Source organism: Simochromis diagramma, unplaced genomic scaffold (genome assembly GCF_900408965.1).
Source record: "Simochromis diagramma unplaced genomic scaffold, fSimDia1.1 OVJJ01000753.1, whole genome shotgun sequence".
In the NCBI taxonomy this organism is placed as follows: Eukaryota; Metazoa; Chordata; class Actinopteri; order Cichliformes; family Cichlidae; genus Simochromis; species Simochromis diagramma.
In genome coordinates this window covers 18,145,673-18,196,723 of record NW_024387523.1, presented here as the reverse complement: position 1 = coordinate 18,196,723, position 51,051 = coordinate 18,145,673, and the positions used below count along the sequence as shown (strand labels likewise).

The 51,051-nt window shown below is 41.5% G+C and overlaps 1 protein-coding gene and 1 long non-coding RNA gene across 2 annotated transcripts in view; both read left to right on the top strand.

Moving 5' to 3' along the window:
* Positions 1-2,569: 2,569 nt before the first annotated feature.
* On the top strand, positions 2,570-41,566 carry trim71 (tripartite motif containing 71, E3 ubiquitin protein ligase). Its single transcript, XM_040020218.1, has 7 exons — positions 2,570-4,698; positions 25,149-25,316; positions 28,691-28,825; positions 33,986-34,228; positions 34,352-34,849; positions 35,093-35,233; positions 35,429-41,566. The coding sequence occupies exons 1-7, from the start codon at positions 3,946-3,948 to the stop codon at positions 35,999-36,001; spliced, it is 2,511 nt and encodes an 836-aa protein (XP_039876152.1). The 5' UTR covers positions 2,570-3,945; the 3' UTR covers positions 36,002-41,566.
* Positions 41,567-46,730: 5,164 nt separating this feature from the next.
* The window catches only part of LOC120726556, a 9,597-nt gene continuing 5,276 nt past the window's right edge, over positions 46,731-51,051 (top strand). The window contains exon 1 of the long non-coding RNA XR_005694338.1: positions 46,731-46,742. This is a non-coding gene — a long non-coding RNA (uncharacterized LOC120726556). The remainder of the gene's footprint in view (positions 46,743-51,051) is intronic.

The following is a 51,051-nucleotide window of genomic DNA, read 5'->3' as shown; positions in this document are numbered from 1 at the left end:
ACAATAAAAGTTGTTGCATACTATTTGGTGAGATTTTTATTTGATTTTTTTACTTTGTGGCAGAACAGCTAAATAATTTAATGTAATTTAGTTGCTTCTATCCAGAACTCACAGACTTGACTTTCCCTTCAGTGCTTGGAATAAAAGCCCTGCTATGGTGTTTCTGCTATTCAGCCACTAGATGGCGAACTTTGACATGAGCAGACCATAAAATAAACACATTTGCTGACACACGGTTTGAAAGCCACAGAGACCGGTGTTTAGAGAAGATGTTTCTCAGCTGTTCTGATACTCCTGACACATAAAGGATCACTAAAGGTTTTCGCTCAGGGAGCAGTTGTCCTCCTCTTTTAATATTATACAAAACAAATGTATAATATACATTTGGCCGCTGTTTCTGTGGGGATGGCGTTTGCTCTGTGTTGTAGCTTCCTGATGACACTCAGTTTGAGCTCCAGTAGATGATTTTAAATGTCCCCCATTACTGATGGAAGTCTCACAGTCTAAGAAGGCTACCCGTGTCATTTTTCATATCCTTCCTCATGATCTTAATGCGGTGGTCCACCGAGTTACTGTGATCAGTGAACTGTGGTACGTCTTGAGATTTGATTTTCACCCAGGTGTCATCACATACCTCAACCAATGACTTGGTGTTTCAGGGCAGGATAACAGAGCCCTTTTTTCCCCACTTCTTCAATGGTCAAGACAATTTGCCTATAAATGATCAAGAAACTGACCTCACAGCTCATTGTTCTTTCAGTGGTGCTTGTTTCAGTTATTATGCAAATGTACTGTTTATAAGGTGGGTAAAACCTGCAGTCAGCTGAGACTGAGAACGGTTTCTCCCACTGAAAACTCTTCATCCAGACGAACAGAATCAACTTTCTGGGATTTCCTTACCTTGATGGTTGAGCATGCATCAAGACTGTCCAGATGGGTCATTCTTTACATGCTGGCGTCCACTGCATGTGTGTCTACTCTGCAGTGATTAAACAGCACTGTGAAGGTGTGGCAGAGCTTCATACCCACCAGGGGGAAGTATTGTGTTAAGGTAGGGTCAGCAATGAGACAAATGCTGCCATTTAAAAAGGCAAGTGGAGTACAATACAGGCTTTAATGGTCCCTTTACTGACCCCTCAGTTTCTTACAATATGTCAGTATGTGATGGTGAAATCACTTTTCAACTCACAAGCTTCACTGCCTTTCTAGAGCTTCATTTTGAGAGACGCTCAAGTAATAAGGAGATATGTCTTTAACAATGAGAGAGTCAAAATAAGCCCTCACGTGTCTGTGGACTATGAATATCTGTAGAGACGGCACTTTATGTGAACTCTGTCAAGAGATCACGGAGTCAGATGATACAGCGAGCAGGAAAACGGGCGCCTGTGCATGTGTCATTCCAGGATGGCACCCTAACAGAGGGCCGTTTGTCTGACTCATTTTCACTCAGAGCAGTGGTCTTAATGAGCGCCTTCTTCAGTCTCTCAAAACAACCCTTTGCACTTTGGCCCGTGTCATCTGACAAACAGGGAATTCTTCTTCTTCAGCTTTAAAGAATACACTGATTCTGCAGTCAGTGCCACGAGCAATCATCCGCTGTGCCTGCAGTAGCTTATTCGAGGAACAGTGTTAACACATCGTGCTTCGTGGACAGTTGAGTGCAATGTTCTCTCACTTTGATCATTTCCACCCATGATTGCGTTGATATGACAAAACTGAGGGAGGATGCCACCGTTTAGCCCACTTTAGCCACACCCCTGTGTTGGTGAACCCTGTGGCATTAGCTTAGCAGAGCATCTACTGTTATTTTAGAGAAAACAGAAAATTCTTTGTTTGATACAATGGATTAAACTTAAAAAAAAAAAAAAAAAAAAAGAAACCCAAAAACATGCACACATGGTAGAGGTGGCGAGAGAGTCTGTAACTACATCTGTAAAACATCCATCCATCATCCACATACAGAGATGCGTCAGGGGAAACTCAGGGTTCAGTGTCTTGTAGAGACTGATCAAAATATCAATGGTATTGATGTCGGTTCAACACTATGATATGATTAATGCTGTCCTCCAAGTTCAGTATGCAACCCACTGAATTGTGTGAAATTAATTATTATTTTGGAAGTGGAAAAAAAATCTCAAACATGCACAATATAGCCTATAACACAGTTAAACGAGAGAAGCTGACCCAAAGAGACAGGCACATTTACATTTCAAATCCCCCCCCCCCCCCCCCCCCCACACACACAAAAAACTATTTAAAAATACACGAAAAGTTTAGTTTTTTTGCTGTGTTAACTAATTATTGCTGAACTTTAAAATATGACAAACTCCTGTTCCCTACATAAGATGGTTTGTAAATTAAAAGTATCGGTATTGTTTTCAGCAATACTGACAGCGTATTCACTTGGTAACAGATCAATATCAAAATGTGGACTATTGCACGCGATAATATCTCACCAGAGGACATTTTGAGTTACATTTTGGATCAGGCAGGGTTCGAACCCCAGACCTTACAGTTATCGTCAGTACACGCGGATCGTGATATTTCGTGCGATGTACAAGAACACCATTGAGGTTACTCAGTAAAATTGACATTTTCAGGCCCAGATTCTCGACTTCGGCAGCCATTAGCTAGTCTAAACTAAAAACAACAACAAAACTCTTTTATAATAAAATATACACGCAGTATATTATGAAGGGAAGGTAAATTGATGACAGCGAATCCCTTTAAATTCGCACTCACGCGTACGTGACCACATACCCCCAGCTATCGGGAGCGTGCGTTTGGCGCACACCCTTCTCTCCTCCCCTAGGGCGGAAGTGGCTGGCTCCATTTCTCCTCCTCAGTCCGATAAGAGCAGCTCGAGAGGAGCTGCAAGCCCAGCAGCACGCGCATGAGAGCGCACAGCTTGTTTTTAATTTGACTTTTTTTTTCTTAAATTCATCCGAGAATAAAAGAAAAACCAGCAGCAGCACATTAAAGGTCCAAACTGTCGCTGTACCGAGTTTCACCTGGTTGTAAGCCACCGTTCCCACCCCCACCCCCATACACCGAGCCGGGGAGAAAACCCTGCGCATTCCTCCACGCAGAGAGCCCGGAGGGAGCGACCAGCAGCAGGGAAAGGTGAGCTGGAAGGGGGCCTCCTCACAAGGTGGGCCGGTGAATTCTCCCACACTGGGGATAGACGCGCTGTCTTGTGGTCTGGCTTTGTTGGAGGCTCGCTGTGGTTGTTGGTGAACCCTCGGTGACCAGAGGCACGCTATGATACCCTTGCTTTGATGAATAATTTAAGCTCTCGCGGTCCAAGGCTCGCGCTGCGACAACCATACGACCGTTGGCCGCCTGAACGGATCCCGACGGTCAGCCACACCGGTCTGAATTTGGAGGCTTAGCGATAACGGAGAAGTAAAGGGAAAAATTTGAGGTAGCTACTCGTCCGGGTGCTGCTTTGTAGCTCTGTCCTGTAGTCATGTTGCCGATCTGGTGGGGGAGGAGAGACCAAGCCCCCCAGCCGACCCAGTATCTTTCCATTTTCGGGTTTATGTTATGAGCTATCCCGAACAGCATCGCACTATTTTTCTCCACGGAAGCACCAGCGTCGTCTGTTGCTGAATGCTGTATTTAAAAGGAGAACTGTCGGTGCTGCTAAAGAGGGAAAAAAACGCCTTACACAACTGATTTAAGTATTCTGATTTTTCATCTGATCTCACAACTGTTTTTGAATAACTTTATGAATAAGTGGCTACCTCCTTGTTTTGTTTTTTGTGGCAAATCTTTCTTCCTTTTTCATTTTTTAAATCGTTGAATCTACCTCAAACACCACATTAACGTGGAGAGATAATTATCTTCTACACACCCCAAACGGGCTGATGTGTCTCCAAATGAATACCTCAGCCTCGTCGTCGCGCATGTTGTAAACTGAGCCCAGTTTTGGTGACGCTGCAGATGGCTTCGTTTCCCGACTCGGACCTGCAGACGTGCCCGCTCTGCAAGGAGCTGTGCGGCTCTTCTGCTCCCATTTCCTCCAGCTCTTCTACCTCATCGTCTTCATCTCACACCTCGTCTTCCTCCAGCCAAACCACCAAGAGGCTCCACGTTCTGCCGTGCCTGCACGCCTTCTGCAGGCAGTGCCTGGAGGGACAGCGCAGTCCCGGGGACCCGCTGAAGCTGCGGTGCCCCACCTGCGACCAGAAGGTGTCCATCTCAGAGGCCGGAGTGGACTCCCTGCCTTCCTCCAATTTCCTCTTCAGCAACCTGCTGGATGTGGTGGTGAGCTCAGAGGAGCAGATCCAGAACAAGAATGGCCACCATCACCACCACCACCACTCCCGGGGAGGTCTGGGTGGAGGCTCCTCTGGCTTCAGTCATCCGTCACGTGGAAGCCTGTTGCACTCGCACCACCTGGGAGAGCCTCAGTGCAGCTCCTGCGACGAGGAGAACCTGGCCACATCCCACTGCCTTGACTGCCAGGAGTACCTGTGTGATAACTGCGTGCGAGCACACCAGCGGGTGCGACTCACCAAAGACCACTTCATCGAGCGCCTGGGAGAGAACCTCCATCTGAGCAGGGTCAACGCTAACAGCAACGCCAGCCAGCCAGGGATGTCCGTGTCCCTCGCCCAGTCCCTGCAGAACAATTTCGCGCTGCTGTCCCTGTTCCAGGATCGCATGAGCTACTGCCAGCACCACGACAGCGAGGTAAGTCCAGCACTGGGGAGGACAAACACTCATTCATAGTACCAGTATGTTCTAGATACTGGCTAGTTTTTAGTCTCAGTATGTAGTATGGAGTTATACTGGGGGCCATATGGCCTTGGATTCAAAGGGAGCTAACTGGCTCTTCACCTAGTTCCCTGGAGATGAACAGGCACGTGTGTTAAGCTGGATTTTCTCTCTCTCTCTCTCTCTCTCTCACACACACACACACACACACACACACACACACACACACACACACACACACACACGCGCGCACGCGCGCGCGCAGAGCCTGTGTCTGTGTGTGTACACAGAGTCTGGTTAATCTGTACCACACCATCCATTCAGGGCAGACAGAGGCCCCTGTAGTAAGTGCACACATGTTTCTCTGACTGTTAGAAGTTCTTGGCTTTGGACATGCTGTGGAGATCTACTTTTGCTCTGGTAATGGGAAAGACAAGTTGGAATTCTCTCCTTGTGCGCTGTGAGATCTGGGCAGAACTACAAAGGCCCGTCAAACAGGAAAACAGCTTTTTCTTGGTAGAGTCATATGGTCAGGAAGAATAACAAATAGCACCAGCAGGAGGTCTTGGAATGTCATTTTTGACCCACTTCTGGTTTCTGTTGAGTTGCTTCCAAATAGTTCTCACCGCATCTTCTAGAAACAAAACGCAGTTTTGCCCGAGCAGGTCAGCAAACCGGTTGATCGAGAGTGGTCAGCAGATGCAGACCAGTGCAGAATATCACCCGGTACATTTACCTGCATTCTAGTAAGTCACTTAATCAAACAGAATAATAGACTGCAAATGTTAACGCAGAGCTAACTTTTTCACATAACCAATAACAGACGTGGGTTGCACATCAATCTTTTAAGTTGCAGCAGCATGTGTAGCCTTGTCCCAGCAGTTAAACGCTGTAGACGCTGCAGGATGCCATTCATTGTTAACAGAACCTTGCAATGACTTAAGGCTCGCTGTGCACACTGAGAATACAACGTTGAGAAATAAAGAAAGGGTTTGACTTTATGAAAATGTGCCCTTTCATGACCAGACGGCTATTTGCTTTGTTCTAAACTGAAGCAAATTGTCATCACCATCAGCCAGAAGGTGATGGTGATGTCTTTTTATCTTTGTTTTTGTCGTCATTTGTTGCTGATTTTTGTTAAATAACAAAAGTAATTGACTTGTTTTATGGTTTGAACTTGCCATGAGACAAGTTTTAACTAATATGGGATTGATGTGATGCAGCTAACATCAGTAAAGGTTATTTGTCAATATCGGTCTATAAGGCCAGTATCGGCCAATAGATTGAAAATGTGACGTCATTCAGGGGTAAAACCGCAAAGGATTCTGGGAACTCATGGCAAGGGGTACTACCGCACGCAGGCTTTCAATTGAAATTGGTTACACAGCGATAAAAAGAAACACAAAATGGCAAGAAGCTGTTGTATTATTAACTGCAATAGCGGTCGCATGACAGCCACGGGAAGCCGACGGGTAAAGAGATCGGTTGTTATCGGATTACGTCGTTGAAGAGAAATTGTTCGAGCCATGTTTCCGAAGTAACAAAGAGGCGACGGATGGCCTGGATTGCAGCCATTCGAAGACCAAATATAACGTCCCAGAACACTTCAGCTCACATGTTGTTAGTCTGCTCCAAGCATTCCCACAAAGGTCAGTGTTTTGTAGTAGTTAATACGTCATTTTTCTTAACATAATTGGTGATATAGGTTACAAGCAAGTCTGGCGCTGAACAGAAATTGTCGCGCTATGCTCCTTTGTTTATTGTGCATAAACGGAGAATTGTCCTGACACAATATTGCGTTTCGCTTCTGTTATTACCATGGTACATTGACAAAAACATATACTTTTATTCACAGGATAAAACAGGTTTTTTGTATCACTAATTGCCCATTACGATTACAGCATACAATATTATTGTCACTGCTACATTTCTGTAACGCGTACCAGAAGGTATTTCCACTACTAATTAATTACCGTTTAGCTCAAAGTTCCCATTAATAAACTGTTAACGAATGTGTATTTATGTCCATTGGTAGCATTTAAGCATAAGAAAAAGAATAAGAATATGAAACCTTGGATAACTAAGGGTCTTGCAAATGCGTGTAAAAAGAAAAATTTATATAGGGATTATATAACACAGAGAACTAAGAATGCGGAAATGAAATATAAAGTTTATAAAAATAAGTTGGTATTAATATTGAGGAAAGCCAAGAAAGACTACTATAATAAACTTTTTCAGGAAAACAAGAATAATATTAAGGGCATTTGGAATATTTTTAAGGAGGTATTGGGTAACAAGAACACACCCTTAGATCGGCCTAATTATTTTATTAAGAATAATCAAGTTGTCGAAGACAAGACTGAAGTAGTAAACGAATTCAATTCCTTTTTTGTAAATGTTGGACCTACTTTAGCAAATTTAATTAGGAAAAATGACGATCCAGAATATGAGGAAGCCTGGAAAGGAGATAATACAATGGTTAATTCCATATTCTTGGCTGATATTACCATAAAAGAAATGGTAGCAATTGTAGAAAATTTTAAAAATAAAAAATCTACTGACTGTGATGGTATAGACATGGTTATAATTAAAAAGACTTTAGATTGTATAAGTATTCCTCTTTGCTATATTTTTAATCTTTCGCTACAATCAGGAGTATTTCCTGATCGAATGAAAGTGGCAAAAGTGATACCCTTATATAAATCAGGAGATAAGCACAGTTTTAACAATTATAGGCCAGTGTCTCTTTTGTCACGGTTTTCAAAAGTGCTTGAAAAACTCTTTGCGCAAAGACTTGATAGTTTTATTGAAAAATATCAACTAATGAATGAAAATCAATTTGGATTTCGTAAAAATAGATCAACAGCATTAGCATTGTTGACTTTCATTGACGATATTTCATCTGCAACCCATAATAATAAATATACAGTGTGGGTATTTGTTGATTTTAAAAAAAGCTTTTGATACGTTACAACATTCTATTTTGATTTCTAAATTGTATAACTATGGTGTGAGAGGAGCGGCATTGAATTGGTTAAGGAGTTATTTAGAAAATAGGTTGCAATATGTACATTATCTCGGCAATACCTCTGAAAGATTGAAGATTGTATGTGGCGTTCCTCATGGTTCAATTTTGGGACCTAAACTTTTATATTTATATATTAATGATATCTGTGACGTATCAAAAAGGTTAAATTCTATTTTATTTGCAGATGACACAAATTTTTATTGCTCTGGAGAGAATTTGAAAGATTTGGTTGAAATTATGACTTCTGAGATGTTAAGATTAAAAAAAATGGTTTGATGTAAATAATTATCTTTGAATCTGACAAAAACGAAATTTATGATATTTGGCAATCGTCTAAAGGAGGATGAAGTCATTATGTCCATTGATGGAGAATTGATTGAAAGAGTTACTGAATTTCGTTTTTTGGGTGTAATAGTAGATGAAAATTTGACGTGGAAATCTCATATTGACTATATTAGAAAGAAGATGGTTAAAAGCATTTATATTTTGGGAAATGTAAGAGATTTATTAGATTATAAAACAATGCGCATTTTATATTTTTCATTGTTTTTCTCATATTTTAGTTACTGTGTTGCAGTTTGGGGGAATACATATGAGAATACTATAAAACCTCTAAACTTATTACAGAAGAAAGTGATACGAATGATTCATAATGTTAAATATAGAGAACATACAAATAAATTATTTATAAAATCAAAATTATTAAAATTATACAGTTAGCTAGGACTACACAAAGATTAATGAGTCCAACGGTTAGGGGTATACGACTGTGGAACTCTCTTCATTATAATTTAAAGAATTGTATAAGTTTACATTGTTTTAAAAAGTGTTACATGCTTAAAACGATAACTCAATATGAAGAATGCGAATGAAATTGGAGTTCATTGAAAATGGATCCATTATAATTTTTTGTTTTTATTTATTTTAATTTTATTTTCTCCTTGTTACTATGTGGAGTGGTATATTCTGATTGTAAATTTGTTGTTTGGTTTGGGTTAGGACCGGAGATAAATGTTAATATTAGTTTGTTCCCTGATTTTTGGTGCCCACTTGTAATATAAGTTGGAATGTAGATAGGGGGCAGGGTTTAATAAGAATATTTTCTTCTTCCTGCTCCTTTTCACACATGGTTGTAGTGCTTTATTGATAGAAAGTGTGGTTGGTTTGTTTGATTTGTTGTACCAAGTGTTAAATAAATAAATAAATGAAAATGAAATGAAAATGGTCTTTCGTTCTACATGGTGCATTTCAAGGCCCTGTACCCATCCGTCGGTAAACTGTACCTGGGCTTGTTGCAGTGACCTGACGTTACTAAACTTCATGAGTGTATGCACTCACTCCAAGAACCGTATAATTAGCGTGGTGAAAGTTGGGCAGCACGCTAACGTATTTTGTCCACTCTGTGTGCTCGTAAGGGTCTAACCCTTTCACTCCTTTGATTTTTTTTTTTTTTTTTTTTTTTTTTTTCCTCGTATCTTTCTTTGACTTTTCATCAAGTCTGTCTTTGTACGGACCGGCATTGTTCTCCTTCATTTTGTACATACCTTTTTTGGGGAGCAAAGAAAAAGCAAGAAGGTATTGGAACCGTAGAATGAACGTTTTGCGGTGGTGCAAATGCTTGCATTTGATGCGGTACTTGGATTGTTTTGCCACGAGTTCCCCGCATGCAATGTGCGAAAGTCACGTGGTCTGTCAATCTCTATAGTTATTGGCCCCTAATTGTGAGTATAAGAACAGAAATGCATTGGGGACTGTTGTTTCCATTGTTTCCAAGATGAACCTTTTTATGAGCAAAACACACACAAATCTACCATCATGTCACACACGAAAAACCCAACTGCAGTTCCTTGATTGGCCACTTGAGGCCAGCTCCAAAAATAAGTCTCTCTTCATAGAGTCTCATGTTAAAATGCATTTGGAGCAAATGTAAACCTGTTTATAGTCTGGCTTAAAACACATGTTTGGTCTCTATGAGTGGTTTAACCCTTAATAACAAATGTAGGAGGGGGGATATTTAGAATTTGCTATGGCTTAAAGTTAGGGGTGTGGCTGTTTTCCCAGTTCTCGGCTTGCCTAATTTGAGCCAATGACCTGCACGTATCAGCTGTATTTGTGCTGTTGGTGCCTTTGGAGCATTAGGGTGGTTAGCCCAGTTTTATTTGCCGGAGGTGATGAAGGCTCCTGTGCTGTGTGTTAGTGTGTCACAGGAAATAAATCCATGACAAGCAGGGAGAAATGGTGGCTGTCACAGATGATTGAAAAAACAGCCTGAAAATGCTCACCCTCTACGTGCTGTGCCTGAGGCCCCCCAGATACCTAAGGGGAAAGCCTGTCATTAGTGCTCAAAAACTTCTCAGGGTGTGTTAAGTGCTCAGCCTTAAAGCACCCACAAGGCGGAGGCTTGTGAAGGGTAAAAAAGAGAACAAACTGCCTTAACCCTCTCTGTTTGAAACAGATGTTAGGAAAGTCAAATGTTGCCATTTAATTTTGCCAACAATAATGTAACAACACAGGTAATGTCTCCCAAGTAAAGTTTTCAGTTTAATGACTTTGCCTTCCCACCATTAGCGCTGTTTAGCTCAGCTTCCTCTTGCTTTACTTTTAGCTGTTTACTGGCGTGAGTGGGGTTCAGTTACCCGGTGTTCGTTAAAATGTGTGAAATTTAAGTAAACAGGGCAGTGTTAAAAACGTAACCCAACTAATCACTAAAGCCCAGTTCAAATTTCCAATTTAAGGGTTTTTTGTTTTGTTTTTTGTTTTAGTTTTTTTTTTATTTTTTTAAGAATAACCCCTACCCCCCCATACCCCCTGTCCGCTGCCAGTAAGTAGGTGGGTTCAGTTTTCCAGTAAGGGCTTCATTTCCCATTCACTTACTCACAGCTTCAGTCCTGGGGGAGGGAATGACACAGGAGCAGGCGAGTCTTTCTTTGCCTACAAGCACTGAGAAAGCTGAGACATTGTCCAGCATCCAGGACTGTGTCTATCATATCTTAAACTTTCATCAACTGCCTAGTCTTTCTGACTGACGGGAGAAACAATTTTAGCTTTTTTATAGTTGGTCATTTTTCATCAAAATCAGTTTCTTGTGTTCTACTAAATCCTGTATACTAGTCTGCCTTCCAGTTTTCACGAAACCCATTTGAAAGACAATTTCTTAGGTTGTCTGAGGTAGGGGATTGGTTTCTTTGCTCCATATTATCATTGCTGATCTATTAAGAGTTGGAAACCTTTTAAGAGTGACAACATGATTTCAATATCTGGCAACAAAGTATCAATAGGAGATAATTTGATGTAATCGCTGAAGTGATAAATTTCACATCTCTTTTTTTTCTGTCATCCAGTTACTGACATTTACGGCTTCACTTGTGCACAGTGAATCAGTATAGCTTCTTCATAAACCACATAGTCTCGTATAGTTCTGGGTATGAGAATGTAAAGGCCTCTTAATACTCTTATACAGCCAAGTTTTAATCAGATGTTTATGTACTGTAATTGTGTGCATCATGGGAGCTAGTTACTGATCACGGGGCTCTATATTTGAATTATCCTTTTAGTATCCTTTATAAATAGACATGTACTAGAGCAATAAAGGTTTTCTGCTTGTCCGTCTGCAGAATATATTCTGACTAGTTGCTCCCTCTCATGTAAATCCAGATATTCATGTTTGTCTGGCGTTCAGCTGGCCATCAGCTGTAGGCTCTGTGTGTATTCAGGTGTAACTCTTAGCAGAAGTCGAGAGGTGTTATGTGCGGCTTTTGCCTGGGCTAGTTCTTCGAGGCTGGCTTGGTCTGCGAGGGCCCTCAAGAGTTTTTCTAGGAGCTGTTCCATCTGAAGAGTTAAGCAAGCCCACTGAGGTACTGTTTTGAGCTGTTCTGAGATTCAAGATGGCCATTAAGAGGCAAAACTTGACTCCAGAAGGACTTTTGATAATATGTGCTGAACTTCCAAACTCCCCCAGAAAACATTCTGAAGCACACTGGTTCAGGCAGTGGTTTGGTTTGGAGAAACACTAAAAGAAATGATGCAGTGCAGTCTGCAGACGTGTAAAGGTTTGGTGTTAATTGTAAGCAGCTGATGCTTCTTATTTCGACTGTTTGTACTGGCAGCTGCTGACGTGCAGTGGGAATCCTGTCTGTTGATACTCTGTGCATGATCAGGTTTTTCAGCCTCTTCAAGCGTTGTAAGGAAAGATGTGATGGTGTTGGAGAGACGTGCTGAAACCCTCACTCATGTTTAACCTCATTAGCTGTAATGGAGAAAGCCACCCCTCTCCCCCTTTAAAGAATCCGTATAATGAATGTTAATTTGCTCTGGTTTGAGTTTTCTTGCCGTTTGCATATTTACCCTACTGGTTTAATCTACAGATGACTCGTTTAAGGTATTTTGGCTACAGCTTGGATTTGATTGATTTCCAATTGGTGGAATTGCCAGTGAAGAGTTGTGGATGGGAGACAAAGCTCTGTAGGCCGTAAAGGAAACTGGCCACACAGTATAAGATGTGATAGACCGGTCCATGCATACTCGCTAAGAATTGTTCACAAAAATCAAAACGGCCTTTTTTGAAATCTGGCAACAAGGGAAATGGCTACAAAAACAACACCACAGTGACGAAAAGCCACAGACTGAGCAGCAGATATATCATCGCCTTGATGTCCACCTTTGTTGTCGCGTTCGCGTTACATATTAATTGCATCACAGGACGCTCGGCTGCATTACTATGATGACGACCACGCACATTATGCATGTGGTACTCGATTGTTATGGAAAAAGAGTCGATCCGAGTAGGTTGTAATTTAAAAGGCGCTTTGTGGCGTTCCAAAAGCATGTGTCCAATAAGGAAGTTGAAGAGCACCTTCTGGTGGATAAACTGTACAACGTCAACTGTCACAACATTGCTGAAGGGTGTTTCCCTCGACTCTTCTTGACTTCTACCGGCTGTTATAAATGACGATACTGATCAATCATCAAATGGCTAATGTTAGCTGGTTTGCACTGCAGATATTCCACATTTCAAGAAAACATGTGGTAATATTAACATTTTATTTAAATTTATTTATCATTTAAAATGTAAAAAAAAAGGGAATATCATTTTATTCATGTTTGCAGGCAGCAGCACTTGTGAGTGTGAGCAAATCAAGAGCACTTTCCATCCTCCTTTTCCAGGTAGCTGCAGGTGCTGATGACACACCGTCTAATTTGAGGTGTGAATCTTCTCAAACAGTGCCAACAGCAGTATCAGGTTGCAATAGTAGTGACTCAGCATTATATCCAGTGACACAGCACTGTCAGCTACGCCTGTAGTTGTAGTGTTCTGGCTGAAAACCTCAAATAAAAGTACAACATGGCTGTTTCACAGCTAAAAGAACGCAATCTTGTTACCAGTCAGGAATGCACTGATATATGAATATTTTCTGCCTGGGATGTCATATCTTGGGTGAAGCTTTTTAACCAGCTCTGCTCTTTCACTGTTACTGCATCAGTAATGTCCATCAACTTTTTGCTCGCAAATGCTGCAGCATGCTGATATTGATTGATTTATGAGAAGAAAAATAAAATGCGAAATGAGGATGTAAAGATTTAAATTTGTGACTTTGTGTATGCTATCCTCTTGTCAAGAAGATGGTGGAGAAACTTGGGTTAATGAACTGTGGTCATCCAGAGTTCTTTTGCTATGGCTGAAGCTTTCTGTGACTTTTATTCTCTTCCTCTAAAAGAAATATAACTTTAAAACTTGAGTTTTAAATTGCTCTTAATGCTTCTGGCTGGAGAGCTGGTATTGCTGCACTATAGACGACGGCCAAGTGAATATGTTGGTCTACTTTAGCAGCATAAATGCCCCTGCTCCTAATCTGGACTGCACAGGGAGTGTCCCACGCTGCGTCTGTGTGTTAGTGTGAAGCAGCAATGGAAAATTGGATTACATCGAAGGAGTGCCCTCTGCTTGCTGTGGTGTCACCCTCCAATACCCAAATACATATGGATCCTGGTCTGAGAGAGGGATAATGGTATGATAATCCCACAGAATGTCACCCTGTGCTTCAAATTAAATTGTTGTCGCCATAGCTACGTGGGTGGTTGTGCACGTGCGTGGTTTTTCAGCAGCACACGCCCAAATAGTCTCGGGGGTTGGTGGAGCAGCCTGAGAGCAGGCACAAAGTGGATGCTGGGCAGTGAGTACCTAAATTGTGCAGCGGTATGAGGATGAGGTGAAGTTGAACTAATTACTTTGACGGTGCTCCCGTATCTGGTCAGGATTTAAAGTCAGTACTGGTGAGGAGCGTTTGTCAGGCTTTTCCAGTTCATCTTGTTATTTGTTAAACTTTACTGAACCATTGTCATGTTCTGCCAAGGAATGTGATCACTTAAAACACATGCATGCTCGGCTCTGTGATCCTGAGCGCTACTCCCCCCTCTCCCAGAGCTCGCTAACACAGAATGTTTGTAAGGAAACCTAACCCAACACTGACGCTGATACAAGGCCAGAGGAATTCCTGTAACTTGAGTTTATACCTCCTGGGTTCTCTTTCTCCCCCCTCTCTCTCACTCACACACACACACCGGGTATTTCCTCTGTCGACTCCTGTCTTTCTCATCAGCACTCTGTTCTGTGTCAGAGACGATGACCATTATAGATGCAGAAAGTCTCCTCGGCGTGATGTAGCAGCTGTTGAGGAGCAAGTGATTTCTTTTCATTACTCCTCAAAGTATCTGTGCGAGTGTGGCAGCAGCATTTTCATCCAAGAGCATCTCCCATCTGTAGGTAGTTATCCTCTGAAGAGGATTTTAGTGTTTCTGTGTGTGTTTCCACACAGCCACCAGAGTTGGATTATATGAAGTTGGACTTCCAGAGTTTTAATGTGCAACATGTGCCTAGTAATTAGAAAGCATTCCTTGTTTCCTGTGTGTTGTGACTGTGTTTCATGTAGGCTAAAGGGAAGTGTGTGTGTGTTGACTTTGAAGTCCATTCGAGGACTTTGGGCCATATAAATTTAATGGATAGAAAGGAAGGCATTTATCACATTCTCTCTGACAACTGGATTTAAAACCCATTCAAAACCTGGAGCCTGCCACTTCCTCCTCCGTGGCTGTGTCCAAATGGGGTTTTAATTGGCCATTATTTGACCTCACTCGGTGGGATTGTGTTGTTAACACATTTGACTTTATTTGGGTAACACTGTACAGCTTCCAGTCATAATTTGTCCACCTCACTTTATTTAGTCTTTAGGCTTTAAGCAGGTGTTTGATGCAGTTGCGGTAGTTTGCATGCTTTGTTGTTACTTTTGGATGTGTTTTCCATGACCTGCTTTTTCTGAAAGATTGCACATTTGTGCAAGTGAAACACTGCGTGATAACACTGAGTTGTTCAACACAAAAGGCAAACCAATCACATTTGCTACTTACTCTGGCTCACATTCCAACATTAAAGGTTTCCTCTTCCAACAAAAGAGAACGTTTATTAATCATTAAGATGTTAAGTGTCCTCCTCCTCCATGCCTCCAAAACAGAAGCAACACTAACATGAAGAAGTAATCTTTGTACTGTACCAACTGGATTTGACCAGTGACTAACGTGCTTTCTTTTTCCAATAAGTTAGAAAAAAGCTGATATACACATTAGTTGTAAAAATTAAGAGAACTTAAGAAAAAACCCCCACAAACATTCAGAATAACACAAGACTTTCTTTCAGTCATTTGAATGTTTCATATTAAGAATATGTGTAGCAGGGAAGCTGTAGCTTTAAAAGAAAATGGAAAAATAAGTCTTAATCCTTCCTTCATAATATTAGTTTTGGGCTAGTCTGTATTAGTATCTTAGCCTTTCATACGTAAGAGTAGCTAATTGCCTGATTTGTGGTGATTGCTAGGGCTTCTTCAGTTTTTGAGTGATGGCTCTGTGCTTGAGGAACATGTGCACCAGTTTTTGATGTAGCTCACACTTCAGGTCTTACTGCCACTTCACTTTGTGACATTATTTGCGGCCTCACTCACAATGAATCTCTCAGCTTTCAGGGCTGATGTTGTGGTGTGTGACAAATCAGATGATGGACGTGAGACCAAAGAAGGGTGACTGCAAAGAAAGGTGGCAACATCAGAGCATAAGTAATGTGCAGAGAGCTGGCTACAGAAGTACAGAAAGTAAATGCTGAATAACAGCTAGGATGGCGGGCTGACTGTGAACATTGTGTTTTTGTAACCAGTGTCAGAATTTATTAAATACGTTGTGAATATTTTCCAGCAAATGAGCTTTCAAGATAACAGTTGAAGCCTTATGTTAAGAAAAAGAGGGGAAGAGGTGGCTGTGACGAGCTGAGGCTCATGGAGCATGTGGGTTGTTTATTAGGCAGAACGCTGCTGCACATTACATCCTATTCATTTAATTCCTCTTTTCTGCCGGCTTGCGTTTCATAATTGTATTGTTGCGATTATTCCTTTTATCTGCCCAGTCTCTGTGTCATTACTTCAGTTTATTTATTTATTTATTTATTTATTTATTTATTTTTAAGCTTCACTGCTCTAGTAAGCGCATCACAATCACTCACATGCTGTCCATGCAAAGGAGGCCAGCTGACTGTGGGTTTGTTTTCCTTCAGCGGGGCTGTCCAATCAGATCGTTGTATTACAGCCACCGCCCTCCGCGTGTCGTATCTGGCAGAGTTTCAAAACATCGGCAGGAGTGTCCGTGTGCATGTTGTGTTCGTGGCAGCGAGCCAACGGGGGTTGCCACAAGAGGGCGGAGCAGCGGCCGGTGGGGGTGGGGGTGAGGTGTTGAGAATGAGGAGAGGAGAGAGAGAGCAATGGTGGGAACAAAGAGGGGAGGGAGAAACTTTGTGAACAAGATATGCAGAGCATTTTCTCAAAAGATAAGAGTAGGTGTTTGTGATTTGCATAGAAGGACCTTTGTCTGCCAGATGGCTTTCCAAGGATTGCTGGGAATGTTAGGATCAGTTATTCCTCAGATTATCCAGCCCGAACATACCAAAGTGGCTTAGTGCTGATGCTGGCTGGTTAGGCTTTCATAAGTGGAGTAACTCTGCTGATCTTCCTCTAGTTTTCTAATTTAACTCCAGCACATGCTGAAGTTGGTTTGCTCACTGAAGGATGACTGAAGCATAAAATCTGCCTGGTGTAACAGCCTGTTTGAAGAAAAAAGGACCTCTGCTGTAGCTGAGACAGCTTTTTTTTTTGCACTTCACATTGTGGCCTCTAAGTCATGTCTTAGTAAAGGAAGGTTTCGTGTGTGTACGTGCACATGCTTAACCTTATGTCCTGACGTCTGCTCCTGCCTGAAGTGTTGCAATGGGGTGTGCTGCAATTCTGGACTGGTAATCAAGTGTTTGGAAGTTTAAAACAGACACACTTTCTAAAAATGATAACAACAGTATTTATTTAGCCTTCTTTTTTTCCCCCCCTTTATGATTGTGTGAAATATATTTATTGCTGAACTTTGTTTTACATAAAAACATCTTTTAAGTGAAGTCCAGTATAACTATCTTTAAAAGCAGTGTTTGAAGTTTTGTTGTTTTCTTCAAAAAAGAGATGAGCAGTCTGAGTATAGTAATTACATAAAGTGAGTTACTTAATTACTTGGTTACTTGAAGCTTTATTTTTTCCACTGGTGAATAAAACTGCCTTTCACAAATTCACACTGACATGTGACATCAGCTTCTAGGAATTTTCCTTTTCGCTCTGACCTTTTTTGTGTCTTTGTGTTGACAGGCAGTTAAAGAAAAGAGCACAGAGACCTGAGGCGATGACACAGATTAACAGAAGGTCTCTATTTAAATGATTCAAGCAAGTCCTGTTGTACTCATGTGTCACTTTTTGAACTTTGGAAACCATTTCCATTTAAAAGATGTTTTAAATGAATTCAACTTTAAACAGATTGATTCTGGGTTAAAATGTTCATGAGTTTTCTCACAGAGCTCTTACACACTGTTGGTGGAAAAATAAAATACAGGAGGAAACGCGTTTGGATCATAGCTGTTTTTTAAAATTATGAAATTAAAGTGTAAACTTGCTAAATCTTGCTGGTTTCAGCTTACTTCTATTTACTTCAGTTGAGTTTAAAATGATAGTGTTTGTACAAATTAGAGGAGGCTGCACATGCGGACATGCAGTTGCTAGCAGGGCTGTGAGTCGGCCTTCTAGATGCTGGAGCTGCTTACTGTCAACAACACTGGAGACAACCATCTTCTGCTTGTGCTGCTGTTGATCATTGAGTCGGCTTTGGAGGAGACGAGGTTCTGATATACAAAGTGTCTACATAGACCGTCACCCTTTGTAGACAAATACCTACAAATTTCAGCTGTCAGACATAAGTGCTTTGTAGGGGCTGACAGAAATATGGTTGCCAGGTCTGAAAATTGCTTAGTTTTTTGTGCAATTTAATAAATTCTTAAAAATTTTTTCCTTTTCAAATCTCAATCTAGTTTAAAGGTCGTGTTAACAAGAGTCTCTTACCTGGTAACAAGCTGAATTAAGCCGTAAGTTTACAGATATCCAAGTGTCTCTGCCCGGCAATCTTGGCAGCAGGAAAAACTCAGGTTTTTTTTTCTTGTGTTGGTTTGTGGATAAAGCGTGTTGCGGGCTGGTCAAATGATGTGATGGTAACCTGTTTATTGACACTACTATGCTTTGTAGAAGTAATCCAGCAGGTTAACGTCTATTCATTGTCTGGTACCAGTGGGCAGCTGTAGAAATTCACTGCTGCAATGCGTGCGCGATTAGTTTTTTGTTTTGTTTTTTGAGCAAACTTGTTTTCAGTTTCCCAAGCAGCCCTGTTTCTGTGGCACCACTGTGTGACATTACATGGCCCTCGTCCCTTCCCCCCACTCGGCTGTGCACGCAGGGAGCGCATGCTGCATGCAGTGATTTTTTTTTTTTTTTTTTTTTTTTTTTTTTTTTTTAAATTGGCTATTGAAGTTTGTGGCCCCCCATTCCCAGTGCATTGCATGGTGGGAAAGGGGAAACAGGATTGATCCTGCTGCTGTGTGAATACAAATATGGGGAACTTGCAGCCATTGTGCATCGCTGTTATTTCCCTCAGGAGTTAACCTTTTTGCTTTGTGACGGTGCTGCGGCGTGAAACTATTGGCATTTATTTAAAAAAAACAAAAATGCAACACAACGTCAGATTCGGGTGAAAATGCACACCCTAACTCATCAGTGTATTAATCAATTCATGATTTTGAGGTTACAAAGATCAATGCTAAATTTTTTTTTATGTATTTATTTTTGTCATTGAATCAGTTTCTGTTTACTCCTCTTCCTCTCCAGCTTCTCCTCTTTGTTTTTAGTTTTATAATTTTAAGATTTAGGATGCCTACATTTCATACAGCAATAATAATAATAATGGATTGCATTTATAAAGCGCTTTGAGGGTCTCGAAAAGCGCTTTACAATTCCACTATTCATTCACTCTCACATTCACACACTGGTGGAGGCAAGCTACAGGTGTAACCACAGCTGCCCTGGGGCAGACTGACAGAGGCGAGGCTGCCATATTGCGCCATCGGCCCCTCTGGCCATCACCAGTAGGCGACAGGTGAAGTGCCTTGCCCAAGGACACAACGACCGAGACTGTCCAAGCTCGAACCGGCAACCTTTCGATTACAAGACGAACTGCCAACTCTTTGAGCCACGATTGCCTCTGTTGCTGTTAGCAATACTAACAGCTAAAATTGAAGTTCACAACACTGAACAATGATTTTTGGGGCAAATTTCAGGAGTCAGACCTCCTGTTTGAACAACATTAAAGTGGTAAACATAGGTTATCATAAATGTTAAAAAGTTAAAGTTGTCTAATGATTAAATGGCTAATATTAACGCGTATTGATGTTAGTCGTTTTGCTATTATGAATTACCCAATAATGTATCTTTTGCACTACATCACACAACTGAAAAATAGTATTTATAATGATGTGTTAGCTAAGGTGTTTACCATTTTCATGAAATTTAACATTCTCATTACAGCACAAGGCTTTTGTGAACTGTGTGGAGCCGAATGCAGAAGAACCAAGAAGGTATAGGAGCAAAATAACATTCAAGCAATAAAAGTGTGCAAAGATCCAGCAGTCTGGACGTGATTGGTACTTGACCCTCTGTGTCACCATGGCTTTTGGATGTAGACGAGCAGAATGTCCCTCTGCCTGAAGCCTTTGCTCGTGCCACACATTAGTGTGTAATAAATAATGTTGGTGAGTCTGCTCTGCCTCGAGGCCTCCCCTCCAGGCTGTTCTCTGTGGAATTTACAACTTTGATGGCATTAACCACATTTCACATCTTTTCATGTTGTTGTTCTCATTTCTTCATGGCAAGCACATGGTGCTGCCTGATGTGACATCCGACATGTCCAAAATATTGTAGAATTGTCTCTAGGGCTGCCACAAACGATTATTTTGATAGTCGACTAGTCATCGATTATTTTTGCGATTAGTCGACTAATCAGATCATGCATCCATTGGACGTAAAACGTACCACTGATTGTGCCAGCAGCATCTGCTCTTGTATAACTATCATTAGCTTACAGCTTTAAGTGTTTAAGGTATGTGCTAACTAAAAATAAAGGCAAGATGATAGTTTATTACATTTTAATGACATTTGCAGATTGTTTCGGTGGAATTTAATAAACTCAGCCGTCTGCTCCCTGCTATCTAAAATATAACAGGACACCGGAGTATATTCTCGAGCGTCTCACACTTCTGATAATCAGTTGCCTGCTTGACGTTTATTCAGCTGTGTAAAAACTATAACTTTAATCTCAGCCAAACCGATTTACTCAGGAACAAATAAAATACTGAAAAAAGCCAAACAATAACATTTTTAAGTTATCTAAATGACTATGTATCATGTTTAACCTGAGTAGCGAAAGACGGCGGTGGGTTTGAAAACGATTTGCCGGGAGTCCGGTGTTCTCACCGGCTCTAGTGAGCCTTGAACCCCAGCTAGCTATCGAGCTGGTGGGTAACGGACGTCTCCGAAAACGTTTGAGCGCTTTTGAAAATATGTGGTGTCTTGATAAACTGAGCAGATATTTGAAGTTAACACGGCTACATTCTCGCCTGAAAATATGTTAAACATTTATTTTGTGACCCAGAAAGAATAATAAGAGTAATATTAAAACTAACTAGCTGCCGCCATTGTTGGAAACTGAGCAGGGCCGCGCTATGAATTCTGGGATAGGTAGGGCCACGAAGTATACACCCGACCCATCCTTCAAATCTGGGGAAATGAAGGGCGCATTTGTCGAAGTCTTCAAATTTGGACAGTCTTCGTCGTGTCGCTGTAACGTAATCGGCCTACAAATGTGGGCACGGGAGGATGCGGTTCCTGAATTTGGACACAGCTACGATACCGGACACTGCTTCTTCTTCGGCGTTTAACGGCAGCTGACATCCTTGTACATGCAGTGCTGCCATCTTCTGTTTCAGTCCGTTATTACACGCTTAAATCCTACTACTTATTCCTGCATGTTTTGGGATCTTACAAAGCTTCAAACGACGCGTCAACTATTAACAATTTTCAACACCAGTGCGCATGTTAAGTTTGAAAAGTGAATGTTACAGTTGGGTCCTTCAAAGTCTGCAGACTGTTTAAGCTTTGCTATCTCTTTGATAGCTTTGTTTTTTGTTTTCCATCCTAGTGATGGCCTCTCTTAGCCTGGCTCTACCAGAGGTTTCTTCCCGTTAAAAGCATGTTTTTTCCTTCCCACTGTTGCCAAGTGTTTGCTGATAGGGGGACGTCTGCTATTTGGAGGTTTCTCTGTATTATTGTAGAACCTTTATCTTACAGTTATAAAGCGCCTCGAGGCAAATGTTATTTTGATTTGGCAATTGAAGTTCTAGTCAGACGCTTTCAAATACAAGTCCAACACCTGTAGTCATCTCAGAATATTTATGTAATTTGTAATGGGGTGACCAGGGAACAGGCTTCACCTGACCATGACACTGCTCATCAATAAATTGGCCAGTTACTTTTGAGCCTCTGAAATTGGGGCACTGTTTACTTAAAAATGACCATAAGTCCTAAACAGGTAATGCAAAGTTGTGGTGGTACATAAACACAATTACAGAGTGTCTCACTGTCCAAAAGCCTGTGGGCTGCATCTGTAAATATATATATATATATATTTTTTTAACTAAACTCCTTTTTAAAAAGAAAGTAAATAGTCTTTTACAAAAACTGGTTTCCTCCTTCATAACGGCTCCAGGGGAAGAATTTTGAACCTTTATTAATATAGGGTATTAGAGAGAAGACATGAAAAATGTGAGACAGCAGGGGGAAGACGAGCAGTAAAAGGACTCGGGCAGATTCAATTTTTGACTTTTTTTTTTTTTTTTCCCTTTAAATTTTAAAATCAGTGACTGTGTAATACCCCCGTCCTTTGCAAATAACTTGACACATCACTGTTTCATTAAATGTTAGCATTTAACCTCTGGGCAACGACAGGATGGCAGTGTCTCTCTTTCATGTACAATCTGTGGTCCTAACTTAAAGCCACAACTCTCAGGCATGATTCTCCTATTTCTGATAAAAACACAGTCCTTATACAGTTTAAAACTTGCAAATCCACTTCAACCGATCTCCTAGAAAGAACCTGCCTCAGACTGAAAGAGGTACTGAAGACAGAGGCAGGCTGAGAGAGAGCACTGCCTTAAAGAGACTGTATTCTGTGCAAGTCAATAATATCGATCCTTGCTCCTAGAGGCCTGGTGTTGTTATGTAATCTCCAACACTGTGTGTATGAGAGAGTATGATTCACCTCAAGGACCGTTGATGACATGTGTGGAGCAGATAGGATTAAAAATGTGTGAAGGGCCTTGCAGCTAAGATCTGCTACCGTGAAAGAAGACTCCTGTTGTTTTTCTCTTGGCCATGTTACAGCACGCACAAATGGCAGCCTGAAATAACACAGCTTTGAGGTATTGGTTTCTGAATGACCCATATTAAACTTTAGTGATGATAGAGGTGTTCAGTGGAATTAATTCCCTCTATTTGTCACCCTAAATGATTATAAGAAGAGTCTTCATCTAAAATTATTTTCCCACCCGCCTTAAACATTATGGATTTCATTAAATAACTGGTCATGCAGTAGTCACTTGGAGGAGTTGCGTTTGATCCCTGTACTGCTGATTTGCAGCTATTCGTCAATCGCTCAACCCCACCCCACATCACCTTCCTCATCCTCCTCACCCCCTCCTCTCCAAACCAGCTGCATTCCTCGCTGTTGTGTGTCCTGTGCTCCTGGAATTTGCGAGAAGTCATCGGGGGAGGGATGGGACAGGAAAGCCGGGAAGAGGAAGGCACTGAGTGACAAAGTGGTGCCGAGATCGAAGTGAAGCACTGACGTTAACAGGAGGAGAGATTGTAAGAAAAGCACAAGAAGAAAAGGATCCAACAGCCAGAGGCAGAAAGAGGAGGAAGTCTGATAAAGGGGGAGGTGTGCGTCCTATTAGATTATCCTGCTCCCCAGGGGAACAGCCAATATTGATGGATTGATTGCAGGCCCCTCCCCATCCACTCAGGTCTCCTGCTATTGGGTGCCACTGATCTGGTGTCTCTTTGGGATATGACTCCTGTGCATATTTAATTAGCCCTCCATTACAAGCGATCGGTATTCAAGCAGGGGGGTTTAAAGCAAAGCTCAGTGTTTAGCAGCAAAGGTTAAATGACATCTTCCATTTCTGTCCTGAGGGACATTTTTGTCCACGATGATCAGTGCAGCTTTTACCTCATCTCCTGTATGTGGTGCATCCTGATAAACATGGGAGCATATTAGCAATATTTGTGTTAAAATCTCAACAAGCCCAAGACTTCTTTCCAGATTGAGTATTGATTGAGTTTTGGTGGCCTCTTGGCCGCCATGTTTAAGAAGAGAAGTGCTCTCAGGGGTTTTGAGCTCTGTTTGAGCCTCCCTGCTAGGACATGCATATAGATAACTTCTTTATCATTCAAAGCCTTTTCTCTTAAATTAGGGTGTGTGTGTGTGTGTGTGTGTGAGAGAGGGAGAGAGAGAGAGGGAGGAGGGAGGGAGAGAGAGAGAGAGACTTATTGTGGTGTTTAATTTATTCATGCTGCTTGTCTCATTTTACCGTCGACCTTTTGTTGACTCACAGCAGCAAAACATAACGCCGACGCTGCATCCAGATTATAGTTGAGATGAGGAGTCGGGCACTGTTTCAGAAATAACATCCATCAGTAACAGGCGTAAAAACACATATCACCTGAACATTTGCTGCTCGTGCTAGTAGCGATTTAAAATGCAAAAAAACCAAAATACAGCATAGATGGAAGTCATCCATGCGTCGATAATCATTATCCATGTTAAATCAGTGAATGAAAAGCAATAGTGAATGATGCAAAACTGTGTCTCCATCACCTGAATAGCCACAGGTCTTTTTGTCTTTGACAATATAATTATAATAATTTGTCTTTGGTGCAATATAATCTGATTGAACTGAAAGTTTAAATTCTCAGTGGTCCAGTGACATCAAAGTGGTGTGGACATGAGTCACAGACGATAGAAACGTAGACGCTGAGTCACAGGTAATGCTAGGTTCTCTTTCACTACGTTATTACAGCTGGGTATTGAGAGGACGGATTGTTGTGGTTGAAAGTAAAAAATTCACATGTAGGCGGTCAGAGGCTCAGGTCTACTAGTCCCGTGCTGAATAATGAACACATATGTGAATGGTGATGGTGGTAGTAGTACCAGTCCATTTACCATTTTATGTGGCACTGCCATATTTTGTGGCAATTTGGAAATTTAAAGGAAACCTGTTGCTACTATGCTGCTTAATTGTTTATGCAGACTCGTTTATCTTACGCTGGACCTCAGTGCATCGCCCTCATTGTATCCACTCTCTAAAACGAGCTGCTTTGGGTCCCGCCCCGCCCTCCCTTTAAGCCAGCTTTCTTCTGTTTGGTTGCTCCACATAAACCGACGGTTCGAGAAGCAGATGGGTGGGGCTTTCTTTGCCAGACACAACCATATTAGCAGTATCCGAAAGAGAAGACTTGATTTTATTATTTGGAGCTGAGGTTCATGTGTCAGCATGTGTGTAGCATTAAGCCCCATGTTAAACTGTTCTTATAGCACTTTTCTACTCTACCTGAGTACTCAAAGCGCTTTGTACAATATGCCTCACTCACCCATTCATATAAGCACTTTTTTTCCCCCCTTTTTTTTATGTAAGTGCTATATAGCTATCTAACATTCACACACATTCATACTCTGATGCATGCCTCTGAGAGCAATTTGAGGTTAATATCTTGCCCAAGGATATTTGGCATGCAGACTGGAGTTGCTGTGGTCAGCACCCAGACTTTGGCCCCTTTGAGCTTGATGTTGATGTCTGAACGCACAGCTGAAACGATGTGTGTGCTACCTGTTTTCTCAGGTGTTTCTGTTCTTCTGTGAAACCTGCACGGTGCCTATCTGCAGAGAGTGCAGCATGGGCCGTCACATGGGCCACACTTTCGTTTACCTGCAAGACGCCGTTCAGGACTGCCGGGCCGTCACCATCCAGCTGCTGGCAGATGCACAGCAGGGACGACAGGCGGTGCAGGTAGGACCGCAACCTCACTGATGATAAATTCTGTTGTGTTTGTATGTTGGTGGTGGTGAGGTGACTCAACGCACTGTGTGTAATATTGGAGCAGAATCAGAAGAAAGTGATTTGAGTGTTAACTCAACAAACCCAAACAATTCAAGGACTTGCAGGTAAGGTTGTCCTACTTCTGACAAAAACAAGGTTCTTGCGAAGATTAAAATATCCAAATGAACCTTTATCACTGCCTAATGAGGCTGAGTAGAAACTAGAGAGCAGCTGTGCGTGCCCCCCGTCTTCCTTCAGGACAGAGTGACCACCTATGGGAGACAATCAGCTTCAATATGTTTGAGAGTGACCAGTCCCTGGTGCTGGGAAGCCTTAGGGGTTAGAGGTCTCCAGCTGGCCCTAAAAAAGGGGGGGTGGGGCTGTATGGAATGAGTTCTTTTGAGTGGGGGTGGGGGGATAAGGCTGAAGGTCAAAGGGGAGGAGGAGTGGAAAGGAGCATGGGGGAGGGTAGATGAGGTATTTAAAGGATTTCAGAGAAAGGAAAACTCCCCTCTTCTTTCACAGAAGTGCAGCACTTTGCCCCCCTGTATTCACTCGCTCCCCCTCCACCTCTTTCTCCCACTCCCACACAAACACACAACACCTCTCTTCATTTACATAATTATAGATTGGGTGGCAGCTTCCTAAGCCCCCCCACCCCCAACCGAAATTCCTGCTTATACAGTGACACATGAATAAGTTGGAGGAAAAAATGTGAGTTTTATTAACACTTTAGTCTGCCTGGTCTTGTTTTGGTTTTTTGGGTTGGTGTGTTTTTTTTTTTTTTTTTTTTTTTTTTTTTTTTTTTTGGCACATTAAAAATTCCAAACAATGAGCAGAAGGATTTTCTATGATTTCTGTGAGTAATAGTGGAATCTTCAGTTATTCACATGTCAATCTAAATTTTGATTAAGGTAGGGGGAAGAATGGATGAATTGCAATGAGCAGTTTATAAAAAAAAAAAAAAAAAAAAAGGAGTTTAGAAATTCCTTTTTGAATACCTTGTGGTCAAACACTCAGCCAATCGTAAAGTCGGGTAATGGATTAGTTGTTAGTTTGAAATGGTAACTGGCTCACAGGGATACGTCAGACACACGAGTGTTATCTAAGTTGCCTCAAAGGCGGGGTGGTGGTTGTGACTTTGGTAAACACTCACCCAAAACATGAAACACTAGCTCATTGCGCTGAGGTCACACGACTTGCTGGTACGTACTATCTATTCAGTAGAGCATGTGCCTCGCCTATCCATTTCCCAGCTTAACCTCTGTGTGACCGCGCCCTGCTTTGTACCTTAATGGATGGGTAGTTGTAGGGATGCACTGATTGTGAAATTCTCAGCCGATACCAGTGTTTAAAATAGCAAGTTAACAAATGTGGCTTTTTCGTGTGTTCGTTTTGTTGTTTGTTTTAACCCTTGGCCTTTGTCACACTCTCTGTATCTTTGTGCTGCTTGGCTGATTTATTGGTGCGTGAGCAGCGCTTATGTCAACAAATTCAGAAATGTCACCACACAGATTTGCCAAACTCCTGGCCAGAAATAAAAGTCATGTCCCACAGCACACACTGGGATCATCATTATCATCAACAACAACAAACACCACACACTTGGTTTCATGAGAAGCACTGGGGTACGAGTAGCTGAGTCATAAGATACACCACCTGCCGTCTGGCAGCACCTTGGGCTTTGTGTGTGTGTTTGTGTGTCTGTCCACTTTTGTCCAGGTCACCGCGGGAGTAAATACTGACGCCAGATAATGTGCAAACACACACGTAGGCATAGGCAACATACACGCACACACTCTGCTGTCCCCTGAGGTAGGAAATTTCCGCCCACTCTATACCCATTATCTTCGTTGACCCCTAACCCTGGACTTGTGACCTCCTGGTTGGCCGGAGCTCTATGCCTCAGAAGGTTTGATTGGTTAGTTTGACTCTCTTTGTGCTGCAAGCTGTGCTCCTCTGGGAATGTGAAGAGAAATGCGGAAGATGATGGAGACACAGAGACTGCGAGGGAGAGAGAGATGGAGGGGTGGAAGCAGGAGATGCAAAAAAAAAAAAAAAAATCACGGGGAGGGAAACAGAGATGGTTAAGAGAGGAGAGGGTGAAAGAAATCGTTAAATAGATTTCCTATCAGTATCAAAAAAATCAATCTTGTAGAAATGTACAGATGGTGAGAAAACGGTGGTAGCATTTTAATTTCAACGTGGCTCCTTATTAACTTTGATAACAGTCGGCCCCTCTGATTCCTTCAGAAATCCCGTCCTGCTGTTTTTTCTCTGGGGGCCTGATTTAGTTGTCCCTTTAGCTGGCTGTTTCAAATTGCCAGGCCAAAGAGAAAAGAGCCCTGCTGCCAGGCTTTATTGCTGCAGGGATGCATTGGGGGTGTTATGTGTCTTAAGACCGGGGCTGCAGATCGCGAGCGGTGGTTTAGCTGACCTTTGATCCTTGCAGCCGATATCACAAAGGAAGACTTAAACCCTCCTCCCCTTCGTCCCTGTGAGGTCCTGATCACCCTCTGACCCCCCAGAAACTGCCAGAGGAAAGGCCAGATAACACTGAGAGGCGGGGGGAGGCAAAGGGAAACTCAGTGTTGTAAAAGCTAAGACCTTTTGTTTGGTGCTATTGCTTTTCAGTGCTTGTATTGATCCAGGTTATAAACGTGCTCTTTCTGTTGAGCCAGACTGTAAAATGAGACTGCTTTTAAGTTCACCGAGATTCACATTGTAAATACTTTAGTCTAATCTAACCAGTCTAACCATGCAATGGCATCTTCCAATACTTTTCAGTATCCATTCTGTGGACTTTAAATCCTCAGTGTCTCAACAAATGGAGAAATCCACTTCAAACATGATCTTCATGTGATTTTTTTTTTTTTTTTTTTTTTTTTTTTTTTTTCTCTCTTCCCCAAAGTCTGTCCCTTCTAGTAGGAAGTTGCATCATTTTTGGGCAGTGTGAAGTGACTTCCTATTCCTGGCTCATGTTTCCTCTTCCCTTCTAAAAGTACCACCAAATGTGACAAAAGAATAGATCACAAAATCTCTGCAGGTGCTCGTGCACTGATTTGGATGTCACATACAGTGTCCTTTTATGTTTCCTGATCCTCTGCGTCCTGTTTCTGGGTCCCATATGGCTAATAAAACAGGCCAGTCTTTATACGTTCCCGCCCTTTGTCACACTACAGAGTGACAGCTACATTTGCACATTATAGTCCTCTCTTTGTGCCTTTCCATTGCTAGTGGTATTTTTTAAATAGCAGCCTGGGTTTTCTTTCCTGTTCTGATTGTCTCCAAAGTTGACAGCATTTCTATGTCACATCTTACAATTTTGTGTTGTGTGTCTCTAGCTAAGCATGGACAAGGTCCAGGCCATGTCTGAGCAGGTGGAGATCAAGGCTAAAGTGGTGCAAACAGAAGTGAAGGCTCTTGTCCTGAGACACAAGAAAGCGCTGGAGGAGAGGGAGTGTGAGCTTCTATGGAAGGTGAGCTGCTACTTTGTGTATTTATCGGCCTTTAGTGAAACATTTTTACACCTGACTTTGAACTCATTTTATTCAAAAGGGCCATATTAGTGTCAATGTGCCAGAGTTAGCCAAACGGCTACCTTTTTTCTGTAGTCCTTTAAAGCACCATCAGACAGCGTATAACAAATACATAAGATTACATTGTGAAAATCCAATAAGAAAAGCTAGAACAGCAGATAAAAGTAAAAACACACACCATCAAAGATAACGAATCAGTCCAAAATGAATGCTCACGGATCTGATTCCTCTTTAGCCATTGAGTTTTAAATGGATTGGCGGTAGTGCATTGTCTTATTATAGCTGAAATATTAGTCCAAATGTCACTACGTTTGACTGATAACACTTCTTTACTAAATATTGGATGTCTAAAAGGTATACTACTGGTCACTGTTCATGGTCAGCATGGTGGTGTGGTGGGTTAGCACTAGTGGTGCAACGGATCACGGTTGATCCGTAATCCGAACCGATCCCACTCCACGGTTCGGCACGTGATCCGAAGATTCGAAAAAAGAAAAAAAAGTATGTGTATGGTGCGCGTGGTGGGTCTGGCCAGCGATAGTTATGGCCAGCGCTAGCGGTCCAAGTGGAGAAGCAGAGGAGTTTACAGTATTTAAGCAGCCCTTTGCTACCCAATTTGACTGGGCTAAAGCTATTACAAAAGCTGCTAGGGTGTTTAGCTGCAGACGGGAGGCCGTATTCTGTTGTGCAAAACAAGGGGTTTAAACTATGATGAACGTGCTTGAGCCACATTATGATATCCCGTTCGCGTCCACTTTAGTGGCAAGATCGTTCCAAGCATGTATGAGCAGGGAAAAATTTAAGTTGTGGCTGAACTGTCCCAGGCATCTTCTGTTGCCCTAACTACTACAAATGGGTGGACCTCCAGGGCAACGAAAAGCTACGTGACCGTGACAGCTCATTATATCACAGCAGAGTGCGATATAATGAGCGGTATGTATTATTGTAGGGTCTACCTTACAATATAAAGCGCCTTGAGGCGACTGTTGTTGTGATTTGGCACTTTATAAATAAAATTGAATTGAATTGAGTGGTAGATACAAAGACTGTACTGCCCTATATTGTACCATTTTTTTTTTTATTTTTTTTTTATTAATTGCGTGGAATGAGTCTAGAGTTGAATGTTTTTAACAGGCAAAAAATGCCTCAATAAGTAAATGTTAAATTTTTGTCTTTTTTTGCTGATCCAAAAATTGATCCCATCCGTGACTTAAAACCGTGATCCGATCCGAACCGTGATATTTTTGATCTGTTGCACCACTAGTTAGCACTGTTCTCACATTAAGAACATCCTGGGTTTTAATCTACTGACCGGCTTATGTCTTTCTGTGTGGAGTGTATGTTTTTTCCTGTGAAAGTGGGACTTAAACAACGCAAACTAGACTCAGATGTTGCTTCCAGTGTCGCAGAGTTACACCTTCCTATAGGAAAAGCAACTACAGGTCATGTTGTAGCAACAACACCACAGCAACAAGGATAAAGGACATTACACACAGAAGAAAAACACCCCACACTTCAGAATTTTTTTGGATTCAAACTTGTTGTAACGTATAAACAAAATGTATAAAAAAATTTCCTCAAAAATGCACTGAAGTCGGCATCAAGTGGCGATGAGCTGGTCCTGATGTTTCTAAACAGAAACAGAGATTCTGGATTAATCCATTTTCAAGTTGAAGCTGTATCATGACCGCTTACATATTTCAGGTTGTTACCATTTCTATATCATTATATATCCAGCATCTGTGCATGTCTTGAGCTGTGAGTGCATTTGTTGGGAAATGCAGTAATGTGATTGGCTGGATCTGTTTATTTGCATGTGAAAAATGGAGCTTGGTTCAAAAATAGTCCAGAAATATTTTAACGCAGGACATATTCACAATCACTTTAGACATCCAGTCTTTAAAGGACTTCAGGATGGAGGGTTTGTTTTTCTTTTTAATTTTTTTTTATCTGGTTTACTCCATCCATTTTCTTTCTCCTTTCCTTTTACCTTTCAGTAAAATAACTGTTACTTTAAGTGGTTCATATCTAATGTAATCATCTCAGCTTTAGCATTCACGCACACCAGTGCAGGAGTGAAAATGCAAATGATAGCACCCATTGGGGCGGAGTCTCCGTGGGGATTAAACACGGGGCTGTAAATCATAGTTAAGGGGAATGCGCAGTGCTTGAAAGCATACATGTCGAGATTGGTTAATTAAACAAAATCAGCTGTTACGCTGACAGTTTGGCCTAAAGCCTACAGAAGAAGCAGGGCCACCCAGGTTTACAGGAAGATCCATCACCCTGGGATAACTCTGCTTCCAATTCTCCAACATGCGTATCATTATTTGAATCAAATGAAAATAGTCCGTATGTCGCGAGTTTAGGAAATATGACTAAGTCTGATATTTTGACCTGATGGAGCGTGACACAGTGCTCCTCCAAACTCTTCTGTTGTTTTAGTCATTCTTGTGGTTTTTCATTTTTCTCTTTTTGAATCCTCACCACAGTAATAGCAGCCTTTCATCCTCACAACACTTTGGAAGTCCTTAGCATAATATTGATGTGCTATGAGTTTTGCAAGCTAGTTTTGTTCCATTATGTGTCTGTTAATTTAAACAAAATGGTATTTGGGTTAATTGTAACTATTTTTCAGTAAAAACACAATTTAAAGAGGTTTTTAATAATGGCTAATTGGAGTAAAACACGATGAGCATCAACCTAAATGCAACCAGTGTTATCTATGACGACTGTTTCCGGACTTTGCTCTCATACTATGGGGAACTTGCTGGGTGCACTGAGCAGCTCCTCATGTTTGACTTACTGCATTTTAAACCAATGCAAACGGGCTCCTGTGCTGTCTTCCAATATACCAGTTGCACATCTCTCCAAATGCTCCAACAACCAACTTGAGCATAAGGATGATTCGCCAACAGACCGGTCGTACCACATGTAAAACGGGACAGGGATGTCGTCTTCTGCTGGCCACTGTGAGGGTTACTGGTGGGCCCAGTGGTGCTAGAATAAAGGAAACAGTCTCCAGTCAGGTGCTCTTCAGTCACCCAGCACTGTATATCTGAAAGTGGACAGTTTCATGATTCTGAGTTGAGGGTAAACATGCTGCATACGTGACTGAGTCGGTGTGCGCTTGAATAACTAGGACAGGAGCTGGTCCTGCTTTGCTCTGTCTCGTTGAAATGCACACCACCTCAGCCATTCCTCTCTTCACCACATTCAGCCGAGGGACTAAAACTAGTTGTCTGTTCATCAGAAAGCCCAACTTGAGTCTTTGTCCTCAGCGACTCTTAAGTGTAACTCTAGTCTCACAGATGCAAATTACAGTTTCACCTATGCCACGGGTTAACAAAGAATCCCTCTCTTCTGGAGTCTTTGTTTCTTTCGGGTCCCTCCCCGCTATCAGAAGTCCTTCTAACCACAGAGGCAGTCGGGCTATTGTGTTTTACTTTTTCTTTTTTTTTTTCTTTTTTGTTGGGTTGCAGTAAGTAAGAGCCCAGTCGGTGCTTCTCAGGTTATACCACCCTCTTTAATGCTTTATACTCTCTGACTCTAATGGAACCTAATATGACTTCTAACAGGAGCAGTGTTACAGTTAAACGAGAGTCAAAGTACTTAAAAAGAGGTGGAAAAAACCACACCATTTTTTTTTAACTAATAAATCATTTTGGTTCTTCCCCTCTCAGCTTTTCATCTCCAGTCCTGGTGTCTTTGATACAGTGTTACGCACTTTATTGTGTTCTGTTGTTCAACCAAGGAAAAAGGTCTCTGGACATTGGTTAGGAAATCTTGACTAGAGTTGTCTTTTTGCATAGATGATGATGTTTTGTTTTGTGAATGTTGTATTTAAAATATAACAGAAATATATAAGCAACTATTTAGAACATTTAAACAAATCTTTATCAGTGTTTTTCACTTGCAAAGGTCTTCCAAAAAGGTATTAAGAATATGTGCTACATCATGATTTTATTACTTGGATAAAGAAAATGTTTTTCTTTCAGTTTATAAAAGAGGAGACTGTTTTCTCTTTGCTTGACAGTTCAGAATAATCATCATGTATGTTATGCTGGGGCTCAGTTCATGCTCTTGAAACGAGCTGTTTAGCTGCTCTGACTTAAGGCCAACTTTCTTTGGATTGACTGGCCTTCACAAATGGAAAATTTAAAAGGCAGATGACTGTTCTTTGGTCACAGCTGATGATGCGTACCTGAGACGGTTATATATCCTATCTGACATCATACAGGGCTAACAGTAGAAAAAACTGTCTGAAACACCACATTTAGAGCATTTGATGACTGAGCTTTTTGGTTCAGGGTAAAACATACACTGACCTGATATTTTCACTGTGTATGTATATGATAGAAAATAAGGTGCGTAATCGGTTTCCTTCTAGTCGTAGTTTTAGCAGTTTGATAAAATTATTGAAAGTAACTTATAACAGTAACATTACTAGCCTTCATTAAACTCAGTGGTTTAGTATTTATAGACATTATTGGTGTGTGACCTGATCCACATGGCAGAAACTATTCACCGGCCACTTCATTAGGCACATCATTAGGCTTGCTAACTGCTTGTTAAAACACACATCTAATCAATCAATCACATGGCAGTTACGCAATGCTATTTTGTAGACATGGTCAGGATGATCTGCTGCAGATCAAATGGCATAGGAATGGGGAAGGAAGGTGATTTAAGTGACTTTTAACGTGGCATGGTTGATGGTCTTTGGGGTATTTCAGAAGCTGCTGATGTTCTGGGAATTTCCCACGGAAACATCTCTGGAGTTCACAGGGAATGGTCTGAAAAAGGGAAAATATCGAGTGAGCGGCAGGACTTTGGGTGAAAATGAAAATTTCTCTTAATGATCTTTTTCATTTTCAGCCTTTAAGTTCTTTTGAACAAGAGGGGGTGACACCATGAAACAAAATAAGTCTGCTAACTGTGTGTGTTGATGGGTACATTTATTTTTGCAAGACTCTACTTTGCTATTGTGAGTCAAAGTGCATTTCTAATGAGTTGAATCTTGTTGAACAGGATGCTCTTGAATGTGGGTAAACATTCGCTGTAGCTGTCTTCCTAATCACCCGTACCAACTCCTTGCAGGTGGAGAAGATCCGCCAGGTGAAGGCCAAGTCTCTGTACCTGCAGGTGGAGAAACTCCACCAGAGTCTCACCAAGCTGGACAGCACCATTGCTGCTGTAAGCCAGGTGTTGGATGAGGGCCACCACCTGGATGTGTTGCTGGCGAGGGAGCGAATGCTCACTCAGATCCATGAACTCAAGGCCCTCAGAGGCTTGCTGCAGCCACAAGAGGACGACCGCTTCATGTTCACTCCTCCAGACCAGGTCAGCATTAGAACGATCGCAAGCCAGTCTTAGCTTACCTCATTTCACTGTTCAGTATTTTCACATTTACAAATAAATGTTATAACACAGAAGCTCAATTAACTGCATCAATGGTCCCTGCAGGCTCTCTACATTGCCATCCAGTCCATGGGCCTGATTAGCAGCGGGGCTTTTGCCCCCGTGACCAAAGCCCACGGTGAGGGTCTGAAAAGTGCCCTTCGCAGTAAGCCTGCCTCCTTCACTGTGGTTGGATACGATCACGATGGCGAGCCACGTCTTTCAGGTGGGGACGCGCTGTCTGCAATAGTCATGTCTGTTACAGATGGTAACGTGTCCACAGCTGATGTAACGGATCACCAGAACGGCTCGTACACTGTCGGCTACCTGCCAAAATGTGAGGGGGAGCATCTCCTGTCCGTGCTGGTGTGCAACCAGCACATCCAGGGCAGCCCCTTCAAGGTGATTGTGAAGTCTGGGCGGAGCTATGGGTCACTCGGCACCCAAGTGTCATCCTTTGGCTGTGAGGGCGAGGGAGACGGTCAACTTTGTCGACCCTGGGGCATCTGTGTGGACAAGGAGGGATACGTGGTGGTGGCTGATCGCAGCAACAACCGTATACAGGTAGGTTTGTTATTGTGATGTCATCACTAACGGAAAGACTTAGAGATAGCACTTTATTGAATTAAAGAGTGAGCATGAATTTTAGATATAAAATAAAAGGAACAGCTTGGTTTGAGGTGTTTGAGTGATGCTTAGCATGAAAGCATTAGCTGTGTTTACATTAGCGTGAGTGCATGAATGAGTCTTGCAGTATGGAGCGCTGTGAGACTTTTAAAGAGTAATAAAGCGGTGTTTTCTCTCAAGATATTCAAGCCTTGCGGTGCCTTCCACCATAAGTTTGGCTCTCTGGGTTCTCGACCTGGTCAGTTTGATCGTCCGGCTGGGGTTGCATGTGACTCTCAGAGGCGAATTGTTGTGGCTGATAAGGACAATCACCGTGTGCAGGTATGAAAGCCCTGTTAGAGCTGATCAACACAGCTGGAATTGCCTTTAACTTTCCATTATTCACAGAAAAATTAGGTGGGAGGGTAAAGCCCTTTAAAAAGTCAGCTTTTGATAAAACATAGCTCCTCACGCTTACTTTCTGTCTACTCCTCATGTAAACATAAGAGGCTCTAAAATGTTTGCGCTCTCTGACAGGTGTTTACTTTCGAAGGCCAGTTCCTGCTGAAGTTTGGGGAAAAGGGTACCAAGAATGGGCAGTTTAATTATCCCTGGGATGTGGCTGTCAACTCTGAGGGTAAGATCCTGGTTTCAGACACCCGAAACCATCGTGTGCAGCTCTTTGCCCCTGACGGTTCTTTCCTCAACAAGTACGGGTTTGAAGGGGCCCTGTGGAAACACTTCGACTCTCCCAGAGGTGTAGCCTTTAACCACGAAGACCACCTGGTGGTGACCGACTTCAACAACCACCGCCTCTTGGTCATTCGACCAGATTGCCAGTCTGCTCGCTTCCTGGGCTCCGAGGGCACCGGGAACGGTCAGTTTCTGCGTCCCCAGGGCGTCGCCGTGGACCAAGAGAACCGCATCATCGTGGCCGACTCCCGCAACCACCGAATCCAAATATTCGAGCCCAACGGAAACTTCTTATGCAAATTCGGATCGCAGGGGAGCAGCTTCGGACAGATGGATCGCCCCTCCGGTGTGGCTGTGTCGCCCGACGGAGCCATTGTGGTCGTTGACTTTGGAAATAATCGCATCCTCAAGTTCTAAAAGGAAAAAAAACGACCTTTTTTTTTTTTTTTTTTTTTTTCTGTATTCTCTCCCTACCTTTGCCTTTTTTTTTTTTTTTTTTTTTTTTTTTTTTTTGCAGGTTTTTTTTGCAGTTTTTTTTTTTGCAGTTTTTTTTTTTTTGCAGTTTTTTTTTTGCAGTTTTTTTTTTTTTGCAGTTTTTCCGATGAAGGAAACGGTGGAGAGAGAATGGATCGGCAGAAAGGAGGAGAGCTCAAAGATGATTGGGAGCATGCTGAAAAGAAGGGAAATTGAAACTATAGATTATTTTTGTCATTTTCATTTCTATTCTTTAAAAAAAATCTGATACCTGTGATATATACATCAAAGGGGGACCTCTAAAAATTGATAATCAATAGAAAAAGAGCCATATTTCCCTTCCTTTGCCTCAGCTGTTCCGAATTCTCTGTGTCGGCTCTCCTTAAGGAAACATCTCAGGGAATTTCTCACTTGTTCAAATCTTGTACTCTCTGCTCCGTACCTACCTCATTTACCTTATGAATGTACACAGTCTCCAAGCAGAGGTTTTTGTCCGTGAAGTTTTACAAAGAAGAAAAGTCTACCTCTATACTTTGTTATTTAAGAGAGACAAAAAAAACAAACAATAGACTCGACATTTAATATTTGCACAGGATTAATAGAATTCTTTCTGTGCATTTTGAAATTTGAGTAAACCTCCTGAATGTTGTTGCTGAGACAATACTCAGACCGCTGTAGAGGTTGCATGATTCGCCCTAATTAGAAGGCTTGGCTGAGAGGAAACTCGTAGAATAGCGCCTTTTTAATGTTTGTAGTTTTGCTTTTTTTTTTTTTTTTTTTCCTTTTTTTTTTTTTTTTTTGCTCTCGCATTTAACGTTGTCTTTGTGTGGCTCTGTGGTGGTGTTAGTGTCATGATAGCCTAAGAAGTCTGTGTGAAGCGATGCCAAACTTGATAGACTTAAAATGAGCTCAGGTCATTAATTAACTGTAACCTCAGGCTCTCCCTCTAGCTTTACTGGCTAAGGCTTTTATGATGAATTTACTGATGTGTAGAAATATAAAGTTCAGGAGGTCAGATTTTACATAGCCCCTCTAATGATATGAATTCTTTGAATAATACCCCATAAACCCGGCCTCACCTCTAACCCACTGACTGGATTAGTAATTACTACCCAGTCAGTTAATTAAAGAGAGAGTAATATGCAAGGAAAGCAGCATCCTTTGTCTGGTCTCCCAATAGGAGGACTAGATAAAGGATTTTAGAATTGAATCTTCCAAGATCTGTACCTAATAGATTTGTCTGAACGTTTAATTAAGAAAATAAATTAAAATGGTTATTTAAGTAATCGAATGACACCCTTATGATGAGGCGTGCTGTGTGACGAAAGCCTCGGAAATGGACACCTCATTTGGCCATTCAGATGACATTAATGACATCAGATTAAAGGCCTAACATTACAATCCTCTGCATTCACATTGTGGTTCAAAGCCACTTTCTTTGGCTCCAGGGGCCAAGTATTCAGTCCTGTCCAATGAGAGAGGACGACCTCCAAAGCCCGGCCCTACTTATTGATGCTTGGAGTTGAGATGCCTCCAGACTGAACGCTAGTAGATCAATTCCTCTAAAGATGGAGGTCTACAGAATAACTACTAGAGTCAACCAAAGTTAGAAATCCTGCACAATGGCCAACAGAAGATTTGGCGATTTTAAAGAAAATCAGAATCTCAATTGTAAAACATTTCTCAAATAATCATTGTTGTTGAGAAGTCTAAAAGTTGATGACACTCATTGAAATGAGTTGTGGGTTTTGAAGAAGAACACGTGCTTGGGTGCACAAGTACTTCCACTTCCCACTAAGACACAGGCACTGCCTGTGTGAGTGCATTTTTAAATTAGATCCTTGTCATAGAGTACAGGAGATACTTGCACCAAAGAGAAATTCTCCCTCCCCCTCACATTTATCACCCCCAGCTCATCGAGCAGTGCCACAGTTTTACCATAGGCTCAAAGTAGCGTCTTTGGTCATCCTCGCACATATCCAGATTCCCATAAAGTGATGGAGACTCATTTGTGGTGAAAGCACTATGGGAATCCCCTTGTCCTTCAATCTGCCTCTCACCACAAACACCAGACTATTGCGGTTTTGTTAACCACTTCCTTAGCCTTGCAAAGTTCTTGAACTATTAAATATTGGCTGACTGGCTCTCACCTCTGAAGTGAGGTCTGTCTGCACGTGATCAGGATTTCCATCCTCTCATCTCACATTTCCTTTACCTCAGAACTGTTTCATATACCTCAACTCTTAAAAAATACCTCAAGTTTGTCACTCGTTGCTACTGTGCATGTAAACCTTCAAATACCTCTACTTTTGTTATTCATTCTGAATAGATCATGTTTACTCTTTTATTTATGCATACCTCCTAGGATATTTATACCTCGTTCACATACCTCACAATACAGTACATGCCCCATAGTTCTAGGACCAAAGATCCACGGTACTGTTCAAAGTTTGAATGAAATGCGCTTTATGGTCATCGCTCCATGCTCGTAAACCTGAACAGCCCTTGGTTTGTTGCATCTACTGTAAATGTCGGGGTATGTTTATGCTTTTTCTCACCAAGAAACCAAATGATTCAGACGAAAGCATTGTGCCAAAATGATTTGTGATAGTTCTGTGCCAAGCAGAGTTAAAAATTTTTGGACCATGCCTTTGTAGACGACTAATGTCACTGGACTATTATCAAAGATACAAATGTTAAATCAGAGCACCTGAGGATAAATCCTCTTCCTCTGACTGGATGCACTTAAGAGGGCTGGGCCCCGTTTACCTTTACCTCATGATGATAATGGACATGTCCATTCCACTTGTAAGTTGTTCTAGTGAGCCGGGGGTGAGGGCAAGAGGAAATGTCCTCTTTTAAAGCGTTACAGTCACATGTCCGCCTTTTTTGACTGCACATGAATTACCTCTTATTTCAGCACAATATTGCCGCGTGGATTTTCAGGATGCTTGGTGTTGGCTCTTCCAGAGGAGTAGCCTCTGGGAGTATCCTTTCAGACTGGTGGTTTAAAGCAGTGATTCCCAACTGAGCAAAAGCTGTTCCCCAATAAAGATCGAGTGAAGATGAAGAAATGTGAGGTGTAAAGTTAACAAAAAATAAATCCGGAAAAAGCTGCAAAATGATTAACTAGTATCAAAAAGTGAGAAAATGGTTGGAAAGCTTGATGGTAGGCCAATGGCATGCAATGTAGTCACAACTTTAATCTGTTGTTTCTACACAAATTTAAATGAATACTTATAATTTAAATGTTATATGATGTCCCTGAAAATCACATTTAAACTGTTCACTACCCTTGTACTAATTTTTGTATGAAATTTTTTTTTTTTCCCACTTTTTAAAAGGTGGTGGGGTGTGTGTGTGTGTGTGTGGGTGGGGGGGGGGGTAAAATATCTGAGGATATTCTGAGGAATCAATGGTGGAGTCACCAGAGACAGTCTTGCATTTCAGATTTTCAACATCATTTGTATCATTTCAAGATGGGATTTCATTTAATTTGGGTAAGAATATCACAGTTGTCACCTCCTTTTTAAATCTTTGTTTTCTTGGTTTCCATGGTGACACGTACCCACTTTCTCTGGATAAAATCGTAGACTGTATACAAAAGATAGACTTGGCTACCATGATGGCATTCACTGTTATGTGAATCTCGCAAAAACCACATTTTTGATGAGGGGCAGGTCAGATTGTGAATCTTACTATTTGGCTAACGAGTAGTTAATCATAAATCATTAGCCAATGAGCGTACCACGGATAGGCCTCCATTTAAAAACATGGTATGTACAAGATTTATAAAATGGACTTTAGTATGACTTGAGACAGGTGGCTGAGCACATAAACTTAGGAGGAAAGACAAGACAGCCATTTTCCCACATATTTCTGAAGGACCAGAAGCCTTTTTTAGAACTATAGCTTTCGCCATCTAGTGGCCTTTGGATAGAATGCAGGTTTAAGGCACTGACGTATCTGCTTCGTTTTTCCATTCAAAAGCTACGTCCATGTTTCATCATACTCTGTTGTGAAAATTCTGCTTCTGACAAATGACTCACAAATTTGCGCTCGGTCACAATTCATGTCTATGAATAAAAATGTAAAAAAACACAATCGATCAAGAAGACAAAGATTAGCCGCTATGTTTTTTGGGATTTTTCTTTGACAGTTTCTGGTTTGGTGCGAGACCAGGCTGTAGTACATGATGGATGAACTGTTAAATTGTTTGCTAAAACCATAGCCAAACAGTTGAATGGCAGTATGGATAAACAAATAAAACTGAATGGGTAAACAAAGGATGTAAAGGACACCTTAAACTGCTAGCTAAAATTATTTTTCCAATTTTTATAAAATATCTGTTACTTTACTAAAAGTACAGGTAGCAGATAAATTGTTAGCTAATAGCTTGGATTGAATAGTTAAAATAGCCAGATGGAATGTCAAAAAAATAAAAATGTAGTAGTAGTAGTAATAGTAGTAGTAATAGCTACAGGTAGCGAATGAATGGCGGGAACATCGTGAAATAGGTTGGAATCACTGGTTTAAACAAATGCATGACAGGATTGTAGATGTAGCTATTAGCACATTTAACCACTGCTGCTTTGACTACAACACCCAGTTTCAACCAGTAAAGTAAAACATTTTTTTTCCTCTTCTTCTCAGTATTACTCTTTGACATGTTTGTTCGTGTTGCATCGGGTTTTATTTTTTAATTAAGATTACAGAATTCTATCTTTAAGATCCTTAGGTCTTCACTCTTAAAGAGGAAAAAAATGTATTTTAAACCTTTTTTTTTTTTTTTGATTTTTTTGATTTTTAATTTTGTTGCATGCTTTAAAAAGTCTATGTATTATACTGATGTCTCTTTAGATAGATGATAAACTGAGATGGAGTGGGTAGCTGATTATTGGGGTGGTGTTTCCAAAATGGATACCCAAAAATGCGTGTGTGTTTGAGCGCGCGAGTGTGTGTTAGGATTGCGTTGGATGGAATTAACCGTTGACTTTTGTGATTGTATTTCCTGTTCTCTAGAGGCTCTGCAAAGCACCCACTGTTTGGGTAGCCATACTTTGAATCCACAGAAACAACCGGCAGAGTTTTGACTGGCGTGACCCTCGACCGTTAGTAATGAATTTTTCTCAACTCCCTCTAAAATGCTTTATATGAGCGGGCATATAGGAATGCTGTCCTTTCATGCTGAAGTGATGTAAAAACCTTCTCTGCTCAAATTTAAGATGAGAAATCCTTTTAGTAGGTGTGAGGAACAGCACAAACTAAAAAATCGCCTCCCCTTCTCGAATCCGAACCTGACAGCGTGCAGGGATGGCCGCTGAGCACATGATCAGTCGACTGCGGCCCTGCTCTGCGTTGCTTTTTGTTTTGTTTTTTTGTTTTCTTTGTGCTACCATTTTATTTCTGGCCTCCCACAATTTAACAGGAGAGAACAAAGCAAAGCCAGGTGTGCGAGGTCATAGACCTGCTTTTAAATGATTGTATACGCTTAAGAAAAGAACGAGGGGGGAAAAAAGGGGGTTGGGATGTGTTTAGAAAGGAAAAAGACAAAACTCAGGTAGTTCTCAGCAGCGCTGTGCTGCAGGTGTCTCATTGAATCGTGTAGTGATAATGTAGTGACTTTTTTCTCCCCACCCCCCACTGTTATGATCTCTGTACTAGTCTGATTCTTTTTGTGTGTCCACTTGCATATATAAAACAAATAATTTCTCAATTTGAAAATGCTTTCAATTTGTACCCTGATTTTATTTTTCTTTCCCCTCTGGTTCAAGTTTTGTTTTGTTTATTTTTATCTTTAACAAAAAGTACAACTATTCACACCACTTGATGCTCATTGGCCCTTTTAGAATGTATTTTGTGAAGAAAAGGGTTAAATGGCATCTTGCTGCTCACTCGCCGGCGCCATCTGCTGGTGGCAGATACACGACACGGCAGAGACCACAGAAAATCTGTGTTACCACCGGCGAGGTGGGAGCAGTCTCGTCCTGTCAGCTGTATCCTGTTCTTCCAGCAGCTGGTTGTCGCGTGTCAAGTGGGCGCCATGTGCGTGTGTCTGCGTGTTTGCGCTGCATCTGTGTCGTCTGTGCAGAAATCCACTGAATGTATCCTCCTCGCAGTCCAAGAGCTGGGGTGAGCCAGCGTGGCCAGCTGAGTTTAGATGGGTGCTGCTGGTGCTTTCTCATCCACGCTGCAGTGTGTGTTGTTATCAGTTCAATCTCAGTGTGTGTGTTTTTACACATGTGCGCACACACACGCACGTTGTAATGGATGGAAGTGCAAATGTCAGGTCTTTAGTCTAAATAAGGCATCGGAGACTATAAGATAACGGCCACGTGCTGCTCTCTCTGCACTCTGTGGACTTTAAACATTTCCTATGCAGTTTTTTTTTTTTTTTTTTTTTTTTTTTTTTTTTTTTTTTTGGGGTTGTTTTCTTTGTTTACACTTAAATAAAGTTGTGTTTCTTTGACTTAAATCTCCTGTGAGTGGTTTTTTGTTTTGTTTTTTTGCTCTTAGGCCACGCTAAAACACTTATGAGGATTGTTTCACACAGCCCTGTTTCATCACATGTGGGCCGGACCAGTGAAATTCTTTTAAAATAACAATTTTTTTTCCTTTTGAGATTTTTGGTTTTTGTTTAGTGAGCCACCCATTTTCAAAGCTTGACACTACACATTCAATAATCAGTGAAACCTTGACACAACTACTGTTAGTACTGCAACCGAGACCTCACTCTGATAACACTACAGCTAACCACTGCTTCCTAATGAAAAAACAATATTCATGCCCAGTTCTGTGCAGTTCTCAAACGGTGTGGCTCAGACGTCCACTGAGCCGTGCTGCCTTTTGTCGACCAATCCTGGCTTACTTCCCCAGACAGTATATTGGTATTTACAGTGTATGCAGTCCAGTGGAAAAACTAAGCACACCCAACAATTCAGTAGCTTGTAGCACCACTTCTATCAGCAATAACATCAACTAATCTTCTGCATGACTTTATCTGTCCATTACATTGTTGTGGATGAGTTTTGGCCCTCTCTTCTTTACAGTGTTGATATTTGTGGTTTATGTACAGCTTTCATTTCAGTCAGATTGAGGTCTGGACTTTGAACCACTGTTGCACTTTGATTTGTTTGGGGTCGCTGTCCTGAGCTGGGTCATGAAACTGGAAAATCTTTAGCTGTTAAACAACATAATACTGTGTATTAAAGCACACATTTAGAGCCTAAATAACTGTGAATGTAAGGGTCTGTGTTAAGTTTCTTATGTGCAGTACCACACACACCAGTTAAAGATTCCAGGAATAACTGAGTAAATGGGTAAACCTGCCCTAGGCTGGATCCCCCCCCCCCCGGCCCCACCCAAGATTACTATTTAACTGGATTGGACAGACACTGGTTTCACTGGGGGAGGGAAGCAAGCACTTCATCCTATTAGGCAATCATCCTTTCTTTGCTAACAGCTTTACAGTCCCCACTGTAAGGAAACAATGAGAAGTTTAAAAATATGTGAAGAAATGGAGCAGTATTGTTTGATTAAAATTGTGCATTAAGTTATAAAAGTCTCATGGAACTCATGTTGATGGTTCTTGATTAGCGCATTGTGGGCTGTCATCGCCATCTAGTGGACACGATGGGTAAAAATCTTTGTTCAAAGTTACAAGATCACGAGACAAGCTCACATGCAGGACTGAACTCCAGACCGGCGATGATCGTGTCAGCACTTCACAGACTATTTGTGCACTGCAAAGTTTTTAACCTGTTCGACTATATCCTTTGTTACAACCTGGCCTACTGCTGGGGTAGGTTGTAAACATTTAAACCTTCTTAGTAACCACATCTTAGTAATTTTGTCGTGCACAGACCAACACTCCCAACATGTTTCTGGATTTTATACAGCAAAAAGCACTCGCCTCTGACTTTTAAATCAGTCAGCTATAGCTACAAAACATGTGCAATAGGCTAAAAGAAGAAGAGTATAGGGAAAACTCATAATGAACTTTTTAAGGTGTTGTGTGGAATTTTGAAAACTGCATCTAGTGAGACCGCAGCCCCATCTACACACAATGATTATTCTTTTTATTTTGTAAAAGACCTCACAGCTGAAGTGTCAGAATAGCAACAAGATATGTTACTAAAATCACCATCTCCTTGAGATACATCATTTAAACTAATGCAAAATTGCATAATGTAGAGCGAAAACCGCATTCACCCCACTGGAAGTTTACATTAAACATCAGTAATGCAAAAAGCTTCTGTCTAATGTTGCTTTTCAGTGAAACGTCTCGCTACATCATTACTTCTTACAGAGCTCCTATGTGCTCAAGTGGGTGTCTCGTTTATTTTTCTTTATCACATAGCAAGAAAAATGAAATTAATAATTTAGATAGCTGGTATAAGCTGGTTAAGCATATTCTCCAGGGTGCTGATGGTCTATATTTGTGTTTAAGGGCTCTCAGAGGAAACCTAAAGATGACTACATTTTAGAGTCTATTTGAATTAAAGACCTTAAAGCAGATTTAGATTAGTCTTTAATGTAATAGTCCACACCTTCACATCCTCTCTGCTGGACTTCTATCTCCAAAAACAGCAGATGGGGTTTCGTGAATTTAAGTAAAATATATGAAAAGGCTTTGAAAGGACTGTACACAAAAAACAATCACTGTTTTAGAGAAAAGGAGTCATTAAGAAAACCTTTAGGTACTAAGGTAATCCAGGGTTGGGTGATGCATGCATAGACTGCCCATACATAGCCCAATTTGGCAGCCGCTATTTTTGTTTGTTGTTGTTTTTTGTTTGTTTTTTCATTAGAAAGAAATGGAAACCATATTTGGATGACAGAGTGGAGCGCTGACAGCAAACGGCTAGCAAGCTTGTTTATCTAGGTATGTTTCTGGTGACTCATTTCTTAGCTGAGTAAACAGGGGGAGGGCGGACATTAGACAAGGAAGACTCAGATATCAAGTTACATTTGAGAACCATTAAATTGACGGCGTTAAAAACTGTCTCAACTTATAAAGGTGTTTTTTTTTTTTTTTTTTTTTTTGCTATCATTAGCTTTATTTTATTTTTTGGCAACAAATAATAAAATTCAGTTAGCTGCTAACACCCCCTCCTTATTTCATGATTTGGTTTGGTCCAGGTGCACGCACTCCTAGCTGATGACGAGCACTAAACCCTAGACGGCTCGTTGGGTTTCAAAAAAGAAAAGAGAGACAGGTGGAAATTAAACTCCTAGAGAAGTCCACATGAAAGAAACTGCTTATTAGTTAGCTTCATTCCTAACAGAAGATAACGTTTGTGTTATTTTAGCCAGCACGCAGACACTTTGTACATTTGAGTGTTAAATAACTAATCTGCCGACCTGCTGCCCGGCTAAACCGATCAACCCTCTGGCTCAGGCTCAGTCCCACTCCCATCTCCCCACACTCCTGACCCTTAACCAGGCCCACTGATATCTGAAGGGCCTTCGACTCCCTATTGATCCTCTAGTGAGTCTACCTAATCACATGACATGAGCCAAGGTGTAGAAACGGGTGTGGGTCACCAAAGTCAAAATCTGGGACTCTCCACCAATTGCTCTTAAAACTGAAAAAGCTTCTCGGATGAAAAGTGAAACGTCTTCAAGAAACCTAAAAGGGTCCAGACACTTTTCTCTCCAAGATTATTTAGGTTATATTTACCAATACTAAATATTATAAATTAAAATGTTTAAACAATTTTACACAATTTTATTGAATTATTATTATTATAATTATTATTTTATTTACTTCATTCCAAAAAGTTAATGTTTATTTTGGTGTAAGGAACCAATCAATGTTAAAAACAAAACAAACAAACCCTGATAATGTTGATAATTTCATTAACAACATTAAAATGAAGAAAAATGGCTTCACATCTCTCATCAATCTAATCAAAAAAATTATTTATCTAAGCAGAATATTGATCCATGTCTGCACAGTGTTATATTTCTGATCCCTGGTGGCACCCCTGCCTCTTATCACTAAGAGTAGCCCAGCCATCCTTTGGACAAGGCTCGTTTTCATTTCTTGGATCTGGGATCCTATTCTGTGGCCTTAAAAAACAAAACCCTAACATTACTATACCTGATAAAATTTCCCGACTACTGATAAAAGCAAGGAAAGCAAACCTATTAGTATAATTAAGTACAAAACTGCCTAAAATCTTCGTCTGACAATAGCATTAAACTTTTTTGGCCGTTTCTCTGAAAGCAAAATTGATCCACGATGGTGCAGATCAATCAAAAATAGACATGGAGGTCCACTGTGCAGCACTGGGAGGGTGGAACCACTGAACCTGAAGGCAGCTGTTTTAAATGTGAGCTGTTTAATGGAGGGTATTTTAATCCTCTCAAGTTTTTCCATTTCTAAATCTGATTGTGTTTTGACGTCTGTATTGAGCGGCTCTTATCTTCTAAAGTTCCCGTGAGCTGGAGTGTTTTTCTGACTGCCACTCTCTCCCCCTCGAGGATGGAAAAAAGTGCATCCAATGCAGTCGAATGCAGTTCCCTCTCTCTACAACTTGATGTCAGCAGTGCTACACCTCACTCCCTGAGTGCTCCACTGTGGGTTAATTATGACACAGTGGATTTGTGGTATGATACCGTGTTGATGCAGTGACTGCGCTCCGATCAAGATGAGGTTTGCAAGCTGTGTGAAATGCAGGTCTTCTGTGGGCCATAAAAGTGATGATGATGATGATGAGCACTCTTGTTGTGTAAAGTGCTCTTCTGGTCCTCGGGCAGAGAGAGGGGGATTCTTACAAAAGAAACAGGTGTTTGGACAGACATGAGTTGTGAACCGCAGGTTTGCAGAATCACAATGACAAGAAGCGGCGCGGCGTCACTGATCAAACACAACAGCAGGCTGCTGGGACCCCGAGCGTCTCCTGAGCTCAGAGTTGGGAAAACAGGAGCACCTGTATGTGCGAGCCCCCAGCAGATGGCTGGGAGGTCCTGAGTTGGTGTGTCAGTGTTTTTCGTGTGGATTTCTGCATCCACTGTGTTTATGAGTGACTGTACACGGCTCTCAGAGGAGCCAATTAGCTGCAGCAGACTGAGAAGGCCCCGCAGAGCACCGAGATCCAGACTGCTTCGCCTTGGTGGCGGCACAAACTCGACTGTTCTGCCAGAATCCGCCGAAAGCTTCAGTCACCTTTAGCCACCAAAGAGCTGAAAGATAGTTTCACAGTTTTTAGTAGTTAATAAGAGGGAAAAAATGAAAAATAACCGAATCAAGAAATCATGAAGAAATTGAAGTAATGATTAAAATGCATGAGGACCTTTCAGATAGCTAGCTAGCTCCATTAAAACCACTAACAAGTTAAAAATGGAGGTTTAACGTGAGGTTCAACAGCACATTCCCATTACGGTCCCATTAAAAATGATTCTTTTTAACCCTTTCCCCCTCTGACACCTACTTTAGGAAACCCTGGTTTCTGTTTTCTGAAATGAGCAGTTTCTGTCACATGGCTGGGCGAGGGTGAGCATTACAGCACTACACAGTAGTGCTGTGCAATACTGCAAGTTTATATAGCTTCATAGGGCTACCCTCAGAGACACATTGCATGTATATTGCGGTGTCAAATCAGATCAAATCTCAGTCATGATGATCTCAAGTGGGGGCAAAAGGGAAGAAGAAGGGAAGAAAGTGCATCATAACTCAAACACACTTTACTGGGTAAAAAGTCATTTTGAGTCATCTATGCGCTGCTACGTTTGCTGTGAATGAGTTAAGAAGTTTCTTTCTTTCTTCTTGGAGGGACCTGATTTTTCACCTGATACTCCGAGGCGTGGGCGGATTTGGCCGACCCCATTCGTACGGAGCAGAGCTGGCAGCTGACGCAGTCTTGACGTTGAGGCGATGACGGGCGTGACGTCCTCGAGGCTCCAGAGGAATGTGACCATCCCTTCCACCCTCCCCCCCCACCCTTTATGTGCCTTCACATCCAATTGAAGCCTCTGAGTTGAGGTGGTGTCAGGAAGGCGGTAAAGAGGGGGCAGATGTGTGGCACGAGTGGCAGGGAGAGGAAACCACAGAGAGAGAGAGATGCACATCGATTTTGTCTTGTATTTCACAGTCTTCAAAGACTTTTCAAGCAGATTGACCCCAACTCACAGCCAAGAAATGTTTGCGCTCCGCCTCATCACAGAGACAACCAGAAAACAAGCCTGCCCATGAGATAATGAGGCTCTCCACTCAGACAGATAACAAGACACACACAGTGAAGACAGGGAAAAACAAAAAACTCAAAAAACTTCTCCTGACCGGACTGACATAAAAACATTTTATGCATTTTTCCCCATTTTATTTTTCATTTAGCTCTCATGCGTTGTCTTAAGTTGCTAATGTCTGCTCCATCTCTTACTGTGCGCGGTGTCATGTAATGTGTGCAGTTGGATTTTTCTCTGTTGCCTCTCATGCCTGCTGAACAGAGCTGTGGACAGAAATGTACAGACAGATTTTGCTCAGCAGGGAGCTAAAAATAAGGTGTTAAAGTCATCCTTATGTCCTGATGCAGCAACTGTTAGTTCTCTGTGGTTGCTTCTGGGACCGTTTGTGTCAGGCCAAGACTTTACCTCATCCACCTCATCTATAAGGAACAAGCAGTTTAAAGAAGGAAGCTAAAACATCAAAAACTGTCATTCACTGAGTAACCACTTGAATCTGGCTCCAAAATTGAGCAAGTCCCCAAAGACTCACATTTTGAAATACCCAAAAAGTTTTAAGCCCTTTGTGATTGGTTGCTGACATTAAAGTTGATTGCCAGTCCTCAGTTACACAATGCTGAATGTTCACCTTTTCCAGTTTTGGAAACAGAGTTTCAATCCCAGTGGGGTGCCTGCAAGTCAGGAGGTAGAGCAGATCATCTACTACAGAAAATTGACGGTTTGATCCCTACCTGCTCCAGTCTGCATGCTAAATATCCTTGTCCATCTGTGTGAATGTTAGAAAGCAAGCACAGATAAAATAGCTTGTATGAATTGGTAAATGAGGCATGCTGTATGAAGTGCTTTGAGTGCTCGGGTAGAGTAGAAAAGCACTACATAAGAACCAGTCCATTTACAATTCAGTGGTTAGTTTATGATTGTTTGCAAACAAATCTGCAATTTCCATACAAAGTAAAGGTGACACTGGCAAATAGCTAGCAACCATAGCAATCCCAAGGAGGTTTTTGGCCCTTATTGTAACTAATTTCACCCAACAACCCCCAGTAACTACTTGCCAAACAGTTGGGGAACATGCATTTTTCCTTTGCAATCAGATTGCCAGCAGGTCTGCAACTGGTCTCCAAGCCTGCTTGAGCTAGCTCTTATTAATATTGTGGCTTAGCATTATTGCATTGTTAGAGGCTGCTAGCTGCCTGGATTACGAGGAAAGTGCTTACAGTCTGCTGTCACCCACACTTAACACTCTTAAGATCTCTCAAGACTATTTGTCGTGTTTTTAATTCAAATATAACATATAATATAACATATAATGTAATTGCAAGGAGGTATTTCTGTAGTCTATTGATACTAGATAGTGGAAAAGGGGTGGGATTAAATAAGCTTATGCTTCTTCCTGCTCCTTTTTGAACATGAACGTTATTTGGAGTTGTGGTTGCTCGTTTTCCTTTTGTTTTGCTTTGTTCATTTGTCTCTTTTAATTCTATTTTGTTGTACTTTTTCAACATGTTCAAAATAAAGATTCAATCAATCAATTAATTCAAATATGTGATGACAGGGCTCGCTGTGTGGTTAATATTGCCACAAGGCATTCAAGAAATTTTTGCTATAGACTCCCAATTGAGCTTGCTAGTCTTAGTTCATAACTGACATCTTTTCTTCCAAATGTACTCACTCCCCCCTCCAAAAAACAAAGATGGCCATAATGCCAAACTTGAGACTTCATATCTTTTAAATACAGTGTCAGTACTCACTGGCACTGGACCACCTCTGAAATATTTCATGTATACAAGCTTCTTAATGGAAGCAAAGACCCATTTTCAGGACAGTCCATGAGTTTCACTCTCACACACAAACCCACTCTCATACATCCTGAGCACACTTACTCACCCAACTCTTCTACACAGATGACAACAATACTCAATGAATGCTAACCTAAGAAGTTCATGCCCCCTTTTCTAGTGAGGAAGATTGAAGTGACATGTTGAGTCATGCTTTCGCTCATTTTCCTTCCTGGTAGTTTGGTTTTTTTTTTGGTAACCCCTCTTTTCAGAAGATGGGATAGAGCCGTGTGGAAGACACTGTGCTGATGTAGCAGCTGGAGCCATAGGGTAAGTTATAGACGTATACAATGAACTTTATTTCTTCCCATGTTGATTTCATCATGACATCTTCATCTTTCTCCCATCCTGTCAGGGAGTCATGGCAACTCCACAATTGCACCATTGTCAGACACAATGTGAGTAATGTGAGGCGGGACATAAATCAATACAGACTCACAGCAGCCTTGTAACCTCAAAGTTTGCCTAGGCTGACCACTTCTCTACATGGTCATCGTGCATCAGAGCTGTTTATAAGACACACACACACACACACACACACACACACTTGAACAAGCCTTCATAGAAAGCAGTGCACTGACAACCACATGAAGTGACCGGTGCAACATAGAGTCATGTTGGAGCCCACTGACCCCTGCTGTTCTGGGCACAGTTATTCTCCGGTGCAAATTACCTGTCCATCCATCCCACGTACCCTCTTAGCACAAGGAGACTGACTTTGGATGACTGACTTTCCTTCACAGATGTAACCCCCTCCTTTCCAGAGATTAGGCTTCTTTCATTTGTGTTTATGAGCAGTAAAGTCACAGAGGAAACATAGGAAAGAAAATATATCTAAATCCTGTTAAACCTCACCACATACAGATCTGTGTTGTACATAAATGTAAGAATAAAAACATGATTCTGCAGGAATATGTTCCAAATCAGTGTTATATGGATTAATACTACTACTGAAACACACAAACT

Coding starts and splice junctions, on each gene's coding strand:
- trim71 (XM_040020218.1), top strand. CDS start 3,946: ATGGCTTCGTTTCCCGACTCGGACCTGCAGACGTGCCCGCTCTGCAAG. Junction 4,699..25,148: donor GCCAGCACCACGACAGCGAG/GTAAGTCCAGCA, acceptor CTGTTTTCTCAG/GTGTTTCTGTTCTTCTGTGA. Junction 25,317..28,690: donor AGGGACGACAGGCGGTGCAG/GTAGGACCGCAA, acceptor GTGTGTCTCTAG/CTAAGCATGGACAAGGTCCA.